This window comes from Somniosus microcephalus, unplaced genomic scaffold (genome assembly GCF_052327205.1).
Source record: "Somniosus microcephalus isolate GS21.2 unplaced genomic scaffold, FLI_Smic_1.0 unresolved_chr4, whole genome shotgun sequence".
In the NCBI taxonomy this organism is placed as follows: Eukaryota; Metazoa; Chordata; class Chondrichthyes; order Squaliformes; family Somniosidae; genus Somniosus; species Somniosus microcephalus.
In genome coordinates, this window is record NW_028225182.1 from 12,785,028 (window position 1) to 12,853,406 (window position 68,379).

General features: G+C 45.7%; 37 non-coding genes across 37 annotated transcripts; all 37 read right to left on the reverse strand.

Moving 5' to 3' along the window:
* Window positions 1–14,918: 14,918 nt before the first annotated feature.
* Window positions 14,919–14,990, reverse strand: trnaq-cug (transfer RNA glutamine (anticodon CUG)). Its single transcript has one exon. It is a non-coding gene; the product is annotated as a tRNA-Gln (tRNA).
* Window positions 14,991–16,265: 1,275 nt separating this feature from the next.
* trnaq-cug (transfer RNA glutamine (anticodon CUG)) lies at window positions 16,266–16,337 on the reverse strand. The gene has a single exon. It is a non-coding gene; the product is annotated as a tRNA-Gln (tRNA).
* A 2,634-nt stretch (window positions 16,338–18,971) lies between these two features.
* Window positions 18,972–19,043, reverse strand: trnaq-cug (transfer RNA glutamine (anticodon CUG)). Its single transcript has one exon. It is a non-coding gene; the product is annotated as a tRNA-Gln (tRNA).
* A 1,271-nt stretch (window positions 19,044–20,314) lies between these two features.
* trnaq-cug (transfer RNA glutamine (anticodon CUG)) lies at window positions 20,315–20,386 on the reverse strand. The gene has a single exon. It is a non-coding gene; the product is annotated as a tRNA-Gln (tRNA).
* A 604-nt stretch (window positions 20,387–20,990) lies between these two features.
* Window positions 20,991–21,062, reverse strand: trnaq-uug (transfer RNA glutamine (anticodon UUG)). Its single transcript has one exon. It is a non-coding gene; the product is annotated as a tRNA-Gln (tRNA).
* A 597-nt stretch (window positions 21,063–21,659) lies between these two features.
* On the reverse strand, window positions 21,660–21,731 carry trnaq-cug (transfer RNA glutamine (anticodon CUG)). The gene has a single exon. It is a non-coding gene; the product is annotated as a tRNA-Gln (tRNA).
* Window positions 21,732–22,337: 606 nt separating this feature from the next.
* Window positions 22,338–22,409, reverse strand: trnaq-cug (transfer RNA glutamine (anticodon CUG)). The gene has a single exon. It is a non-coding gene; the product is annotated as a tRNA-Gln (tRNA).
* Window positions 22,410–23,016: 607 nt separating this feature from the next.
* On the reverse strand, window positions 23,017–23,089 carry trnaq-uug (transfer RNA glutamine (anticodon UUG)). The gene has a single exon. It is a non-coding gene; the product is annotated as a tRNA-Gln (tRNA).
* Window positions 23,090–23,686: 597 nt separating this feature from the next.
* Window positions 23,687–23,758, reverse strand: trnaq-cug (transfer RNA glutamine (anticodon CUG)). The gene has a single exon. It is a non-coding gene; the product is annotated as a tRNA-Gln (tRNA).
* Window positions 23,759–25,034: 1,276 nt separating this feature from the next.
* Window positions 25,035–25,106, reverse strand: trnaq-cug (transfer RNA glutamine (anticodon CUG)). Its single transcript has one exon. It is a non-coding gene; the product is annotated as a tRNA-Gln (tRNA).
* A 3,983-nt stretch (window positions 25,107–29,089) lies between these two features.
* On the reverse strand, window positions 29,090–29,161 carry trnaq-cug (transfer RNA glutamine (anticodon CUG)). The gene has a single exon. It is a non-coding gene; the product is annotated as a tRNA-Gln (tRNA).
* A 604-nt stretch (window positions 29,162–29,765) lies between these two features.
* Window positions 29,766–29,837, reverse strand: trnaq-uug (transfer RNA glutamine (anticodon UUG)). The gene has a single exon. It is a non-coding gene; the product is annotated as a tRNA-Gln (tRNA).
* Window positions 29,838–30,434: 597 nt separating this feature from the next.
* trnaq-cug (transfer RNA glutamine (anticodon CUG)) lies at window positions 30,435–30,506 on the reverse strand. The gene has a single exon. It is a non-coding gene; the product is annotated as a tRNA-Gln (tRNA).
* A 606-nt stretch (window positions 30,507–31,112) lies between these two features.
* trnaq-cug (transfer RNA glutamine (anticodon CUG)) lies at window positions 31,113–31,184 on the reverse strand. Its single transcript has one exon. It is a non-coding gene; the product is annotated as a tRNA-Gln (tRNA).
* A 607-nt stretch (window positions 31,185–31,791) lies between these two features.
* Window positions 31,792–31,864, reverse strand: trnaq-uug (transfer RNA glutamine (anticodon UUG)). Its single transcript has one exon. It is a non-coding gene; the product is annotated as a tRNA-Gln (tRNA).
* Window positions 31,865–32,458: 594 nt separating this feature from the next.
* Window positions 32,459–32,530, reverse strand: trnaq-cug (transfer RNA glutamine (anticodon CUG)). The gene has a single exon. It is a non-coding gene; the product is annotated as a tRNA-Gln (tRNA).
* Window positions 32,531–33,806: 1,276 nt separating this feature from the next.
* On the reverse strand, window positions 33,807–33,878 carry trnaq-cug (transfer RNA glutamine (anticodon CUG)). The gene has a single exon. It is a non-coding gene; the product is annotated as a tRNA-Gln (tRNA).
* Window positions 33,879–36,512: 2,634 nt separating this feature from the next.
* trnaq-cug (transfer RNA glutamine (anticodon CUG)) lies at window positions 36,513–36,584 on the reverse strand. The gene has a single exon. It is a non-coding gene; the product is annotated as a tRNA-Gln (tRNA).
* Window positions 36,585–37,861: 1,277 nt separating this feature from the next.
* trnaq-cug (transfer RNA glutamine (anticodon CUG)) lies at window positions 37,862–37,933 on the reverse strand. Its single transcript has one exon. It is a non-coding gene; the product is annotated as a tRNA-Gln (tRNA).
* A 604-nt stretch (window positions 37,934–38,537) lies between these two features.
* On the reverse strand, window positions 38,538–38,609 carry trnaq-uug (transfer RNA glutamine (anticodon UUG)). The gene has a single exon. It is a non-coding gene; the product is annotated as a tRNA-Gln (tRNA).
* A 1,275-nt stretch (window positions 38,610–39,884) lies between these two features.
* trnaq-cug (transfer RNA glutamine (anticodon CUG)) lies at window positions 39,885–39,956 on the reverse strand. Its single transcript has one exon. It is a non-coding gene; the product is annotated as a tRNA-Gln (tRNA).
* A 607-nt stretch (window positions 39,957–40,563) lies between these two features.
* Window positions 40,564–40,636, reverse strand: trnaq-uug (transfer RNA glutamine (anticodon UUG)). The gene has a single exon. It is a non-coding gene; the product is annotated as a tRNA-Gln (tRNA).
* Window positions 40,637–41,233: 597 nt separating this feature from the next.
* trnaq-cug (transfer RNA glutamine (anticodon CUG)) lies at window positions 41,234–41,305 on the reverse strand. Its single transcript has one exon. It is a non-coding gene; the product is annotated as a tRNA-Gln (tRNA).
* Window positions 41,306–41,910: 605 nt separating this feature from the next.
* trnaq-cug (transfer RNA glutamine (anticodon CUG)) lies at window positions 41,911–41,982 on the reverse strand. Its single transcript has one exon. It is a non-coding gene; the product is annotated as a tRNA-Gln (tRNA).
* A 1,283-nt stretch (window positions 41,983–43,265) lies between these two features.
* trnaq-cug (transfer RNA glutamine (anticodon CUG)) lies at window positions 43,266–43,337 on the reverse strand. Its single transcript has one exon. It is a non-coding gene; the product is annotated as a tRNA-Gln (tRNA).
* Window positions 43,338–44,620: 1,283 nt separating this feature from the next.
* On the reverse strand, window positions 44,621–44,692 carry trnaq-uug (transfer RNA glutamine (anticodon UUG)). The gene has a single exon. It is a non-coding gene; the product is annotated as a tRNA-Gln (tRNA).
* Window positions 44,693–45,290: 598 nt separating this feature from the next.
* Window positions 45,291–45,362, reverse strand: trnaq-cug (transfer RNA glutamine (anticodon CUG)). Its single transcript has one exon. It is a non-coding gene; the product is annotated as a tRNA-Gln (tRNA).
* Window positions 45,363–45,967: 605 nt separating this feature from the next.
* trnaq-uug (transfer RNA glutamine (anticodon UUG)) lies at window positions 45,968–46,039 on the reverse strand. Its single transcript has one exon. It is a non-coding gene; the product is annotated as a tRNA-Gln (tRNA).
* A 3,304-nt stretch (window positions 46,040–49,343) lies between these two features.
* On the reverse strand, window positions 49,344–49,415 carry trnaq-uug (transfer RNA glutamine (anticodon UUG)). The gene has a single exon. It is a non-coding gene; the product is annotated as a tRNA-Gln (tRNA).
* Window positions 49,416–50,013: 598 nt separating this feature from the next.
* On the reverse strand, window positions 50,014–50,085 carry trnaq-cug (transfer RNA glutamine (anticodon CUG)). The gene has a single exon. It is a non-coding gene; the product is annotated as a tRNA-Gln (tRNA).
* A 604-nt stretch (window positions 50,086–50,689) lies between these two features.
* On the reverse strand, window positions 50,690–50,761 carry trnaq-cug (transfer RNA glutamine (anticodon CUG)). Its single transcript has one exon. It is a non-coding gene; the product is annotated as a tRNA-Gln (tRNA).
* A 605-nt stretch (window positions 50,762–51,366) lies between these two features.
* Window positions 51,367–51,438, reverse strand: trnaq-uug (transfer RNA glutamine (anticodon UUG)). The gene has a single exon. It is a non-coding gene; the product is annotated as a tRNA-Gln (tRNA).
* A 1,954-nt stretch (window positions 51,439–53,392) lies between these two features.
* trnaq-cug (transfer RNA glutamine (anticodon CUG)) lies at window positions 53,393–53,464 on the reverse strand. The gene has a single exon. It is a non-coding gene; the product is annotated as a tRNA-Gln (tRNA).
* A 1,277-nt stretch (window positions 53,465–54,741) lies between these two features.
* Window positions 54,742–54,813, reverse strand: trnaq-cug (transfer RNA glutamine (anticodon CUG)). The gene has a single exon. It is a non-coding gene; the product is annotated as a tRNA-Gln (tRNA).
* A 607-nt stretch (window positions 54,814–55,420) lies between these two features.
* trnaq-uug (transfer RNA glutamine (anticodon UUG)) lies at window positions 55,421–55,492 on the reverse strand. Its single transcript has one exon. It is a non-coding gene; the product is annotated as a tRNA-Gln (tRNA).
* A 598-nt stretch (window positions 55,493–56,090) lies between these two features.
* trnaq-cug (transfer RNA glutamine (anticodon CUG)) lies at window positions 56,091–56,162 on the reverse strand. The gene has a single exon. It is a non-coding gene; the product is annotated as a tRNA-Gln (tRNA).
* Window positions 56,163–63,816: 7,654 nt separating this feature from the next.
* On the reverse strand, window positions 63,817–63,888 carry trnaq-uug (transfer RNA glutamine (anticodon UUG)). Its single transcript has one exon. It is a non-coding gene; the product is annotated as a tRNA-Gln (tRNA).
* Between the last annotated feature and the right edge of the window lie 4,491 nt (window positions 63,889–68,379).

Below are 68,379 nucleotides of genomic sequence, written 5' to 3' on the forward strand. Positions count from 1 at the left end.
CATTTTTGGGAAAAAAAAAAGTAACGAACAAATTCGTTGTTTCTCAGAAAGATAGTGAAGATGCCTAAGCATGGTAACATCAACCACTTCGATTCCGAGGTGGAAGATTGGGCCACGTATGTAGAACGCATCGAGATATATTGTGAGGCTAATAAAATAGCAGATGATGATAAAGCTCTAACCTTACTAAACTCAATGGGGGCGAAGACATACGGGCTATTGAAGCATCTTCTATCACCAGCTAAACCGGCGGATCAGACTTTCGCTAATATTGTTGCTGTCCTGAAGGATCATTTGAACGCCACACCGCTGATGTTGGCGGAACGATTCAAATTTTATGCGAGAACGCAACGGAAAGAGGAAAGCAACGCGGAATACTTGGTTGAACTGCGTAGATTAGTGAAATACTGTCAGTTTGGGGAAAATCTGACAGAGGCATTGAGAGACAAGTTCGTGTGCGGGTTGTCGAAGGAAGGAACACAAAAGCGACTGCTAGAAGAGAACGATCTTACACTTGATAAGGCTGTCCTTATTGCAGCATCGCACGAAGCCGCAGCGAGAGGCACTGCAGAAATGCAGCTGAAGGCAGCGGTACTCAGCGTGGATCAAATGACTTCGGGTACAACGAAATGGTATCATTGTGGGAAGACAACACACGACCAGAACCAATGCTGGTTTAAAAACCAGGAATGTAGAAAATGTGGCAAGCTTGGTCACATAGCTAAAGTATGCCGGTCAGGAAAGAAGACCAGCAACAAAAAAAAGTCACCGCAGGAAAAGTACAGCAAGGTACACAAGGTGGCTGAGAAGAGTTCGGATGAACAGAATTCGGATTCAGACCCAAACGACCAGGAACTGGGTAGTCTGAGAATTCACAATGTGAGTAAGGAAGCTGACCTACAAACTATCTGGGTCATGCTAAAAATAGCCGGAGTCCAAGTAAAAATGGAATTGGACACAGGATCAGCCCTATCAGTCATAAATCGAAGGGATTACAACCGGCTATTCTCACATATACCCTTGAGAGATACCAAGATCGTATTGCAGACATACACGGGGCATAAAGTATACCCCATCGGAAAGATAAAAGTCAAGGTGAGAGACAAGGGCAAAGAACACCAAGGAATGGACTTATATGTACTACCTGAGGGAGGTCCACCACTTCTGGGATGGGAGTGGATCAGGGAAATAAACATGGAATGGCACTACCTAAAAGCAATAACGAGTGAGAACTCGGTGAAGACAATCAGCTCAGACTCTGAAACTGATGACAATAAGACCAGCCCAGGTGCGAAAGACAAGTCTAAAATGGACTTGCTGACTAAGGTTGGAAAAATGAAGGAGCGCATAAATGCTTATGCTTCAGAGGAGAACAAAGTTTCAGAACAGAATTCCACTGAACAACAACAACATAGTTTGACAGAGAATTCTAAGTCTGTCCAGTTTACAGACATGCACAATTCTGAGGAACACCGGGCTCGAACTCAACTCTATTTCAAATTACAACAGCAATTAGAACAATTGAGTTGCCGTCTTGAGCAAGAGATGAAAGCAATGAAAAAGTTCTTTGACACAGAGTGGGAGAATCTGGAAAGACAACAGAAGCAGCTGATGGAGAAAAGGGAGCAGGAGCACACAAACCGTCTGCGCGAGGAGGCCAAACGAATCAAAGCTGATTCAGTTTCTGAAGGTGCGTGCTCTAATCTGGTGGAGCAAGATGTTCAGCAACTGAAGGCGCTTGTTAGCAGGTTGCAGGCAGAAAAGGCTGATTTGGTCGCCATGAATTCCGAGCTCCTACTGAAGTTGGGTGCAGCATCACCGGACGATTCATTTGTGGAAATTCGAATGGTGGAGGCTGCGGATGATGGCGAAGTAGAAACAGCAAAGGAGCCCCAGGGCAAGGTTATAAACATCCCTGCAGCTACTGGGAAACGGATGATGTCAGAAGAGTTAACGGTCAGCCAACTCCTTCATATGCTGAGGGACAAGACTCTGAAATGGGAACAATTTGAACATGAGCTTAAATCTTCAAAGGAGAGGGGGTTGGAGCTCTCAAAAGTTATGGAAATAGCTGAGGTTGCAACACAGACTGAGAAGATGGCAGCAGAGCAACCCTTGGATGCCAAAAGTACGCTGACTCACGTCAATGTTGAACAACAGAATGCTGAAACAACTGCTCCAGTAGAGGGATTGAATAATACGATCAATCAATCTCCGAATGAAGTTGAAGTATTGAAATCACGAATGAGGTCATTAGTAAGAGACTTGCAGGAAGCCCAGAAAAAGCTGGAGGAAGCTGAACACATGAAGAAGTCTCTTCAGGAGAGATGTCTGGAATTGGAACAAAAGCTGACTAACGTCCAGCTGGGCATGGAGGAAATAAAAGACCCTCGCTGGCCTAGCTCAGGACGACACCGATTATTACCACGTCCTGTTGAACGACACCGAATATAACGATGACCTGTTCTGCCCAGCTTGTGGGGAAATCTTCCGAAGTGCAAAAACCCTGAAGAATCACAAAAAGTCTAAGAAACACCGGGAGATGGTGGCGCTGCTAAGGCAAGAGGAGAAAGAGGAGGAGGAACTGTGCATGCGGCTGGCAGCGAAGCACAGAGAGTCTCCAAGAAGCAGGAAAGGAAAAGACGAAACAGAAGATGATGACCCATCTGAACCATTATCACCCCTACCAGATCACGCACGTGGTCCCTCCGAACGGAACCAAATCAGTTTGGAAGTAGAAAAACTTCCCAAGGTACTCAAGCTTTTAGAAGTCAGCAATGCTGGTTCAGAAGTGACGGAAGTTCAAGCTGTTAAGTCCAGTGAAGGACTATTGGATGAGTCACCCCAGCAAAGTGAACCGACGACACCACAGGGAACTGCTACACCACCGAGGCGTTGCCCAGACCGAGTCAAGAAGCACAGGAGGCGCCTCCACAGAGACTGAATCTGTGAACTGTTTTCCGCAGAGACTACATCTGTGAACTGTTTTTACATGAAGTTGGATATATGATATGATGTTATGTTTAATGGGGAATAAGTATGTTGTAAGTTAAAAAGGGAGGATTGTAGTGTATGTAACTTCTACCTTTAAGAGAACTATTGTATGTAACCGTCCACCTTTAAGAGAACTATTTTAGGTGTTGCACTACTTATCTTGGCTGCGGTATACTGTAATACCGGTGGTGACCACACCAGTATATAAGTGCTGTGTAATGAGTGATTGGGCAGATTCGCCCTGACCTTCGAATAGTAAAGTCCTGTTAAAGTTTACTCTTGTAGTCTGTGTAATAATTTGCAATATAACACACAGATTTTACAATTGTCATATATTCCTATTGCCCTTATTGAAGTATTGTAGGATATTGTCATATATTCCTATTGCTCTTATTGAGGTATCGGAGGATATTGTCATATATCCCTACTGCCCTTATTGAGGTAATGGAGGATATTGTCATATATCCCTATTGCCCATATTGAGGTATTGGAGGATATTGTCATATATCCCTATTGCCCATATTGAGGTATTGGAGGATATTGTCATATATCTGTCCAGTACGATTTGGGCAGGTTGGGTGATTGGGCAGAAACATGGCAAATGCACTATAATGTGGATAAATGTGAGGTTATCCACTTTGGTGGCAAAAACAGGAAGGCAGATTATTATTTGAATGGCAATAGATTGGGAGAAGGGGAAGTGCAAAGAGACCTGGGTGTTCTTGTGCACCAGTTGCTGAAGGTAAGCATGCAGGTGCAGCAGGCGGTTAAGAAGGCAAATGGTATATTGGCCTTCGTAGCAAGAGGGTTCGAGTACAGGAACAAGGATGTCTTGCTACAGTTGTACAGGGCCTTGGTGAGACCGCACCTTGAGTACTGTGTGCGGTTTTTATCGCCTTACCTGAGGAAGGATGTTCTTGCCATGGAAGGAGTGCAGCGAAGATTCACCAGGCTGATACCTGGGATGGCAGGAATGATGTATGAGGAGAGATTGTGTTGATTGGGCTTATACTCACTGGAGTTTAGAAGATTGAGAGGGGATCTCATCGAAACTTATAAAATTCTGTCAGGCCTGGACAGACTAGATGCAGGAAGGATGTTTATGATGGCTGGGGAGTCCAGAACCAGGGGTCATAGTCTAAGGATAAGGGGTAAGCCATTTAGGACTGAAATGAGGAGGAATTTCTTCACCCAGAGAGTGGTGAACCTGTGGAATTCTCTGCCAGAGGGCGGTGGAGGCCAGTTCATTAAATATATTCAAAAAAGAGTTGGATATATTTCTTAAGGCTAAAGGGATCAAGGGATATGGGGAGAAGGCAGGGACAGGGTACTGAATTTGGATGATCAGCCATGATCTCATTGAATGGCAGAGCAGGCTCGAAGGGCCGAATGGCCTACTCCTGCTCCTATCTTCTATGTCTATGTCTATATCCCTATTGCTCATATTGAGGTATTGGAGGATATTGTCATATATCCCTATTGCCCATATTGAGGTATTGGAGGATAGTTTCATATATCCCAATTGCCTTATTGAGATATTAAAGGATATTGTCATATATCCCTATTGCCCTTATTGAGGTATTGGTGGATATTGTCATATATCCCTATTGCCCTTATTGAGGTATTGGAGGATATTGTCATATATCCCTATTGCCCTTATTGAGGTATTGGAGGATATTGTCATATATCCCTATTGCCCTTATTGAGGTATTGGAGGATATTGTCATATATCCCTATTGCCCTTATTGAGGTATTGGAGGATATTGTCATATATCCCTATTGCCCTTATTGAGGTATTGTAGGATATTGTCATATATCCCTATTGCCCTGATGTGGAATATGAGAAACACAGGACATAGAAACAGGAAGAGGCCCTTCAGCCCATCGAGCCTGTCCCTCCATTCAATGAGATCGTGGCTGATCTGTGCCCTAACTCCATCCACCCGACTTAGCTCCAGATCCCTTAATACTCTTGGCGATGATAAATCTATCGACCTCAGATATGAAATTATTATTTGAGCCGACATCGACTGCTTTTTGTGGGAGAGGATTCCACACTTCTACCACCCTTTGTGTGAAGACCTGTTTCCTAAATTCTCTCCTGAATGGCCTGGCTCTGATTTTAAGGTTATGTCCCCTTGTCCGAGATTCCTCCACCAGTGGAAATAGTTTTTCTCTGTCTATCCGATCAATTCCTTTCAAAATCCTGGAAACCTCAATCAACTCGCCCCTTAACCTTCTATATTCCAGGAATAGAAGCCAGGTTTCTGTAATCTCTCCGTATAATTTAACCCTTTGGGCCCTGGTAACATTCTCCAAGGCCAGGATATCCTTCACAAGGTGCGGTGCCCAGAACTGTACACAGTGCTCCAGATGTGATCTAACCAGGGCTTTGTATAGCTCGAGCAATCCCCCTTGTATTCTGGCCCTCTCGATATAAAGGCTCACATTCCATTGGCTTTGTTGATTATTTTTTGTACCTGATCACTATATTTTAGTGATCTCTTTACACAAACCCCTAAATGTCTTTGGACCTTCACTGTTCCCAGCTTTCCACCATTTAAACAATACTCACATCTGTCTCTCTTTGGTCCAGAATGGATGACCTCACATTTAACTGTGTTGAAATCCAGCTGCCACAGTTTTGCCCACTCAGTTAATCTATCAATGTCTCTTTGTAATTTTATGCTCCCCTCTGCACTACTTACTGTGCCACCTATCTTTGTGTCATCGGCACACCTGGATATATGGCTCTCTATTATGTTATCCCTGTCATTAATAAATATAGTGAATAGTTGACCCCCAGCACAGATTCTTGTGGACACCACAAGTCACTTCCTTCCAATTCGAGTACATTTCCACTGTCCCCACTCTCTGTCTTCTACCACCTAACCAATCTCCTAACGAGCCCAATAATTTGCCTTCAATTCCATGACCTTTAATTTTAGCTAACAGTCTCTTATACGGAACCTCATTGAATCCATTCTGGAAGTCCATATACAACACATCCACAGACATTCCTCTGTCTACTACTTCAGCTAATTCCTCAAAATTAAATGAGGTTCGTTAGACATGACCTGCCCTCGACACATCCATATTGCCTCTCTCTAATCAACTCACATTTCTCTCTGTGCTCAGTCACTTTGTCCTTGGCTGTAGGAGATTGTCATATATTCCTATCCCCCTTATGGATGTATTACAGGATATTGTCAAACATCCTTTATCTCCAATACAAGCTCGAGGTGAAGGGAAACAGTGAAAAAACCTTTGACTTCGTTCAATAAAGTTATAATCAATCAGATACTGAAATATCACCCCTTCCATGCAGTGTATATGAGATATCGGTACCAATAAAACTCACACACCCCAGAGATACCGGCTTTGCTCCTCAAAGAGTCGATTTGAAGAGTTTCCCTTTTTTATTACTCTGAGCTTCAGATTGCTGTATTCTTATATTTTTCATATTGGGACACGTGTGGGAATCATAAACCATCACTCCCTCCCTGTGTGTATCCTGATGATACAGTGGTTCTCATTTGTTCGGGAAGCCTTGGATGTTTGATCGCTTCCAACCTTTATTGCAAAGACAACGTTTGTCTCTTCTCCACACGAGCAGTCGAAATTCCTGCTTCACACTCCCCCCTGCTGTGATAAAAGTCTGTCTCTTTCAGTGTGTGTCTTTCACTCGTGTGTTTTAAACTTGCTCAATCCGGAGGGACCACCCGGCATCGAACTCGGCACCAGCTAAGAACACGGCAATGGCACACCCAGCCCCGTCGACCCTGCAAAGTCCTCCTCACCATCATCAGGGGAATTGTGCCAGAATTGGGAGAGCTGTGACACAGACTAGTCAAGCAAAAGCCTGACATAGTCATAATCACAGAATCATACCTTTCAGCCAATGCCCCAAACTCCTCCATCACTATCCCTGAGTATGTCCTGTCTCACTGGCAGGACAGACCCACCAGGGGTGGCGGCACTGTGGTACACAGTCGGGAGGGAGTGGCCCTGGGAGTCCTCAACATTGACTCCGGACCCCATAAAAGTCTCGTTGCTTCAGGTCAAGCATGGGCAAGGAAACCTCCTGCTGATTACCACCTCCCTCCCACCCTCAGCTGATGAATCAGTGCTCCTCCATGTTGAACACCACTTGGAAGAAGCACTGAGAGTAACAAGGGCACAGAATGTACTCTGGGTGGGGGACTTCAATGTCCATCACCATGAGTGGTTCGGTAGCACCACTACTGACCGAGCTGGCCGAGTCTGGAAAGACATATCTACCAGTCTGGGCCTCCGGCAGGTGGTGAGAGAACCAACATGAGGGAAAAACCGACTTGACCTCGTCCTCACCAATCTACCTGTCGCAGATGGATCTTTCCATGACAACATTGGCAGCAGCGACCACTGCACAGTCACTGAGGAGACGAAGGCCCGTCTTCACACCAAGAACACCCTCCATCATGTTGTGTGGCACTACCACCGTGCTAATTGGGACAGATTCAGAACAGATCTAGCAGCTCAAAACTGGGCATCCATGCGGTGCTGTGGGCCATCAGCAACAGCAGAATAGTATTCAACCACAATCTGTACCACCAAGGCCTGGCCTGGTTCAATAAGGAGTGCAGAAAACCATGCCAGGAGTAGCAGCAGGCATACCAAAAATGAAGTGCTAAAAAGCGGAAGCAGCATGCTATAGACAGGGTGAAGTGATCCCACAATCAATGGATCAGACCAAAGCTCTGCAGTCCTGCCACATTCAGTCGTGAATGGTGGTGGACAATTAAACAACTAACGGGAGGAGGAGGCACCATGAATATCCCCATCCTCAATGATGGCGGAGCCCAGCACGTGAGTGCAAAAACACGGCTGAAGCGTTTACCACCACGTTTATCACCATCTCACCCCCTCTCACTCTCTCTTCGCCCTCTCTCTCTCCCTCCCCTCTCTCTCCCTCCCCCTCTCTCTCCCTCCCCTCTCTCTCCCTCCCCTCTCTCTCCCGCCCCCTCTCTCTCCCGCCCCCTCTCTCTCCCGCCCCCTCTCTCTCCCGCCGCCTCTCTCTCCCGCCCCCTCTCTCTCCCGCCCCCTCTCTCTCCCGCCCCCTCTCTCTCCCTCCCCCCTCTCTCTCCCGCCCCTCTCTCTCCCGCCCCCTCTCTCTCCCGCCCCCTCTCTCTTCCGCCCCCTCTCCCGCCCCCTCTCTCTCCCGCCCCCTCTCTCTCCCGCCCCCTCTCTCTCCCGCCCCCTCTCTCTCCCGCCCCCTCTCTCTCCCGCCCGCTCTCTCTCCCGCCCCTCTCTCTCCCCCCCTCTCTCTCCCGCCCCCTCTCTCTCCCGCCCCCTCTCTCTCCCGCCCCCTCTCCCGCCCCCTCTCTCTCCCGCCCCCCCCTCTCTCCCGCCCCCCCCTCTCCCGCACCCCCTCTCTCCCGCCCCCCCCTCTCCCCCGCCCCCCCTCTCGCTCATCCTCTCTCTCCCTCCCCGCTCTCTCTCCCTCCCCCTCTCTCTCCCTCCCCACTCCCTCTCTTTCTCTCCCTCCCCCCCTCCCTCTCTTTCTCTCTCTCCCTCGCTCCCCCCCTCTCCCACCCTACGATTCACACTGTTGTCTCCCTATTAATGTGTCCAGTTTTAGATGTGGCCGTGTAATAATACTGTGTAATGTCGATGTAATGAGTACAGACTCTGAACACAAAGCTTCCTGTGGGTAATTGGGGAGAGGAACACCAGCAGACTCTGCAGGAATTCCCACTGGGAGCACAAATTCATAACATCAACTAGTTTATGTCGATTAGATTTGATTGGCTTTCAGGGAAATATTTTTACATCAATTTAAACCTCAACCCACAGCTGTACGATGGGGTTAATTATGAGGTCATTGTGATGAAATATTCCATTCATCACTGCCTGTGACTGTGGTTGATTTCAGGTTCCCCCTTACCATTGTATTGCCTGTGACTGTGGTTGGTTTCAGGTTTCTCCTCACCATTGTATTGTGTATTGGAATGTGTTGTGTGTAGGGCTCCGCCCATACCTGGCCTCTATGTAAGCCAGCTCAGTCTGGCCTCACAGCCAGTACTGCAGACCTCCAGGGAAGATACCTTTCTCCACTGCGTGTTATCTTCTAAGTTAATAAAAGCCTTGTTTTGTTTCGCTAACATCGAGTCTCGGGATTATTGAGGCACATCAATTTTATTAACTTATTTTTCAACACAATGGATCAACTCCTGAAACCCGAACGTTTGGATTTGGATCAGCTTGCTCCGGACGCATCAGCACGCTTCGGACACTGGTTTATGTGTATGGAATTCTTCCTGGACAATTCCGCAGCCGTCAAAGATGCTACGGACGCTGCGAGTATGAAACTCGGAATTCTGCGGAATTGGGTAAGCCACCGGGTTTACCCCCTCATCCAAGACGCCGACACGTACCTGGCCGCCTGCGACATCTTAAAGGCGCATTACCAGCAGCCTACGAATGAGGTGTATGCTAGGCATCTGCTCGCCACTCGCGCACAGCGACCTGGGGAATCGGTGGAGGAGTTCCTAGGCATCCTGAAAATGCTTGGCAAAGACTGCAAGTGCCGAGATGTAAAAGCCGCAGTGTACACCGACGAGCTTGTTTGTGATGCCTTTATCACAGGCCTCAGCTCCACTTACATCCGGCAAAGACTGCTGGAAAAAACGGGATTGGACCTGAAACAGGCTGCGGACACCGCGCGATCACTGGATGTGGCCCAGAGAAACTCGGACGCCTACTCTCCAGCCCGTGCCGTCCACGCCACCACGTGTGCACCAAGGGCGCCGCCATCTTGGAAGGCATCTTCCCCGCCCGGCAGCCCGACACCGTTGGGGCCCCGCTCTCCCCCCCAGAAGCCCTACGACAGCCGCGACGCGTCGGGGACCCAACTGCTACTTCTGCGGGCAGCCAAAGCACACCAGAAACCTGTGCCCGGCGAAAGGCACCACCTGCTTTAAGTGCGGTAAGAAGGGGCACTTTGGGAAGGTGTGCAGAGGGAACCCCGCTGGAAAACCAAAACCCGCCACCGCCGCGTGTGCGCCGTGGGAGCGGCCATCTTGGACGCCATCTTGCCCGACCTCGTGGGGTCGCCATCTTGTGAGCAGACAGCGCGGACGCCATCTTGTCTCGATCAGGGCCCTACAGTGGCATCGGTCACAGTGGACCAGACCAGGCCCCACCCGCTATCCAAATCAATGGTGGACATCGAGGTAAACGGGTGCGGGGTAAATATTTAATTGACAGTGGAAGCACGGAGAGTTTTATCCACCCGGAACTGGCACGACAACTCTCCCTAAAGGTGGTCCCTACTCGGGGTACCATCTCTATGGCTGATAAAACCCAGACATCGACCATTCTGGGTTACTGCACGGTACAATTGTCCGTTAACGGGACTGTATACGATAATTTTAAAGTATTAATCATGAAGAATCTATGCGCGAGCGTGATCTTGGGCCTGGATTTCCAGTGCAACCACCAAAGCATCACGCTCAAGTACGGTGGGTCCCAGCCGCCCCTCACAGTGTGCGGCCTGGCTACCCTGAAGGTAAAGCCGCCTTCGCTATTCGCGAACCTCACCCCTAACTGCCGGCATATAGCGACCAAAAGAAGGAGCTACAGCTGGGAGGACAGGCGGTTTATCGAAACCGAGGTAGACAGGCTCCTGAAAGAGCGCATTATTGAATGCAGCAATAGCCCGTGGCGCGCCCAAGTGGTGGTGGTAAGGGGTAGCGAGAAGAAATGGATGGTGATCGACTATAGCCAAACGATCAACAGGTACACCCAACTAGACACCTACCCGCTACCCCGCATATCAGAAATGGTGAACCAAATCGCCCAATACCGGGTGTTCTCCACCATCGACCTCAAGTCAGCGTACCACCAGCTCCCTATCAGACCAGAGGACCGCCCGTACACCGCCTTCGAGGCGAACGGACGCCTCTACCAATTCCTCAGAGTCCCCTTTGGGGTGACGAATGGGGTCTCGGTCTACCAGAGGGAGATGGATCGCATGGTCGATGACCACCACTTGCAGGCAACCTTCCCCTACCTCGACAACGTCACCATCTGCGGTCACAACCAGCAGGATCACGACTCGAACCTCGAGAGGTTCCTGAAAACCGCAGAAAAACTCAACCTCACCTACAACGAGGACAAGTGCGTTTTCAACACCACGCGCCTCTGCATACTAGGCAGTGTGGTGGAGAATGGGGAAATCGGACCAGACCCCGACCGATTGCGCCCCCTACGGGAGCTGCCCCTGCCCAACACTCCCAAAGCCCTGAAAAGGTGCCTGGGGTTATTTTTTTATTATTCCCAATGGGTCCCCAACTACTCCGACAAAGCCCGCCCCCTCTTGAAAGCATCCTCTTTTCCGCTCTCTGCTGAGGCCCACGCCGCCTTCAAAAGCATTAAGCAGGATACTGAGCGGGCCACGCTACAGGCAGTGGACGAGAACACTCCATTTCAAGTGGAAAGTGATGCGTCTGACTTTGCCTTGGCGGCCACCCTCAACCAGGCGGGGCGGCCCGTAGCTTTCTTCTCGAGGACCCTCCAAGGGCCCGAGATCAGACACTCCTCCGTGGAAAAGGAGGCCCAAGCCATCGTGGAGGCAGTGCGCCACTGGCGCCACTACCTAGCCGGCAAATGCTTCACCCTACTTACCGACCAGCGGTCGGTAGCGTTTATGTTCAATAACAAAACAGAGGGGGAAGATCAAAAATGATAAGATTCTTAGGTGGCGGATCGAGCTCTCCACCTTCGAGTATGACATCATTTACCGGCCAGGGGCCCTTAACGAATCCCCAGATGCCCTCTCATGAGGGATGTGTGCCAGCGCCACCGGGGATCGGCTACAGACCCTCCACAATGACCTCTGCCACCCAGGGGTCACGCGGCTGTTCCACTTCATAAAGTCCTGCAACTTACCCTACTCGATTGAGGAAGTTCGGTCTCTGACCAGGAACTGCCGCACTTGCGCTGAGTGCAAGCCTCGGTTCTACCACCATGATAGAGCCCACTTAATCAAAGCTACACGGCCCATTGAGCGGCTCAGCTTAGATTTCAAGGGCCCCCTCCCGTCCGTCGACCGCAATGTTTACTTCCTGAACATTGTGGACGAATACTCCCGGTTCCCATTCGCCTTCCCCTGCCCAGACATGACCAGCGCCACGGTCATTAAATGCCTCAACAGCCTGTTCTGCCTGTTCGGTATGCCGAGCTACATCCACACGGATAGGGGGGGCGTCCTTCATGAGTGAAGAGCTACGCCAGTACATGCTGTCCAGGGGTATCGCCACGAGCCGTACCACCAGCTACAACCCCCGGGGTAACGGTCAAGTGGAGCGAGAGAACGGGACAGTATGGAAAGCAGTCACTCTAGCTCTCAGGACCAAGGGCCTCCCTATCTCCCGCTGGCAGGAAGTCCTCTCATATGTGCTCCATTCGATACGGTCGCTATTGTGTACTGCCACTAATGCCAATCCTCATGAACAAATGTTTAGCTTCCCCCGGAAAAATCTCACCTCAGGCGTATCCATGCCGTCATGGCTCTCCACCCCAGGTCCGGTATTCGTGCGAAGGCATGTGAGGGGCCATAAGATGGACCCTCTCGTGGAGCCAGTGCACCTACTCCACACCAACCCCCAATACGCGTATGTCCGGCACGCCGACGGAAGGGAGGACACCGTGTCAATAAAAGATGTCGCCCCAGCCGGTAACGACAACAACCAGGGCAATAGCAGCAACAACGACCACAGCAACTCTTACCCACCCACTACTCTTTCATCACCCCTGGAAGAACATCGACCAACGACACCCCCACCAACTACCCCTTCAACAACCCTGGCGGCACCCCCGGCAGAGACCCAGGAGGCCACCGGGGACACCCAGCCGACACCCGCGACACCACAACAGCCACGTCGGTCGCAGAGGACTACCAAACCCCCGAACAGACTAAATCTATAGAAGGGGTGAATGTGATTAAATATTCCATTCATCACTGCCTGTGACTGTGGTTGGTTTCAGGTTCCCCCTTACCATTGTATTGCCTGTGACTGTGGTTGGTTTCAGGTTTCTCCTCACCATTGTATTGTGTATTGGAATGTATGGAATGTGTTGTGTGTAGGGCTCCGCCCATACCTGGCCTCTATGTAAGCCAGCTCAGTCTGGCCTCACAGCCAGTACTGCAGACCTCCAGGGAAGATACCTCTCTCCACTGCGTGTTATCTTCTAAGTTAATAAAAGCCTTGTTTTGTTTCGCTAACATCGAGTCTCGGGATTATTGAGGCACATCAGTCATCATCAGCAGTGAGGTCATCAGCTGGCAGGTCAGGTGACCGCTTGAGCCACAAGGCATCACAACCCGATCTGTGACTGGATTCAGAGCCCAAACCCTGTCACAATGGCCTTTTCAAATCAACTTACTGGCTGCTGGAAAACACAGCAGGTAAACTTTGTGTTTGACCGCGAGGAGAGCGAGTGAGAGATTTACAAAACACAATCAACTCTTGTGAAGATCAGTGAGTAAAGGCTGAGAGCTCTGTGCTAGAGCAGACCGTGAGTTTATCAATTGGAGATAGGCCGAGAAATTCCTTTCCCCGAGAATGGGTGCGGGGATCGGGATGGGCTCGCAACACAGGCCCGTTCGGAGGACTGCAGGCTGTTTGCCAACTTCGTGCTGCCGACTCTACTGAGCACTGAGCACGGGGGGGTGAATAACGCCAAGGGCGCGGGTCCGATCCCCGTACGGGCCATCAGCCTAATTTTATGGTCTTTCCGAAAATATAAAATACAAACTTTAGACAGAATCTCACGGGGGATTTATTTGGATTAACATCCACTGCACCTTTGCCACCGGGGCTGAGAGACACATCTTTCTGTTTATTTGTCTTTCTGGGTTTGCTGATGAAAGTTGAACAGGCGGCCTGTTCCAGATAATGGTCACAAGCAGGTAAGAGACAGACAGAGCGGCTCTGACCCCGCGAGATGGGCAAAAGGCTTCAGTTCAGGAGAAATGCATCAATGAATTGTTCGCCCAGCACCGAGAGAGACAACATCCAGAGAAAAACACAGGAGGAAATCGATTTCAAGTGGATGCCTACCCGCACTTGGTGCCGTGCTTTCGCAAACACGTCTTTTGTGTGCTCGTCTAAAAAATGTCATTTTGTCCGAACAGTTTGCCTGTCGCGAAAGGATCTGAATTGCAAAGGAGCAGGCAGGAAAAACTGCATTGCTGTGCTTGCTGGCAGGAGGCTTGCTGCAGCTTCCCTGGTGGTCTACTGGTTTGGATTCGGCGCTCTCATCGCCGCGGCCCGGGTTCGATTCCCGGTCAGGGAACAGTGCGTTTTGGGGCTGTTTGAATTGCCCGATTTGTAGAGCCTCTCAATCGAGCTTGAGCGCACCACAGTCCGGAAGGGTCAGCGCGCTACCTGCTTCCAGCACGATTCGCTGGAACCACAGTCTCTCCCGCAATTCTCCAAACACCGATGGATTCTTTGGGCGGTTGCCCTCGGTTGGCGCCCGTTGCTCAGACTACGACCTTCCAGGACCTTCCTTTCAGGTGAGATCCCCGTGAGATGATGCCACACTGCAGGTGAGTTCAAACTTACTCGTCGCCACTGTAAAGTCTGCACCTCAATAATACACGCACTTCGGGAGAACAGTTTAACAGGTACTTTACTGAACAAGCGGCAGCTTGAAACTGAAACTACAGAAGCCTGCTAGGGCCTTTTATACAGGGGTGGTCACTGCCAGTACTGCAGGCTAAGACCAGTTATTCCCTTAAAGGTACATACACAACAGAGAACAATAAATCAACCATCATTGATTCAGGCAGCAAACGGTCCAGCAACCGTGGTTGGTACGCAGATGCCTTCACCCTGTATGTCCGAAATTTCCAGCAACTGGGACAACAAGAATTCAGGTTCCACAGAGATTTGAACTCTGATTGCTGGATTCAGAGTCCAGAGTGCTAACCATTACACCATGGAACCGTTGCTGAAGATTTCATTAGCTATTTTCTCAAAATCAACACCATTAACGTCTCCACCATTCAACTTTGTCTCGGCCTGGTCTCATCCTTAACTTCAGCTTGCCCAATTGCCCCTCTGCTAAGCCTCGGTTCTGAGCAAATCACACAGCCACCTTGATGGATCTTGGTTCTCAAAACGCTGCTTCTTTCTCACACTGCTCAGAGCAGCTTGTATTACAGTCCTGCCTGATAAAATGTGTATAAACCTTGCAAGGCACTGCTGCACTAAAGAAAAGCAATTGTTAACTTTTTTCGAGAATACGAAGTGCAATGCCTACATTTCAAGAAGCTGTGCTTTCAATTACAACAAGTATGCCAGCCGAATGCAGCTTGCAAAGAAAATATTGAGCAATCTTCTGTGGAATCAAACGAAGCACTGAACAACACATATCTTTCTGCTCCGCTCATTTGGAACAGGGAATGAGAGGTTGAGCCTATCATCTGATGTCGAGAACAATAAACCAACCGTCATTGATCCAGGCAGCAAACGGGCCCGTAACCGTGGTTGTTATGAAGATGCCAAGCTTGCATGTCCCAAATTTCCAGCAGCTGGGACAACAAGAATTCAGGTTCCACCGAGATTTGAACTTGGATCACTGGATTCAGAGCCCAGAGTGCTTACCATTACAACATGGAACCTTTGCTGAACAGTTCCCTAGATTCTTTTCTCAAAATCAACAACATTACCATCTCCACCATTATACTTTGTCTCGGCCTGGTCTCATCCTTCACTTCAGCTTGCCCCTCTGCTAAGCTTCGGTTCTGAGCAAATCACACAGCTGCCTTGATGGCTATCGGTTCACAAATCTCTGCTTCTTTTTCACACTGCTCATGGCAGATTGCATTGCAGCCCTGCCAGGTAAAATTAGTATAATCTTTGCAAGGCACAGCTGCACGAAAGATAAGCAATTGTTAACTTTTTTCGAAGAATACGAAGTGCAATGTCTACGTTTCAAGAAGCACTGCTTTCAATTTCAGCAAGTATGCCAGCCGAATGCAGCTTGCAAAGAAAATGTTGAGCATTCTGCTGTGCAGTCAAACGAAGCACTGGACAACACACATCTTTCTCCCCCTCTTATTTGGAACTGGGAATGAGAGGTTGAGCCTATCATCTGATGTCGAGAACAATAAATCAACCGTCATTGATTCAGGCAGCAAACGGTCCCGAAACCTTGGTTGGTATGCAGATACCAAGCTTGTCTGTCCCAAATTTCAGCAGCTGGGACAACAATAATTCAGGTTCCACCGAGATTTGAACTCGGATCGCTGGATTCAGAGCCCAGAGTGCTCACCATTACACCATGGAACCATTGCTGATAAATTTATTTGAATCTTTTCTTAAAATCAACAACATTACCGTCTCCACCATTATACTTTGTCTCGGCCAGGTCTCATCCTTAACTTCAGCTTGCCCACTTGCCCCCCTGCTAAGCCTCGGTTCTGAGTAAATCACACAGCTGCCTTGATGGCTATTGGTTCACAAATCTCTGTTTCTTTTTCACACTGCTCATAGCATCTTGTATTGCAGTCCTGCCAGGTAAAATGTGAATAATCTTTGCAAGGCACTGCTGCACGATAGATAAGCAATTGTTAACTTTTTTCGAGAATACGAAGTGCAATGTCTACGTTTCAAGAAGCACTGCTTTCAATTTCAACAAGTATGCCAGCCGAATGCAGCTTGCAAAGAAAATGTTGAGCAATCTGCTGTGCAGTGAAATGAAGCACTGGACAATACACATCTTTCTCCCCCGCTTATTTGGAACTGGGAATGAGAGGTTGAGCCTATCATCTGATGTCCAGAACAATAAATCAACCGTCATCGATTCAGGCAGCAAACGGTCCCGTAACCGTGGTTGGTATGCAGATGCCAATCTTGCATGTCCCAAATTTCCAGCAGCTGGGACAACAATAATTCAGGTTCCACCGAGATTTGAACTCGGATCGCTGGATTCAGAGCCCAGAGTGCTTACCATTACACCATGATACCTTCGCTGAACAGTCCCTAGATTCTTTTCTCAAAATCAACAACATTACCATCTCCACCATTATACTTTGTCTCGGCCTGGTCTCATCCTTAACGTCAGCTTGCCCACTTGCCCCTCTGCTAAGCTTCGGTTCTGAGCAAATCACACAGCTGCCTTGATGGCTATCGGTTCACAAATCTCAGCTTCTTTTTCACACTGCTCATGGCAGATTGCATTGCAGTCCTGCCAGGTAAAATGAGTATAATCTTTGCAAGGCACTGCTGCACGAAAGATAAGCAATTGTTAACTTTTTTCGAGAATACGAAGTGCAATGCCTACGTTTCAAGAAGCACTGCTTTCAATTTCAGCAAGTATGCCAGCCGAATGCAGCTTGCAAAGAAAATGTTGAGCATTCTGCTGTGCAGTCAAACGAAGCCCTGGACAACACACATCTTTCTCCCCCTCTTATTTGGAACTGGGAATGAGAGGTTGAGCCGATCATCTGATGTCGAGAACAATAAATCAACCGTCATTGATTCAGGCAGCAAACGGTCCCGTAACCGTGGTTGGTATGCAGATACCAAGCTTGTATGTCCCAAATTTCAGCAGCTGGGACAACAAGAATTCAGGTTCCACCGAGATTTGAATTCGGATTGCTGGATTCAGAGCCCAGAGTGCTTACCATTACACCATGAAACCTTCGCTGAACAATCCCTAGATTCTTTTCTCAAAATCAACAACATTACCATCTCGACCATTATACTTTGTCTCGGCCTGGTCTCATCCTTAACGTCAGCTTGCCCACTTGCCCCTCTGCTAAGCTTCGGTTCTGAGCAAATCACACAGCTGCCTTGATGGCTATCGGTTCACAAATCTCAGCTTCTTTTTCACACTGCTCATGGCAGATTGCATTGCAGTCCTGCCAGGTAAAATGAGTATAATCTTTGCAAGGCACTGCTGCACGAAAGATAAGCAATTGTTAACTTTTTTCGAGAAAACGAAGTGCAATGCCTACGTTTCAAGAAGCACTGCTTTCAATTTCAGCAAGTATGCCAGCCGAATGCAGTTTGGAAAGGAAATGTTGAGCATTCTGCTGTGCAGTCAAACGAAGCACTGGACAACACACATCTTTCTCCTCCTCTTATTTGGAACTGGGAATGAGAGGTTGAGCCTATCATCTGATGTCGAGAACAATAAATCAACCGTCATTGATTCAGGCAGCAAACGGTCCCGTAACCGTGGTTGGTATGCAGATGCCAAGCTTGTATGTCCCAAATTTCCAGCAGCTGGGACAACAAGAGTTCAGGTTCCATCGAGATTTGAACTCGGATCGCTGGATTCAAAGCCCAGAGTGCTCACCATTACACCATGCAACCTTTGCTGATAAATTTATTTGAATCTTTTCTTAAAATCAACAACATTACCGTCTCCACCATTATACTTTGTCTCGGCCAGGTCTCATCCTTAACTTCAGCTTGCCCACTTGCCCCTCTGCTAAGCATCGGTTCTGAGTAAATCACACAGCTGCCTTGATGGCTATCGGTTCACAAATCTCTGTTTCTTTTTCACACTGCTCATAGCATATTGTATTGCAGTCCTGCCAGGTAAAATGTGAATAATCTTTGCAAGGCACTGCTGCACGATAGATAAGCAATTGTTAACTTTTTTCGAGAATACGAAGTTCAATGTCTACGTTTCAAGAAGCACTGCTTTCAATTTCAACAAGTATGCCAGCCGAATGCAGCTTGCAAAGAAAATGTTGAGCAATCTGCTGTGCAGTGAAATGAAGCACTGGACAATACACATCTTTCTCCTCTTATTTGGAACTGGGAATGAGAGATTGAGCCTATCATCTGATGTCGAGAACAATAAACCAACCGTCATTGATCCAGGCAGCAAACAGGCCTGTAACCGTGGTTGTTATGAAGATGCCAAGCTTGCATGTCCCAAATTTCCAGCAGCTGGGACAACAAGAATTCAGGTTCCACCGAGATTTGAACTTGGATCACTGGATTCAGAGTCCAGAGTGCTTACCATTACACCATGGAACCTTTGCTGAACAGCTCTCTAGATTCTTTTCCCAAAATCAACAACATTACCATCTCCACCATTATACTTTGTCTCGGCCTGGTCTCATCCTTAACTTCAGCTTGCCCCTCTGCTAAGCTTCGGTTCTGAGCAAATCACACAGCTGCCTTGATGGCTATCGGTTCACAAATCTCAGCTTCTTTTTCACACTGCTCATGGCAGATTGCATTGCAATCCTACCAGGTAAAATGAGTATAATCTTTGCAAGGCACAGCTGCACGAAAGATAAGCAATTGTTAACTTTTTTCGAAGAATACGAAGTGCAATGCCTACGTTTCAAGAAGCACTGCTTTCAATTTCAGCAAGTATGCCAGCCGAATGCAGCTTGCAAAGAAAATGTTGAGCATTTTGCTGTGCAGTCAAACGAAGCCCTGGACAACACACATCTTTCTCCCCCTCTTATTTGGAACTGAGAGGTTGAGCCTATCATCTGATGTCGAGAACAATAAATCAACCGTCATTGATTCAGGCAGCAAACGGTCCCGTAACCGTGGTTGGTACGCAGATACCAAGCTTGTATGTCCCAAATTTCCAGCAGCTGGGACAACAAGAATTCAGGTTCCACCGAGATTTGAACTTGGATCACTGGATTCAGAGCCCAGAGTGCTTACCATTACACCATGGAACCTTCGCTGAACAGTTCCCTAGATTCTTTTCTCAAAATCAACAACATTACCATCTCCACCATTATACTTTGTCTCGGCCTGGTCTGATCCTTAACGTCAGCTTGCCCACTTGCCCCTCTGCGAAGCTTCGGTTCTGAGCAAATCACACAGCTGCCTTGATGGCTATCGGTTCACAAATCTCAGCTTCTTTTTCACACTGCTCATGGCAGATTGCATTGCAGCCCTGCCAGGTAAAATGAGTATAATCTTTGCAAGGCACAGCTGCTCGAAAGATAAGCAATTGTTAACTTTTTTCGAAGAATACGAAGTGCAATGCCTACTTTTCAAGAAGCACTGCTTTCAATTTCAGCTAGTATGCCAGCCGAATGCAGCTTGCAAAGAAAATGTTGAGCATTCTGCTGTGCAGTCAAACGAAGCACTGGACAACACACATCTTTCTCCCCCTCTTATTTGGAACTGGGAATGAGAGGTTGAGCCGATCATCTGATGTCGAGAACAATAAATCAACCGTCATTGATTCAGGCAGCAAACGGTTCCGTAACCTTGGTTGGTATGCAGATACCAAGCTTGTTTGTCCCAAATTTCAGCAGCTGGGACAACAATAATTCAGGTTCCACCGAGATTTGAACTCGGAGCGCTGGATTCAGAGCCCAGAGTGCTTACCACTACACCATGGAACCTTCGCTGAACAGTCCCTAGATTCTTTTCTCAAAATCAACAACATTACCATCTCCACCATTCTACTTTGTCTCGGCCTGGTCTCATCCTTAACGTCAGCTTGCCCACTTGCCCCTCTGCTAAGCTTCGGTTCTGAGCAAATCACACAGCTGCCTTGATGGCTATCGGTTCACAAATCTCAGCTTCTTTTTCACACTGCTCATGGCAGATTGCATTGCAGTCCTGCCAGGTAAAATGAGTATAATCTTTGAAAGGCACTGCTGCACGAAAGATAAGCAATTGTTAACTTTTTTCGAGAATACGAAGTGCAATGCCTACGTTTCAAGAAGCACTGCTTTCAATTTCAGCAAGTATGCCAGCCGAATGCAGCTTGCAAAGAAAATGTTGAGCATTCTGCTGTGCAGTCAAACGAAGCCCTGGACTGCACACATCTTTCTCCCCCTCTTATTTGGAACTGGGAATGAGAGGTTGAGCCGATCATCTGATGTCGATAACAATAAATCAACCGTCATTGATTCAGGCAGCAAACGGTCCCGTAACCGTGGTTGGTATGCAGATACCAAGCTTGTATGTCCCAAATTTCAGCAGCTGGGACAACAAGAATTCAGGTTCCACCGAGATTTGAACTCGGATCGCTGGATTCAAAGCCCAGAGTGCTTACCATTACACGATGGAACCTTCGCTGAACAGTTCCCTAGATTCTTTTCTCAAAATCAACAACATTACCATCTCCACCATTATACTTTGTCTCGGCCTGGTCTCATCCTTAACTTCAGCTTGCCCCTCTGCTAAGCTTCGGTTCTGAGCAAATCACACAGCTGCCTTGATGGCTATCGGTTCACAAATCTCAGCTTCTTTTTCACACTGCTCATGGCAGATTGCATTGCAGTCCTGCCAGGTAAAATGAGTATAATCTTTGCAAGGCACTGCTGCACGAAAGATAAGCAATTGTTAACTTTTTTCGAGAATACGAAGTGCAATGCCTACGTTTCAAGAAGCACTGCTTTCAATTTCAGCAAGTATGCCAGCCAAATGCAGCGTGGAAAGGAAATGTTGAGCATTCTGCTGTGCAGTCAAACGAAGCACTGGACAACACACATCTTTCTCCTCCTCTTATTTGGAACTGGGAATGAGAGGTTGAGCCTATCATCTGATGTCGAGAACAATAAATCAACCGTCATTGATTCAGGCAGCAAACGGTCCCGTAACCGTGGTTGGTATGCAGATACCAAGCTTGTGTGTCCCAAATTTCAGCAGCTGGGACAACAATAATTCAGGTTCCACCGAGATTTGAACTCGGATCGCTGGATTCAGAGTCCAGAGTGCTTACCATTACACCATGGAACCTTTGCTGAACAGTTCCTTAGATTCTTTTCTCAAAATCAACAACATTACCATCTCCACCATTATACTTTGTCTCGGCCTGGTCTCATCCTTAACGTCAGCTTGCCCACTTGCCCCTCTGCTAAGCTTCGGTTCTGAGCAAATCACACAGCTGCCTTGATGGCTATCGGTTCACAAATCTCAGCTTCTTTTTCACACTGCTCATGGCAGATTGCATTGCAGCCCTGCCAGGTAAAATGAGTATAATCTTTGCAAGGCACAGCTGCACGAAAGATAAGCAATTGTTAACTTTTTTCGAAGAATACGAAGTGCAATGTCTACGTTTCAAGAAGCACTGCTTTCAATTTCAGCAAGTATGCCAGCCGAATGCAGCTTGCAAAGAAAATGTTGAGCATTCTGCTGTGCATTCAAACGAAGCCCTGGACAACACACATCTTTCTCCCCCTCTTATTTGGAACTGGGAATGAGAGGTTGAGCCTATCACCTGATGTCGAGAACAATAAATCAACCGTCATTGATTCAGGCAGCAAACGGTCCCGTAACCGTGGTTGGTATGCAGATACCAAGCTTGTATGTCCCAAATTTCAGCAGCTGGGACAACAAGAATTCAGGTTCCACCGAGATTTGAACTCGGATCGCTGGATTCAGAGCCCAGAGTGCTTACCATTACACCATGGAACCTTCGCTGAACAGTCCCTAGATTCTTTTCTCAAAATCAACAACATTACCATCTCCACCATTATACTTTGTCTCGGCCTGGTCTCATCCTTAACGTCAGCTTGCCCACTTGCCCCTCTGCTAAGCTTCGGTTCTGAGCAAATCACACAGCTGCCTTGATGGCTATCGGTTCACAAATCTCAGCTTCTTTTTCACACTGCTCATGGCAGATTGCATTGCAGTCCTGCCAGGTAAAATGAGTATAATCTTTGCAAGGCACTGCTGCACGAAAGATAAGCAATTGTTAACTTTTTTCGAGAATACGAAGTGCAATGCCTACGTTTCAAGAAGCACTGCTTTCATTTTCAGCAAGTGTGCCAGCCGAATGCAGCTTGGAAAGGAAATGTTGAGCATTCTGCTGTGCAGTCAAACGAAGCACTGGACAACACACATCTTTCTCCTCCTCTTATTTGGAACTGGGAATGAGAAGTTGAGCCTGTCATCATCTAATGTCGAGAACAATAAACCAACCGTCATTGATCCAGGCAGCAAACGGGCCCGTAACCGTGGTTGTTATGAAGATGCCAAGCTTGCATGTCCCAAATTTCAGCAGCTGGGACAACAAGAATTCAGGTTCCACCGAGATTTGAACTCGGATCGCTGGATTCAAAGCCCAGAGTGCTATACCATTACACCATGGAACCTTCGCTGAACAGTTCCCTAGATTCTTTTCTCAAAATCAACAACATTACCATCTCCACCATTATACTTTGTCTCGGCCTGGTCTCATCCTTAACTTCAGCTTGCCCCTCTGCTAAGCTTCGGTTCTGAGCAAATCACACAGCTGCCTTGATGGCTATCGGTTCACAAATCTCAGCTTCTTTTTCACACTGCTCATGGCAGATTGCATTGCAGCCCTGCCAGGTAAAATGAGTATAATCTTTGCAAGGCACAGCTGCACGAAAGATAAGCAATTGTTAACTTTTTTCGAGAATACGAAGTGCAATGCCTACGTTTCAAGAAGCACTGCTTTCATTTTCAGCAAGTGTGCCAGCCGAATGCAGCTTGGAAAGGAAATGTTGAGCATTCTGCTGTGCAGTCAAACGAAGCACTGGACAACACACATCTTTCTCCTCCTCTTATTTGGAACTGGGAATGAGAGGTTGAGCCTATCATCTGATGTCGAGAACAATAAATCAACCGTCATTGATTCAGGCAGCAAACGGTCCCGTAACCGTGGTTGGTATGCAGATACCAAGCTTGTGTGTCCCAAATTTCTGCAGCTGGGACAACAATAATTCAGGTTCCACCGAGATTTGAACTCGGATCGCTGGATTCAGAGTCCAGAGTGCTTACCATTACACCATGGAACCTTTGCTGAACAGTTCCTTCGATTCTTTTCTCAAAATCAACAACATTACCATCTCCACCATTCTACTTTGTCTCGGCCTGGTCTCATCCTTAACGTCAGCTTGCCCACTTGCCCCTCTGCTAAGCTTCGGTTCTGAGCAAATCACACAGCTGCCTTGATGGCTATCGGTTCACAAATCTCAGCTTCTTTTTCACACTGCTCATGGCAGATTGCATTGCAGTCCTGCCAGGTAAAATGAGTATAATCTTTGCAAGGCACTGCTGCACGAAAGATAAGCAATTGTTAACTTTTTTCGAGAATACGAAGTGCAATGCCTACATTTCAAGAAGCTGTGCTTTCAATTACAACAAGTATGCCAGCCGAATGCAGCTTGCAAAGAAAATATTGAGCAATCTTCTGTGGAATCAAACGAAGCACTGAACAACACATATCTTTCTGCTCCGCTCATTTGGAACAGGGAATGAGAGGTTGAGCCTATCATCTGATGTCGAGAACAATAAACCAACCGTCATTGATCCAGGCAGCAAACGGGCCCGTAACCGTGGTTGTTATGAAGATGCCAAGCTTGCATGTCCCAAATTTCCAGCAGCTGGGACAACAAGAATTCAGGTTCCACCGAGATTTGAACTTGGATCACTGGATTCAGAGCCCAGAGTGCTTACCATTACAACATGGAACCTTTGCTGAACAGTTCCCTAGATTCTTTTCTCAAAATCAACAACATTACCATCTCCACCATTATACTTTGTCTCGGCCTGGTCTCATCCTTCACTTCAGCTTGCCCCTCTGCTAAGCTTCGGTTCTGAGCAAATCACACAGCTGCCTTGATGGCTATCGGTTCACAAATCTCTGCTTCTTTTTCACACTGCTCATGGCAGATTGCATTGCAGCCCTGCCAGGTAAAATGAGTATAATCTTTGCAAGGCACAGCTGCACGAAAGATAAGCAATTGTTAACTTTTTTCGAAGAATACGAAGTGCAATGTCTACGTTTCAAGAAGCACTGCTTTCAATTTCAGCAAGTATGCCAGCCGAATGCAGCTTGCAAAGAAAATGTTGAGCATTCTGCTGTGCAGTCAAACGAAGCACTGGACAACACACATCTTTCTCCCCCTCTTATTTGGAACTGGGAATGAGAGGTTGAGCCTATCATCTGATGTCGAGAACAATAAATCAACCGTCATTGATTCAGGCAGCAAACGGTCCCGAAACCTTGGTTGGTATGCAGATACCAAGCTTGTCTGTCCCAAATTTCAGCAGCTGGGACAACAATAATTCAGGTTCCACCGAGATTTGAACTCGGATCGCTGGATTCAGAGCCCAGAGTGCTCACCATTACACCATGGAACCATTGCTGATAAATTTATTTGAATCTTTTCTTAAAATCAACAACATTACCGTCTCCACCATTATACTTTGTCTCGGCCAGGTCTCATCCTTAACTTCAGCTTGCCCACTTGCCCCCCTGCTAAGCCTCGGTTCTGAGTAAATCACACAGCTGCCTTGATGGCTATTGGTTCACAAATCTCTGTTTCTTTTTCACACTGCTCATAGCATCTTGTTTTGCAGTCCTGCCAGGTAAAATGTGAATAATCTTTGCAAGGCACTGCTGCACGATAGATAAGCAATTGTTAACTTTTTTCGAGAATACGAAGTGCAATGTCTACGTTTCAAGAAGCACTGCTTTCAATTTCAACAAGTATGCCAGCCGAATGCAGCTTGCAAAGAAAATGTTGAGCAATCTGCTGTGCAGTGAAATGAAGCACTGGACAATACACATCTTTCTCCCCCGCTTATTTGGAACTGGTAATGAGAGGTTGAGCCTATCATCTGATGTCCAGAACAATAAATCAACCGTCATCGATTCAGGCAGCAAACGGTCCCGTAACCGTGGTTGGTATGCAGATGCCAATCTTGCATGTCCCAAATTTCCAGCAGCTGGGACAACAATAATTCAGGTTCCACCGAGATTTGAACTCGGATCGCTGGATTCAGAGCCCAGAGTGCTTACCATTACACCATGATACCTTCGCTGAACAGTCCCTAGATTCTTTTCTCAAAATCAACAACATTACCATCTCCACCATTATACTTTGTCTCGGCCTGGTCTCATCCTTAACGTCAGCTTGCCCACTTGCCCCTCTGCTAAGCTTCGGTTCTGAGCAAATCACACAGCTGCCTTGATGGCTATCGGTTCACAAATCTCAGCTTCTTTTTCACACTGCTCATGGCAGATTGCATTGCAGTCCTGCCAGGTAAAATGAGTATAATCTTTGCAAGGCACTGCTGCACGAAAGATAAGCAATTGTTAACTTTTTTCGAGAATACGAAGTGCAATGCCTACGTTTCAAGAAGCACTGCTTTCAATTTCAGCAAGTATGCCAGCCGAATGCAGCTTGCAAAGAAAATGTTGAGCATTCTGCTGTGCAGTCAAACGAAGCCCTGGACAACACACATCTTTCTCCCCCTCTTATTTGGAACTGGGAATGAGAGGTTGAGCCGATCATCTGATGTCGAGAACAATAAATCAACCGTCATTGATTCAGGCAGCAAACGGTCCCGTAACCGTGGTTGGTATGCAGATACCAAGCTTGTATGTCCCAAATTTCAGCAGCTGGGACAACAAGAATTCAGGTTCCACCGAGATTTGAATTCGGATTGCTGGATTCAGAGCCCAGAGTGCTTACCATTACACCATGAAACCTTCGCTGAACAATCCCTAGATTCTTTTCTCAAAATCAACAACATTACCATCTCGACCATTATACTTTGTCTCGGCCTGGTCTCATCCTTAACGTCAGCTTGCCCACTTGCCCCTCTGCTAAGCTTCGGTTCTGAGCAAATCACACAGCTGCCTTGATGGCTATCGGTTCACAAATCTCAGCTTCTTTTTCACACTGCTCATGGCAGATTGCATTGCAGTCCTGCCAGGTAAAATGAGTATAATCTTTGCAAGGCACTGCTGCACGAAAGATAAGCAATTGTTAACTTTTTTCGAGAAAACGAAGTGCAATGCCTACGTTTCAAGAAGCACTGCTTTCAATTTCAGCAAGTATGCCAGCCGAATGCAGTTTGGAAAGGAAATGTTGAGCATTCTGCTGTGCAGTCAAACGAAGCACTGGACAACACACATCTTTCTCCTCCTCTTATTTGGAACTGGGAATGAGAGGTTGAGCCTATCATCTGATGTCGAGAACAATAAATCAACCGTCATTGATTCAGGCAGCAAACGGTCCCGTAACCGTGGTTGGTATGCAGATGCCAAGCTTGTATGTCCCAAATTTCCAGCAGCTGGGACAACAAGAGTTCAGGTTCCATCGAGATTTGAACTCGGATCGCTTGATTCAAAGCCCAGAGTGCTCACCATTACACCATGCAACCTTTGCTGATAAATTTATTTGAATCTTTTCTTAAAATCAACAACATTACCGTCTCCACCATTATACTTTGTCTCGGCCAGGTCTCATCCTTAACTTCAGCTTGCCCACTTGCCCCTCTGCTAAGCATCGGTTCTGAGTAAATCACACAGCTGCCTTGATGGCTATCGGTTCACAAATCTCTGTTTCTTTTTCACACTGCTCATAGCATATTGTATTGCAGTCCTGCCAGGTAAAATGTGAATAATCTTTGCAAGGCACTGCTGCACGATAGATAAGCAATTGTTAACTTTTTTCGAGAATACGAAGTTCAATGTCTACGTTTCAAGAAGCACTGCTTTCAATTTCAACAAGTATGCCAGCCGAATGCAGCTTGCAAAGAAAATGTTGAGCAATCTGCTGTGCAGTGAAATGAAGCACTGGACAATACACATCTTTCTCCTCTTATTTGGAACTGGGAATGAGAGATTGAGCCTATCATCTGATGTCGAGAACAATAAACCAACCGTCATTGATCCAGGCAGCAAACAGGCCTGTAACCGTGGTTGTTATGAAGATGCCAAGCTTGCATGTCCCAAATTTCCAGCAGCTGGGACAACAAGAATTCAGGTTCCACCGAGATTTGAACTTGGATCACTGGATTCAGAGTCCAAAGTGCTTACCATTACACCATGGAACCTTTGCTGAACAGCTCTCTAGATTCTTTTCCCAAAATCAACAACATTACCATCTCCACCATTATACTTTGTCTCGGCCTGGTCTCATCCTTAACTTCAGCTTGCCCCTCTGCTAAGCTTCGGTTCTGAGCAAATCACACAGCTGCCTTGATGGCTATCGGTTCACAAATCTCAGCTTCTTTTTCACACTGCTCATGGCAGATTGCATTGCAATCCTACCAGGTAAAATGAGTATAATCTTTGCAAGGCACAGCTGCACGAAAGATAAGCAATTGTTAACTTTTTTCGAAGAATACGAAGTGCAATGCCTACGTTTCAAGAAGCACTGCTTTCAATTTCAGCAAGTATGCCAGCCGAATGCAGCTTGCAAAGAAAATGTTGAGCATTTTGCTGTGCAGTCAAACGAAGCCCTGGACAACACACATCTTTCTCCCCCTCTTATTTGGAACTGGGAATGAGAGGTTGAGCCTATCATCTGATGTCGAGAACAATAAATCAACCGTCATTGATTCAGGCAGCAAACGGTCCCGTAACCGTGGTTGGTACGCAGATACCAAGCTCGTATGTCCCAAATTTCCAGCAGCTGGGACAACAAGAATTCAGGTTCCACCGAGATTTGAACTTGGATCACTGGATTCAGAGCCCAGAGTGCTTACCATTACACCATGGAACCTTCGCTGAACAGTTCCCTAGATTCTTTTCTCAAAATCAACAACATTACCATCTCCACCATTATACTTTGTCTCGGCCTGGTCTCATCCTTAACGTCAGCTTGCCCACTTGCCCCTCTGCGAAGCTTCGGTTCTGAGCAAATCACACAGCTGCCTTGATGGCTATCGGTTCACAAATCTCAGCTTCTTTTTCACACTGCTCATGGCAGATTGCATTGCAGCCCTGCCAGGTAAAATGAGTATAATCTTTGCAAGGCACAGCTGCACGAAAGATAAGCAATTGTTAACTTTTTTCGAAGAATACGAAGTGCAATGCCTACTTTTCAAGAAGCACTGCTTTCAATTTCAGCTAGTATGCCAGCCGAATGCAGCTTGCAAAGAAAATGTTGAGCATTCTGCTGTGCAGTCAAACGAAGCACTGGACAACACACATCTTTCTCCCCCTCTTATTTGGAACTGGGAATGAGAGGTTGAGCCGATCATCTGATGTCGAGAACAATAAATCAACCGTCATTGATTCAGGCAGCAAACGGTTCCGTAACCTTGGTTGGTATGCAGATACCAAGCTTGTTTGTCCCAAATTTCAGCAGCTGGGACAACAATAATTCAGGTTCCACCGAGATTTGAACTCGGAGCGCTGGATTCAGAGCCCAGAGTGCTTACCACTACACCATGGAACCTTCGCTGAACAATCCCTAGATTCTTTTCTCAAAATCAACAACATTACCATCTCCACCATTATACTTTGTCTCGGCCTGGTCTCATCCTTAACGTCAGCTTGCCCACTTGCCCCTCTGCTAAGCTTCGGTTCTGAGCAAATCACACAGCTGCCTTGATGGCTATCGGTTCACAAATCTCAGCTTCTTTTTCACACTGCTCATGGCAGATTGCATTGCAGTCCTGCCAGGTAAAATGAGTATAATCTTTGAAAGGCACTGCTGCACGAAAGATAAGCAATTGTTAACTTTTTTCGAGAATACGAAGTGCAATGCCTACGTTTCAAGAAGCACTGCTTTCAATTTCAGCAAGTATGCCAGCCGAATGCAGCTTGCAAAGAAAATGTTGAGCATTCTGCTGTGCAGTCAAACGAAGCCCTGGACTGCACACATCTTTCTCCCCCTCTTATTTGGAACTGGGAATGAGAGGTTGAGCCGATCATCTGATGTCGATAACAATAAATCAACCGTCATTGATTCAGGCAGCAAACGGTCCCGTAACCGTGGTTGGTATGCAGATACCAAGCTTGTATGTCCCAAATTTCAGCAGCTGGGACAACAAGAATTCAGGTTCCACCGAGATTTGAACTCGGATCGCTGGATTCAAAGCCCAGAGTGCTTACCATTACACCATGGAACCTTCGCTGAACAGTTCCCTAGATTCTTTTCTCAAAATCAACAACATTACCATCTCCACCATTATACTTTGTCTCGGCCTGGTCTCATCCTTAACTTCAGCTTGCCCCTCTGCTAAGCTTCGGTTCTGAGCAAATCACACAGCTGCCTTGATGGCTATCGGTTCACAAATCTCAGCTTCTTTTTCACACTGCTCATGGCAGATTGCATTGCAGTCCTGCCAGGTAAAATGAGTATAATCTTTGCAAGGCACTGCTGCACGAAAGATAAGCAATTGTTAACTTTTTTCGAGAATACGAAGTGCAATGCCTACGTTTCAAGAAGCACTGCTTTCAATTTCAGCAAGTATGCCAGCCAAATGCAGCGTGGAAAGGAAATGTTGAGCATTCTGCTGTGCAGTCAAACGAAGCACTGGACAACACACATCTTTCTCCTCCTCTTATTTGGAACTGGGAATGAGAGGTTGAGCCTATCATCTGATGTCGAGAACAATAAATCAACCGTCATTGATTCAGGCAGCAAACGGTCCCGTAACCGTGGTTGGTATGCAGATACCAAGCTTGTGTGTCCCAAATTTCAGCAGCTGGGACAACAATAATTCAGGTTCCACCGAGATTTGAACTCGGATCGCTGGATTCAGAGTCCAGAGTGCTTACCATTACACCATGGAACCTTTGCTGAACAGTTCCTTAGATTCTTTTCTCAAAATCAACAACATTACCATCTCCACCATTATACTTTGTCTCGGCCTGGTCTCATCCTTAACGTCAGCTTGCCCACTTGCCCCTCTGCTAAGCTTCGGTTCTGAGCAAATCACACAGCTGCCTTGATGGCTATCGGTTCACAAATCTCAGCTTCTTTTTCACACTGCTCATGGCAGATTGCATTGCAGCCCTGCCAGGTAAAATGAGTATAATCTTTGCAAGGCACAGCTGCACGAAAGATAAGCAATTGTTAACTTTTTTCGAAGAATACGAAGTGCAATGTCTACGTTTCAAGAAGCACTGCTTTCAATTTCAGCAAGTATGCCAGCCGAATGCAGCTTGCAAAGAAAATGTTGAGCATTCTGCTGTGCATTCAAACGAAGCCCTGGACAACACACATCTTTCTCCCCCTCTTATTTGGAACTGGGAATGAGAGGTTGAGCCTATCACCTGATGTCGAGAACAATAAATCAACCGTCATTGATTCAGGCAGCAAACGGTCCCGTAACCGTGGTTGGTATGCAGATACCAAGCTTGTATGTCCCAAATTTCAGCAGCTGGGACAACAAGAATTCAGGTTCCACCGAGATTTGAACTCGGATCGCTGGATTCAGAGCCCAGAGTGCTTACCATTACACCATGGAACCTTCGCTGAACAGTCCCTAGATTCTTTTCTCAAAATCAACAACATTACCATCTCCACCATTATACTTTGTCTCGGCCTGGTCTCATCCTTAACGTCAGCTTGCCCACTTGCCCCTCTGCTAAGCTTCGGTTCTGAGCAAATCACACAGCTGCCTTGATGGCTATCGGTTCACAAATCTCAGCTTCTTTTTCACACTGCTCATGGCAGATTGCATTGCAGTCCTGCCAGGTAAAATGAGTATAATCTTTGCAAGGCACTGCTGCACGAAAGATAAGCAATTGTTAACTTTTTTCGAGAATACGAAGTGCAATGCCTACGTTTCAAGAAGCACTGCTTTCATTTTCAGCAAGTGTGCCAGCCGAATGCAGCTTGGAAAGGAAATGTTGAGCATTCTGCTGTGCAGTCAAACGAAGCACTGGACAACACACATCTTTCTCCTCCTCTTATTTGGAACTGGGAATGAGAAGTTGAGCCTGTCATCATCTAATGTCGAGAACAATAAACCAACCGTCATTGATCCAGGCAGCAAACGGGCCCGTAACCGTGGTTGTTATGAAGATGCCAAGCTTGCATGTCCCAAATTTCAGCAGCTGGGACAACAAGAATTCAGGTTCCACCGAGATTTGAACTCGGATCGCTGGATTCAAAGCCCAGAGTGCTATACCATTACACCATGGAACCTTCGCTGAACAGTTCCCTAGATTCTTTTCTCAAAATCAACAACATTACCATCTCCACCATTATACTTTGTCTCGGCCTGGTCTCATCCTTAACTTCAGCTTGCCCCTCTGCTAAGCTTCGGTTCTGAGCAAATCACACAGCTGCCTTGATGGCTATCGGTTCACAAATCTCAGCTTCTTTTTCACACTGCTCATGGCAGATTGCATTGCAGCCCTGCCAGGTAAAATGAGTATAATCTTTGCAAGGCACAGCTGCACGAAAGATAAGCAATTGTTAACTTTTTTCGAGAATACGAAGTGCAATGCCTACGTTTCAAGAAGCACTGCTTTCATTTTCAGCAAGTGTGCCAGCCGAATGCAGCTTGGAAAGGAAATGTTGAGCATTCTGCTGTGCAGTCAAACGAAGCACTGGACAACACACATCTTTCTCCTCTTATTTGGAACTGGGAATGAGAGGTTGAGCCTATCATCTGATGTCGAGAACAATAAATCAACCGTCATTGATTCAGGCAGCAAACGGTCCCGTAACCGTGGTTGGTATGCAGATACCAAGCTTGTGTGTCCCAAATTTCAGCAGCTGGGACAACAATAATTCAGGTTCCACCGAGATTTGAACTCGGATCGCTGGATTCAGAGTCCAGAGTGCTTACCATTACACCATGGAACCTTTGCTGAACAGTTCCTTCGATTCTTTTCTCAAAATCAACAACATTACCATCTCCACCATTCTACTTTGTCTCGGCCTGGTCTCATCCTTAACGTCAGCTTGCCCACTTGCCCCTCTGCTAAGCTTCGGTTCTGAGCAAATCACACAGCTGCCTTGATGGCTATCGGTTCACAAATCTCAGCTTCTTTTTCACACTGCTCATGGCAGATTGCATTGCAGTCCTGCCAGGTAAAATGAGTATAATCTTTGCAAGGCACTGCTGCACGAAAGATAAGCAATTGTTAACTTTTTTCGAGAATACGAAGTGCAATGCCTACATTTCAAGAAGCTGTGCTTTCAATTACAACAAGTATGCCAGCCGAATGCAGCTTGCAAAGAAAATATTGAGCAATCTTCTGTGGAATCAAACGAAGCACTGAACAACACATATCTTTCTGCTCCGCTCATTTGGAACAGGGAATGAGAGGTTGAGCCTATCATCTGATGTCGAGAACAATAAACCAACCGTCATTGATCCAGGCAGCAAACGGGCCCGTAACCGTGGTTGTTATGAAGATGCCAAGCTTGCATGTCCCAAATTTCCAGCAGCTGGGACAACAAGAATTCAGGTTCCACCGAGATTTGAACTTGGATCACTGGATTCAGAGCCCAGAGTGCTTACCATTACAACATGGAACCTTTGCTGAACAGTTCCCTAGATTCTTTTCTCAAAATCAACAACATTACCATCTCCACCATTATACTTTGTCTCGGCCTGGTCTCATCCTTCACTTCAGCTTGCCCCTCTGCTAAGCTTCGGTTCTGAGCAAATCACACAGCTGCCTTGATGGCTATCGGTTCACAAATCTCTGCTTCTTTTTCACACTGCTCATGGCAGATTGCATTGCAGCCCTGCCAGGTAAAATTAGTATAATCTTTGCAAGGCACAGCTGCACGAAAGATAAGCAATTGTTAACTTTTTTCGAAGAATACGAAGTGCAATGTCTACGTTTCAAGAAGCACTGCTTTCAATTTCAGCAAGTATGCCAGCCGAATGCAGCTTGCAAAGAAAATGTTGAGCATTCTGCTGTGCAGTCAAACGAAGCACTGGACAACACACATCTTTCTCCCCCTCTTATTTGGAACTGGGAATGAGAGGTTGAGCCTATCATCTGATGTCGAGAACAATAAATCAACCGTCATTGATTCAGGCAGCAAACGGTCCCGAAACCTTGGTTGGTATGCAGATACCAAGCTTGTCTGTCCCAAATTTCAGCAGCTGGGACAACAATAATTCAGGTTCCACCGAGATTTGAACTCGGATCGCTGGATTCAGAGCCCAGAGTGCTCACCATTACACCATGGAACCATTGCTGATAAATTTATTTGAATCATTTCTTAAAATCAACAACATTACCGTCTCCACCATTATACTTTGTCTCGGCCAGGTCTCATCCTTAACTTCAGCTTGCCCACTTGCCCCCCTGCTAAGCCTCGGTTCTGAGTAAATCACACAGCTGCCTTGATGGCTATTGGTTCACAAATCTCTGTTTCTTTTTCACACTGCTCATAGCATCTTGTTTTGCAGTCCTGCCAGGTAAAATGTGAATAATCTTTGCAAGGCACTGCTGCACGATAGATAAGCAATTGTTAACTTTTTTCGAGAATACGAAGTGCAATGTCTACGTTTCAAGAAGCACTGCTTTCAATTTCAACAAGTATGCCAGCCGAATGCAGCTTGCAAAGAAAATGTTGAGCAATCTGCTGTGCAGTGAAATGAAGCACTGGACAATACACATCTTTCTCCCCCGCTTATTTGGAACTGGTAATGAGAGGTTGAGCCTATCATCTGATGTCCAGAACAATAAATCAACCGTCATCGATTCAGGCAGCAAACGGTCCCGTAACCGTGGTTGGTATGCAGATGCCAATCTTGCATGTCCCAAATTTCCAGCAGCTGGGACAACAATAATTCAGGTTCCACCGAGATTTGAACTCGGATCGCTGGATTCAGAGCCCAGAGTGCTTACCATTACACCATGATACCTTCGCTGAACAGTCCCTAGATTCTTTTCTCAAAATCAACAACATTACCATCTCCACCATTATACTTTGTCTCGGCCTGGTCTCATCCTTAACGTCAGCTTGCCCACTTGCCCCTCTGCTAAGCTTCGGTTCTGAGCAAATCACACAGCTGCCTTGATGGCTATCGGTTCACAAATCTCAGCTTCTTTTTCACACTGCTCATGGCAGATTGCATTGCAGTCCTGCCAGGTAAAATGAGTATAATCTTTGCAAGGCACTGCTGCACGAAAGATAAGCAATTGTTAACTTTTTTCGAGAATACGAAGTGCAATGCCTACGTTTCAAGAAGCACTGCTTTCAATTTCAGCAAGTATGCCAGCCGAATGCAGCTTGCAAAGAAAATGTTGAGCATTCTGCTGTGCAGTCAAACGAAGCCCTGGACAACACACATCTTTCTCCCCCTCTTATTTGGAACTGGGAATGAGAGGTTGAGCCGATCATCTGATGTCGAGAACAATAAATCAACCGTCATTGATTCAGGCAGCAAACGGTCCCGTAACCGTGGTTGGTATGCAGATACCAAGCTTGTATGTCCCAAATTTCAGCAGCTGGGACAACAAGAATTCAGGTTCCACCGAGATTTGAATTCGGATTGCTGGATTCAGAGCCCAGAGTGCTTACCATTACACCATGAAACCTTCGCTGAACAATCCCTAGATTCTTTTCTCAAAATCAACAACATTACCATCTCGACCATTATACTTTGTCTCGGCCTGGTCTCATCCTTAACGTCAGCTTGCCCACTTGCCCCTCTGCTAAGCTTCGGTTCTGAGCAAATCACACAGCTGCCTTGATGGCTATCGGTTCACAAATCTCAGCTTCTTTTTCACACTGCTCATGGCAGATTGCATTGCAGTCCTGCCAGGTAAAATGAGTATAATCTTTGCAAGGCACTGCTGCACGAAAGATAAGCAATTGTTAACTTTTTTCGAGAAAACGAAGTGCAATGCCTACGTTTCAAGAAGCACTGCTTTCAATTTCAGCAAGTATGCCAGCCGAATGCAGTTTGGAAAGGAAATGTTGAGCATTCTGCTGTGCAGTCAAACGAAGCACTGGACAACACACATCTTTCTCCTCCTCTTATTTGGAACTGGGAATGAGAGGTTGAGCCTATCATCTGATGTCGAGAACAATAAATCAACCGTCATTGATTCAGGCAGCAAACGGTCCCGTAACCGTGGTTGGTATGCAGATGCCAAGCTTGTATGTCCCAAATTTCCAGCAGCTGGGACAACAAGAATTCAGGTTCCATCGAGATTTGAACTCGGATCGCTGGATTCAAAGCCCAGAGTGCTCACCATTACACCATGCAACCTTTGCTGATAAATTTATTTGAATCTTTTCTTAAAATCAACAACATTACCGTCTCCACCATTATACTTTGTCTCGGCCAGGTCTCATCCTTAACTTCAGCTTGCCCACTTGCCCCTCTGCTAAGCATCGGTTCTGAGTAAATCACACAGCTGCCTTGATGGCTATCGGTTCACAAATCTCTGTTTCTTTTTCACACTGCTCATAGCATATTGTATTGCAGTCCTGCCAGGTAAAATGTGAATAATCTTTGCAAGGCACTGCTGCACGATAGATAAGCAATTGTTAACTTTTTTCGAGAATACGAAGTTCAATGTCTACGTTTCAAGAAGCACTGCTTTCAATTTCAACAAGTATGCCAGCCGAATGCAGCTTGCAAAGAAAATGTTGAGCAATCTGCTGTGCAGTGAAATGAAGCACTGGACAATACACATCTTTCTCCTCTTATTTGGAACTGGGAATGAGAGATTGAGCCTATCATCTGATGTCGAGAACAATAAACCAACCGTCATTGATCCAGGCAGCAAACAGGCCTGTAACCGTGGTTGTTATGAAGATACCAAGCTTGCATGTCCCAAATTTCCAGCAGCTGGGACAACAAGAATTCAGGTTCCACCGAGATTTGAACTTGGATCACTGGATTCAGAGTCCAGAGTGCTTACCATTACACCATGGAACCTTTGCTGAACAGTTCTCTAGATTCTTTTCCCCAAATCAACAACATTACCATCTCCACCATTATACTTTGTCTCGGCCTGGTCTCATCCTTAACTTCAGCTTGCCCCTCTGCTAAGCTTCGGTTCTGAGCAAATCACACAGCTGCCTTGATGGCTATCGGTTCACAAATCTCAGCTTCTTTTTCACACTGCTCATGGCAGATTGCATTGCAATCCTACCAGGTAAAATGAGTATAATCTTTGCAAGGCACAGCTGCACGAAAGATAAGCAATTGTTAACTTTTTTCGAAGAATACGAAGTGCAATGCCTACGTTTCAAGAAGCACTGCTTTCAATTTCAGCAAGTATGCCAGCCGAATGCAGCTTGCAAAGAAAATGTTGAGCATTTTGCTGTGCAGTCAAACGAAGCCCTGGACAACACACATCTTTCTCCCCCTCTTATTTGGAACTGGGAATGAGAGGTTGAGCCTATCATCTGATGTCGAGAGCAATAAATCAACCGTCATTGATTCAGGCAGCAAACGGTCCCGTAACCGTGGTTGGTACGCAGATACCAAGCTTGTATGTCCCAAATTTCCAGCAGCTGGGACAACAAGAATTCAGGTTCCACCGAGATTTGAACTTGGATCACTGGATTCAGAGCCCAGAGTGCTTACCATTACACCATGGAACCTTCGCTGAACAGTTCCCTAGATTCTTTTCTCAAAATCAACAACATTACCATCTCCACCATTATACTTTGTCTCGGCCTGGTCTCATCCTTAACGTCAGCTTGCCCACTTGCCCCTCTGCGAAGCTTCGGTTCTGAGCAAATCACACAGCTGCCTTGATGGCTATCGGTTCACGAATCTCAGCTTCTTTTTCACACTGCTCATGGCAGATTGCATTGCAGCCCTGCCAGGTAAAATGAGTATAATCTTTGCAAGGCACAGCTGCACGAAAGATAAGCAATTGTTAACTTTTTTCGAAGAATACGAAGTGCAATGCCTACTTTTCAAGAAGCACTGCTTTCAATTTCAGCTAGTATGCCAGCCGAATGCAGCTTGCAAAGAAAATGTTGAGCATTCTGCTGTGCAGTCAAACGAAGCACTGGACAACACACATCTTTCTCCCCCTCTTATTTGGAACTGGGAATGAGAGGTTGAGCCGATCATCTGATGTCGAGAACAATAAATCAACCGTCATTGATTCAGGCAGCAAACGGTTCCGTAACCTTGGTTGGTATGCAGATACCAAGCTTGTTTGTCCCAAATTTCAGCAGCTGGGACAACAATAATTCAGGTTCCACCGAGATTTGAACTCGGAGCGCTGGATTCAGAGCCCAGAGTGCTTACCACTACACCATGGAACCTTCGCTGAACAGTCCCTAGATTCTTTTCTCAAAATCAACAACATTACCATCTCCACCATTCTACTTTGTCTCGGCCTGGTCTCATCCTTAACGTCAGCTTGCCCACTTGCCCCTCTGCTAAGCTTCGGTTCTGAGCAAATCACACAGCTGCCTTGATGGCTATCGGTTCACAAATCTCAGCTTCTTTTTCACACTGCTCATGGCAGATTGCATTGCAGTCCTGCCAGGTAAAATGAGTATAATCTTTGAAAGGCACTGCTGCACGAAAGATAAGCAATTGTTAACTTTTTTCGAGAATACGAAGTGCAATGCCTACGTTTCAAGAAGCACTGCTTTCAATTTCAGCAAGTATGCCAGCCGAATGCAGCTTGCAAAGAAAATGTTGAGCATTCTGCTGTGCAGTCAAACGAAGCCCTGGACTGCACACATCTTTCTCCCCCTCTTATTTGGAACTGGGAATGAGAGGTTGAGCCGATCATCTGATGTCGATAACAATAAATCAACCGTCATTGATTCAGGCAGCAAACGGTCCCGTAACCGTGGTTGGTATGCAGATACCAAGCTTGTATGTCCCAAATTTCAGCAGCTGGGACAACAAGAATTCAGGTTCCACCGAGATTTGAACTCGGATCGCTGGATTCAAAGCCCAGAGTGCTTACCATTACACCATGGAACCTTCGCTGAACAGTTCCCTAGATTCTTTTCTCAAAATCAACAACATTACCATCTCCACCATTATACTTTGTCTCGGCCTGGTCTCATCCTTAACTTCAGCTTGCCCCTCTGCTAAGCTTCGGTTCTGAGCAAATCACACAGCTGCCTTGATGGCTATCGGTTCACAAATCTCAGCTTCTTTTTCACACTGCTCATGGCAGATTGCATTGCAGTCCTGCCAGGTAAAATGAGTATAATCTTTGCAAGGCACTGCTGCACGAAAGATAAGCAATTGTTAACTTTTTTCGAGAATACGAAGTGCAATGCCTACGTTTCAAGAAGCACTGCTTTCAATTTCAGCAAGTATGCCAGCCAAATGCAGCGTGGAAAGGAAATGTTGAGCATTCTGCTGTGCAGTCAAACGAAGCACTGGACAACACACATCTTTCTCCTCCTCTTATTTGGAACTGGGAATGAGAGGTTGAGCCTATCATCTGATGTCGAGAACAATAAATCAACCGTCATTGATTCAGGCAGCAAACGGTCCCGTAACCATGGTTGGTATGCAGATACCAAGCTTGTGTGTCCCAAATTTCAGCAGCTGGGACAACAATAATTCAGGTTCCACCGAGATTTGAACTCGGATCGCTGGATTCAGAGTCTAGAGTGCTTACCATTACACCATGGAACCTTTGCTGAACAGTTCCTTAGATTCTTTTCTCAAAATCAACAACATTACCATCTCCACCATTATACTTTGTCTCGGCCTGGTCTCATCCTTAACGTCAGCTTGCCCACTTGCCCCTCTGCTAAGCTTCGGTTCTGAGCAAATCACACAGCTGCCTTGATGGCTATCGGTTCACAAATCTCAGCTTCTTTTTCACACTGCTCATGGCAGATTGCATTGCAGCCCTGCCAGGTAAAATGAGTATAATCTTTGCAAGGCACAGCTGCACGAAAGATAAGCAATTGTTAACTTTTTTCGAAGAATACGAAGTGCAATGTCTACGTTTCAAGAAGCACTGCTTTCAATTTCAGCAAGTATGCCAGCCGAATGCAGCTTGCAAAGAAAATGTTGAGCATTCTGCTGTGCATTCAAACGAAGCCCTGGACAACACACATCTTTCTCCCCCTCTTATTTGGAACTGGGAATGAGAGGTTGAGCCTATCACCTGATGTCGAGAACAATAAATCAACCGTCATTGATTCAGGCAGCAAACGGTCCCGTAACCGTGGTTGGTATGCAGATACCAAGCTTGTATGTCCCAAATTTCAGCAGCTGGGACAACAAGAATTCAGGTTCCACCGAGATTTGAACTCGGATCGCTGGATTCAGAGCCCAGAGTGCTTACCATTACACCATGGAACCTTCGCTGAACAGTCCCTAGATTCTTTTCTCAAAATCAACAACATTACCATCTCCACCATTATACTTTGTCTCGGCCTGGTCTCATCCTTAACGTCAGCTTGCCCACTTGCCCCTCTGCTAAGCTTCGGTTCTGAGCAAATCACACAGCTGCCTTGATGGCTATCGGTTCACAAATCTCAGCTTCTTTTTCACACTGCTCATGGCAGATTGCATTGCAGTCCTGCCAGGTAAAATGAGTATAATCTTTGCAAGGCACTGCTGCACGAAAGATAAGCAATTGTTAACTTTTTTCGAGAATACGAAGTGCAATGCCTACGTTTCAAGAAGCACTGCTTTCATTTTCAGCAAGTGTGCCAGCCGAATGCAGCTTGGAAAGGAAATGTTGAGCATTCTGCTGTGCAGTCAAACGAAGCACTGGACAACACACATCTTTCTCCTCCTCTTATTTGGAACTGGGAATGAGAAGTTGAGCCTGTCATCATCTAATGTCGAGAACAATAAACCAACCGTCATTGATCCAGGCAGCAAACGGGCCCGTAACCGTGGTTGTTATGAAGATGCCAAGCTTGCATGTCCCAAATTTCAGCAGCTGGGACAACAAGAATTCAGGTTCCACCGAGATTTGAACTCGGATCGCTGGATTCAAAGCCCAGAGTGCTATACCATTACACCATGGAACCTTCGCTGAACAGTTCCCTAGATTCTTTTCTCAAAATCAACAACATTACCATCTCCACCATTATACTTTGTCTCGGCCTGGTCTCATCCTTAACTTCAGCTTGCCCCTCTGCTAAGCTTCGGTTCTGAGCAAATCACACAGCTGCCTTGATGGCTATCGGTTCACAAATCTCAGCTTCTTTTTCACACTGCTCATGGCAGATTGCATTGCAGCCCTGCCAGGTAAAATGAGTATAATCTTTGCAAGGCACAGCTGCACGAAAGATAAGCAATTGTTAACTTTTTTCGAGAATACGAAGTGCAATGCCTACGTTTCAAGAAGCACTGCTTTCATTTTCAGCAAGTGTGCCAGCCGAATGCAGCTTGGAAAGGAAATGTTGAGCATTCTGCTGTGCAGTCAAACGAAGCACTGGACAACACACATCTTTCTCCTCCTCTTATTTGGAACTGGGAATGAGAGGTTGAGCCTATCATCTGATGTCGAGAACAATAAATCAACCGTCATTGATTCAGGCAGCAAACGGTCCCGTAACCGTGGTTGGTATGCAGATACCAAGCTTGTGTGTCCCAAATTTCAGCAGCTGGGACAACAATAATTCAGGTTCCACCGAGATTTGAACTCGGATCGCTGGATTCAGAGTCCAGAGTGCTTACCATTACACCATGGAACCTTTGCTGAACAGTTCCTTCGATTCTTTTCTCAAAATCAACAACATTACCATCTCCACCATTATACTTTGTCTCGGCCTGGTCTCATCCTTAACGTCAGCTTGCCCACTTGCCCCTCTGCTAAGCTTCGGTTCTGAGCAAATCACACAGCTGCCTTGATGGCTATCGGTTCACAAATCTCAGCTTCTTTTTCACACTGCTCATGGGAGATTGCATTGCAGTCCTGCCAGGTAAAATGAGTATAATCTTTGAAAGGCACTGCTGCACGAAAGATAAGCAATTGTTAACTTTTTTCGAGAATACGAAGTGCAATGCCTACGTTTCAAGAAGCACTGCTTTCAATTTCAGCAAGTATGCCAGCCAAATGCAGCGTGGAAAGGAAATGTTGAGCATTCTGCTGTGCAGTCAAACGAAGCACTGGACAACACACATCTTTCTCCTCCTCTTATTTGGAACTGGGAATGAGAGGTTGAGCCTATCATCTGATGTCGAGAACAATAAATCAACCGTCATTGATTCAGGCAGCAAACGGTCCCGAAACCTTGGTTGGTATGCAGATACCAAGCTTGTCTGTCCCAAATTTCAGCAGCTGGGACAACAATAATTCAGGTTCCACCGAGATTTGAACTCGGATCGCTGGATTCAGAGCCCAGAGTGCTCACCATTACACCATGGAACCATTGCTGATAAATTTATTTGAATCTTTTCTTAAAATCAACAACATTACCGTCTCCACCATTATACTTTGTCTCGGCCAGGTCTCATCCTTAACTTCAGCTTGCCCACTTGCCCCCCTGCTGAGCCTCGGTTCTGAGTAAATCACACAGCTGCCTTGATGGCTATTGGTTCACAAATCTCTGTTTCTTTTTCACACTGCTCATAGCATCTTGTATTGCAGTCCTGCCAGGTAAAATGTGAATAATCTTTGCAAGGCACTGCTGCACGATAGATAAGCAATTGTTAACTTTTTTCGAGAATACGAAGTGCAATGTCTACGTTTCAAGAAGCACTGCTTTCAATTTCAACAAGTATGCCAGCCGAATGCAGCTTGCAAAGAAAATGTTGAGCAATCTGCTGTGCAGTGAAATGAAGCACTGGACAATACACATCTTTCTCCCGAGCTTATTTGGAACTGGGAATGAGAGGTTGAGCCTATCATCTGATGTCCAGAACAATAAATCAACCGTCATCGATTCAGGCAGCAAACAGTCCCGTAACCGTGGTTGGTATGCAGATGCCAATCTTGCATGTCCCAAATTTCCAGCAGCTGGGACAACAATAATTCAGGTTCCACCGAGATTTGAACTCGAATCGCTGGATTCAGAGGCCAGAGTGCTTACCATTACACCATGGAACCTTTGCTGAACAGTTCCTTAGATTCTTTTCTCAAAATCAACAACATTACCATCTCCACCATTATACTTTGTCTCGGCCTGGTCTCATCCTTAACGTCAGCTTGCCCACTTGCCCCTCTGCTAAGCTTCGGTTCTGAGCAAATCACACAGCTGCCTTGATGGCTATCGGTTCACAAATCTCAGCTTCTTTTTCACACTGCTCATGGCAGATTGCATTGCAGCCCTGCCAGGTAAAATGAGTATAATCTTTGCAAGGCACTGCTGCACGAAAGATAAGCAATTGTTAACTTTTTTCGAGAATACGAAGTGCAATGCCTACGTTTCAAGAAGCACTGCTTTCAATTTCAGCAAGTATGCCAGCCAAATGCAGCGTGGAAAGGAAATGTTGAGCATTCTGCTGTGCAGTCAAACGAAGCACTGGACAACACACATCTTTCTCCTCCTCTTATTTGGAACTGGGAATGAGAGGTTGAGCCTATCATCTGATGTCGAGAACAATAAATCAACCGTCATTGATTCAGGCAGCAAACGGTCCCGTAACCGTGGTTGGTATGCAGATACCAAGCTTGTGTGTCCCAAATTTCAGCAGCTGGGACAACAATAATTCAGGTTCCACCGAGATTTGAACTCGGATCGCTGGATTCAGAGTCCAGAGTGCTTACCATTACACCATGGAACCTTTGCTGAACAGTTCCTTAGATTCTTTTCTCAAAATCAACAACATTACCATCTCCACCATTATACTTTGTCTCGGCCTGGTCTCATCCTTAACGTCAGCTTGCCCACTTGCCCCTCTGCTAAGCTTCGGTTCTGAGCAAATCACACAGCTGCCTTGATGGCTATCGGTTCACAAATCTCAGCTTCTTTTTCACACTGCTCATGGCAGATTGCATTGCAGCCCTGCCAGGTAAAATGAGTATAATCTTTGGAAGGCACAGCTGCACGAAAGATAAGCAATTGTTAACTTTTTTCGAAAAATACGAAGTGCAATGCCTACTTTTCAAGAAGCACTGCTTTCAATTTCAGCAAGTATGCCAGCCGAATGCAGCTTGCAAGAAAATGTTGAGCATTCTGCTGTGCATTCAAACGAAGCCCTGGACAACACACATCTTTCTCCCCCTCTTATTTGGAACTGGGAATGAGAGGTTGAGCCTATCCCCTGATGTCGAGAACAATAAATCAACCGTCATTGATTCAGGCAGCAAACGGTCCCGTAACCGTGGTTGGTATGCAGATACCAAGCTTGTATGTCCCAAATTTCAGCAGCTGGGACAACAAGAATTCAGGTTCCACCGAGATTTGAACTCGGATCGCTGGATTCAGAGCCCAGAGTGCTTACCATTACACCATGAAACCTTCGCTGAACAGTCCCTAGATTCTTTTCTCAAAATCAACAACATTACCATCTCCACCATTATACTTTGTCTCGGCCTGGTCTCATCCTTAACGTCAGCTTGCCCACTACCCCTCTGCTAAGCTTCGGTTCTGAGCAAATCACACAGCTGCCTTGATGGCTATCGGTTCACAAATCTCAGCTTCTTTTTCACACTGCTCATGGCAGATTGCATTGCAGTCCTGCCAGGTAAAATGAGTATAATCTTTGCAAGGCACTGCTGCACGAAAGATAAGCAATTGTTAACTTTTTTCGAGAATACGAAGTGCAATGCCTACGTTTCAAGAAGCACTGCTTTCATTTTCAGCAAGTGTGCCAGCCGAATGCAGCTTGGAAAGGAAATGTTGAGCATTCTGCTGTGCAGTCAAACGAAGCACTGGACAACACACATCTTTCTCCTCCTCTTATTTGGAACTGGGAATGAGAAGTTGAGCCTGTCATCATCTAATGTCGAGAACAATAAACCAACCGTCATTGATCCAGGCAGCAAACGGGCCCGTAACCGTGGTTGTTATGAAGATGCCAAGCTTGCATGTCCCAAATTTCAGCAGCTGGGACAACAAGAATTCAGGTTCCACCGAGATTTGAACTCGGATCGCTGGATTCAAAGCCCAGAGTGCTTACCATTACACCATGGAACCTTCGCTGAACAGTTCCCTAGATTCTTTTCTCAAAATCAACAACATTACCATCTCCACCATTATACTTTGTCTCGGCCTGGTCTCATCCTTAACTTCAGCTTGCCCCTCTGCTAAGCTTCGGTTCTGAGCAAATCACACAGCTGCCTTGATGGCTATCGGTTCACAAATCTCAGCTTCTTTTTCACACTGCTCATGGCAGATTGCATTGCAGCCCTGCCAGGTAAAATGAGTATAATCTTTGCAAGGCACAGCTGCACGAAAGATAAGCAATTGTTAACTTTTTTCGAAGAATACGAAGTGCAATGCCTACGTTTCAAGAAGCACTGCTTTCAATTTCAGCAAGTATGCCAGCCAAATGCAGCGTGGAAAGGAAATGTTGAGCATTCTGCTGTGCAGTCAAACGAAGCACTGGACAACACACATCTTTCTCCTCCTCTTATTTGGAACTGGGAATGAGAGGTTGAGCCTATCATCTGATGTCGAGAACAATAAATCAACCGTCATTGATTCAGGCAGCAAACGGTCCCGTAACCGTGGTTGGTATGCAGATACCAAGCTTGTGTGTCCCAAATTTCAGCAGCTGGGACAACAAGAATTCAGGTTCCACCGAGATTTGAACTCGGATCGCTGGATTCAGAGTCCAGAGTGCTTACCATTACACCATGGAACCTTTGCTGAACAGTTCCTTAGATTCTTTTCTCAAAATCAACAACATTACCATCTCCACCATTCTACTTTGTCTCGGCCTGGTCTCATCCTTAACGTCAGCTTGCCCACTTGCCCCTCTGCTAAGCTTCGGTTCTGAGCAAATCACACAGCTGCCTTGATGGCTATCGGTTCACAAATCTCAGCTTCTTTTTCACACTGCTCATGGCAGATTGCATTGCAGTCCTGCCAGGTAAAATGAGTATAATCTTTGAAAGGCACTGCTGCACGAAAGATAAGCAATTGTTAACTTTTTTCGAGAATACGAAGTGCAATGCCTACGTTTCAAGAAGCACTGCTTTCAATTTCAGCAAGTATGCCAGCCGAATGCAGCTTGCAAAGAAAATGTTGAGCATTCTGCTGTGCAGTCAAACGAAGCCCTGAACAACACACATCTTTCTCCCCCTCTTATTTGGAACTGGGAATGAGAGGTTGAGCCGATCATCTGATGTCGATAACAATAAATCAACCGTCATTGAATCAGGCAGCAAACGGTCCCGTAACCGTGGTTGGTATGCAGATACCAAGCTTGTATGTCCCAAATTTCAGCAGCTGGGACAACAAGAATACAGGTTCCACCGAGATTTGAACTCGGATCGCTGGATTCAAAGCCCAGAGTGCTTACCATTACACCATGGAACCTTCGCTGAACAGTTCCCTAGATTCTTTTCTCAAAATCAACAACATTACCATCTCCACCATTATACTTTGTCTCGGCCTGGTCTCATCCTTAACTTCAGCTTGCCCCTCTGCTACGCTTCGGTTCTGAGCAAATCACACAGCTGCCTTGATGGCTATCGGTTCACAAATCTCAGCTTCTTTTTCACACTGCTCATGGCAGATTGCATTGCAGCCCTGCCAGGTAAAATGAGTATAATCTTTGCAAGGCACAGCTGCACGAAAGATAAGCAATTGTTAACTTTTTTCGAAGAATACGAAGTGCAATGTCTACGTTTCAAGAAGCACTGCTTTCAATTTCAGCAAGTATGCCAGCCGAATGCAGCTTGCAAAGAAAATGTTGAGCATTCTGCTGTGCAGTCAAACGAAGCACTGGACAACACACATCTTTCTCCCCCTCTTATTTGGAACTGGGAATGAGAGGTTGAGCCTATCATCTGATGTCGAGAACAATAAATCAACAGTCATTGATTCAGGCAGCAAACGGTCCCGAAACCTTGGTTGGTATGCAGATACCAAGCTTGTCTGTCCCAAATTTCAGCAGCTGGGACAACAATAATTCAGGTTACACCGAGATTTGAACTCGGATCGCTGGATTCAGAGCCCAGAGTGCTCACCATTACACCATGGAACCATTGCTGATAAATTTATTTGAATCTTTTCTTAAAATCAACAACATTACCGTCTCCACCATTATACTTTGTCTCGGCCAGGTCTCATCCTTAACTTCAGCTTGCCCACTTGCCCCCCTGCTGAGCCTCGGTTCTGAGTAAATCACACAGCTGCCTTGATGGCTATTGGTTCACAAATCTCTGTTTCTTTTTCACACTGCTCATAGCATCTTGTATTGCAGTCCTGCCAGGTAAAATGTGAATAATCTTTGCAAGGCACTGCTGCACGATAGATAAGCAATTGTTAACTTTTTTCGAGAATACGAAGTGCAATGTCTACGTTTCAAGAAGCACTGCTTTCAATTTCAACAAGTATGCCAGCCGAATGCAGCTTGCAAAGAAAATGTTGAGCAATCTGATGTGCAGTGAAATGAAGCACTGGACAATACACATCTTTCTCCCCCGCTTATTTGGAACTGGGAATGAGAGGTTGAGCCTATCATCTGATGTCCAGAACAATAAATCAACCGTCATCGATTCAGGCAGCAAACGGTCCCGTAACCGTGGTTGGTATGCAGATGCCAATCTTGCATGTCCCAAATTTCCAGCAGCTGGGACAACAATAATTCAGGTTCCACCGAGATTTGAACTCGAATCGCTGGATTCAGAGTCCAGAGTGCTTACCATTACTCCATGGAACCTTTGCTGAACAGTTCCTTAGATTCTTTTCTCAAAATCAACAACATTACCATCTCCACCATTATACTTTGTCTCGGCCTGGTCTCATCCTTAACGTCAGCTTGCCCACTTGCCCCTCTGCTAAGCTTCGGTTCTGAGCAAATCACACAGCTGCCTTGATGGCTATCGGTTCACAAATCTCAGCTTCTTTTTCACACTGCTCATGGCAGATTGCATTGCAGCCCTGCCAGGTAAAATGAGTATAATCTTTGCAAGGCACTGCTGCACGAAAGATAAGCAATTGTTAACTTTTTTCGAGAATACGAAGTGCAATGCCTACGTTTCAAGAAGCACTGCTTTCAATTTCAGCAAGTATGCCAGCCAAATGCAGCGTGGAAAGGAAATGTTGAGCATTCTGCTGTGCAGTCAAACGAAGCACTGGACAACACACATCTTTCTCCTCCTCTTATTTGGAACTGGGAATGAGAGGTTGAGCCTATCATCTGATGTCGAGAACAATAAATCAACCGTCATTGATTCAGGCAGCAAACGGTCCCGTAACCGTGGTTGGTATGCAGATACCAAGCTTGTGTGTCCCAAATTTCAGCAGCTGGGACAACAATAATTCAGGTTCCACCGTGATTTGAACTCGGATCGCTGGATTCAGAGTCCAGAGTGCTTACCATTACACCATGGAACCTTTGCTGAACAATTCCTTAGATTCTTTTCTCAAAATCAACAACATTACCATCTCCACCATTATACTTTGTCTCGGCCTGGTCTCATCCTTAACGTCAGCTTGCCCACTTGCCCCTCTGCTAAGCTTCGGTTCTGAGCAAATCACACAGCTGCCTTGATGGCTATCGGTTCACAAATCTCAGCTTCTTTTTCACACTGCTCATGGCAGATTGCATTGCAGCCCTGCCAGGTAAAATGAGTATAATCTTTGGAAGGCACAGCTGCACGAAAGATAAGCAATTGTTAACTTTTTTCGAAAAATACGAAGTGCAATGCCTACTTTTCAAGAAGCACTGCTTTCAATTTCAGCAAGTATGCCAGCCGAATGCAGCTTGCAAAGAAAATGTTGAGCATTCTGCTGTGCATTCAAACGAAGCCCTGGACAACACACATCTTTCTCCCCCTCTTATTTGGAACTGGGAATGAGAGGTTGAGCCTATCCCCTGATGTCGAGAACAATAAATCAACCGTCATTGATTCAGGCAGCAAACGGTCCCGTAACCGTGGTTGGTATGCAGATACCAAGCTTGTATGTCCCAAATTTCAGCAGCTGGGACAACAAGAATTCAGGTTCCACCGAGATTTGAACTCGGATCGCTGGATTCAGAGCCCAGAGTGCTTACCATTACACCATGAAACCTTCGCTGAACAGTCCCTAGATTCTTTTCTCAAAATCAACAACATTACCATCTCCACCATTATACTTTGTCTCGGCCTGGTCTCATCCTTAACGTCAGCTTGCCCAATACCCCTCTGCTAAGCTTCGGTTCTGAGCAAATCACACAGCTGCCTTGATGGCTATCGGTTCACAAATCTCAGCTTCTTTTTCACACTGCTCATGGCAGATTGCAGTCCTGCCAGGTAAAATGAGTATAATCTTTGCAAGGCACTGCTGCACGAAAGATAAGCAATTGTTAACTTTTTTCGAGAATACGAAGTGCAATGCCTACGTTTCAAGAAGCACTGCTTTCATTTTCAGCAAGTGTGCCAGCCGAATGCAGCTTGGAAAGGAAATGTTGAGCATTCTGCTGTGCAGTCAAACGAAGCACTGGACAACACACATCTTTCTCCTCCTCTTATTTGGAACTGGGAATGAGAAGTTGAGCCTGTCATCATCTAATGTCGAGAACAATAAACCAACCGTCATTGATCCAGGCAGCAAACGGGCCCGTAACCGTGGTTGTTATGAAGATGCCAAGCTTGCATGTCCCAAATTTCAGCAGCTGGGACAACAAGAATTCAGGTTCCACCGAGATTTGAACTCGGATCGCTGGATTCAAAGCCCAGAGTGCTTACCATTACACCATGGAACCTTCGCTGAACAGTTCCCTAGATTCTTTTCTCAAAATCAACAACATTACCATCTCCACCATTATACTTTGTCTCGGCCTGGTCTCATCCTTAACTTCAGCTTGCCCCTCTGCTAAGCTTCGGTTCTGAGCAAATCACACAGCTGCCTTGATGGCTATCGGTTCACAAATCTCAGCTTCTTTTTCACACTGCTCATGGCAGATTGCATTGCAGCCCTGCCAGGTAAAATGAGTATAATCTTTGCAAGGCACAGCTGCACGAAAGATAAGCAATTGTTAACTTTTTTCGAAGAATACGAAGTGCAATGTCTACGTTTCAAGAAGCACTGCTTTCAATTTCAGCAAGTATGCCAGCCGAATGCAGCTTGCAAAGAAAATGTTGAGCAGTCTGCTGTGCATTCAAACGAAGCCCTGGACAACACACATCTTTCTCCCCCTCTTATTTGGAACTGGGAATGAGAGGTTGAGCCTATCACCTGATGTCGAGAACAATAAATCAACCGTCATTGATTCAGGCAGCAAACGGTCCCGTAACCGTGGTTGGTATGCAGATACCAAGCTTGTATGTCCCAAATTTCAGCAGCTGGGACAACAAGAATTCAGGTTCCACCGAGATTTGAACTCGGATCGCTGGATTCAGAGCCCAGAGTGCTTACCATTACACCATGGAACCTTCCCTGAACAGTCCCTAGATTCTTTTCTCAAAATCAACAACATTACCATCTCCACCATTATACTTTGTCTCGGCCTGGTCTCATCCTTAACGTCAGCTTGCCCACTTGCCCCTCTGCTAAGCTTCGGTTCTGAGCAAATCACACAGCTGCCTTGATGGCTATCGGTTCACAAATCTCAGCTTCTTTTTCACACTGCTCATGGCAGATTGCATTGCAGTTCTGCCAGGTAAAATGAGTATAATCTTTGCAAGGCACTGCTGCACGAAAGATAAGCAATTGTTAACTTTTTTCGAGAATACGAAGTGCAATGCCTACGTTTCAAGAAGCACTGCTTTCATTTTCAGCAAGTGTGCCAGCCGAATGCAGCTTGGAAAGGAAATGTTGAGCATTCTGCTGTGCAGTCAAACGAAGCACTGGACAACACACATCTTTCTCCTCCTCTTATTTGGAACTGGGAATGAGAGGTTGAGCCTATCATCTGATGTCGAGAACAATAAATCAACCGTCATTGATTCAGGCAGCAAACGGTCCCGTAACCGTGGTTGGTATGCAGATACCAAGCTTGTGTGTCCCAAATTTCAGCAGCTGGGACAACAAGAATTCAGGTTCCACCGAGATTTGAACTCGGATCGCTGGATTCAGAGTCCAGAGTGCTTACCATTACACCATGGAACCTTTGCTGAACAGTTCCTTAGATTCTTTTCTCAAAATCAACAACATTACCATCTCCACCATTCTACTTTGTCTCGGCCTGGTCTCATCCTTAACGTCAGCTTGCCCACTTGCCCCTCTGCTAAGCTTCGGTTCTGAGCAAATCACACAGCTGCCTTGATGGCTATCGGTTCACAAATCTCAGCTTCTTTTTCACACTGCTCATGGCAGATTGCATTGCAGTCCTGCCAGGTAAAATGAGTATAATCTTTGAAAGGCACTGCTGCACGAAAGATAAGCAATTGTTAACTTTTTTCGAGAATACGAAGTGCAATGCCTACGTTTCAAGAAGCACTGCTTTCAATTTCAGCAAGTATGCCAGCCGAATGCAGCTTGCAAAGAAAATGTTGAGCATTCTGCTGTGCAGTCAAACGAAGCCCTGAACAACACACATCTTTCTCCCCCTCTTATTTGGAACTGGGAATGAGAGGTTGAGCCGATCATCTGATGTCGATAACAATAAATCAACCGTCATTGAATCAGGCAGCAAACGGTCCCGTAACCGTGGTTGGTATGCAGATACCAAGCTTGTATGTCCCAAATTTCAGCAGCTGGGACAACAAGAATACAGGTTCCACCGAGATTTGAACTCGGATCGCTGGATTCAAAGCCCAGAGTGCTTACCATTACACCATGGAACCTTCGCTGAACAGTTCCCTAGATTCTTTTCTCAAAATCAACAACATTACCATCTCCACCATTATACTTTGTCTCGGCCTGGTCTCATCCTTAACTTCAGCTTGCCCCTCTGCTACGCTTCGGTTCTGAGCAAATCACACAGCTGCCTTGATGGCTATCGGTTCACAAATCTCAGCTTCTTTTTCACACTGCTCATGGCAGATTGCATTGCAGCCCTGCCAGGTAAAATGAGTATAATCTTTGCAAGGCACAGCTGCACGAAAGATAAGCAATTGTTAACTTTTTTCGAAGAATACGAAGTGCAATGTCTACGTTTCAAGAAGCACTGCTTTCAATTTCAGCAAGTATGCCAGCCGAATGCAGCTTGCAAAGAAAATGTTGAGCATTCTGCTGTGCAGTCAAACGAAGCACTGGACAACACACATCTTTCTCCCCCTCTTATTTGGAACTGGGAATGAGAGGTTGAGCCTATCATCTGATGTCGAGAACAATAAATCAACAGTCATTGATTCAGGCAGCAAACGGTCCCGAAACCTTGGTTGGTATGCAGATACCAAGCTTGTCTGTCCCAAATTTCAGCAGCTGGGACAACAATAATTCAGGTTACACCGAGATTTGAACTCGGATCGCTGGATTCAGAGCCCAGAGTGCTCACCATTACACCATGGAACCATTGCTGATAAATTTATTTGAATCTTTTCTTAAAATCAACAACATTACCGTCTCCACCATTATACTTTGTCTCGGCCAGGTCTCATCCTTAACTTCAGCTTGCCCACTTGCCCCCCTGCTGAGCCTCGGTTCTGAGTAAATCACACAGCTGCCTTGATGGCTATTGGTTCACAAATCTCTGTTTCTTTTTCACACTGCTCATAGCATCTTGTATTGCAGTCCTGCCAGGTAAAATGTGAATAATCTTTGCAAGGCACTGCTGCACGATAGATAAGCAATTGTTAACTTTTTTCGAGAATACGAAGTGCAATGTCTACGTTTCAAGAAGCACTGCTTTCAATTTCAACAAGTATGCCAGCCGAATGCAGCTTGCAAAGAAAATGTTGAGCAATCTGATGTGCAGTGAAATGAAGCACTGGACAATACACATCTTTCTCCCCCGCTTATTTGGAACTGGGAATGAGAGGTTGAGCCTATCATCTGATGTCCAGAACAATAAATCAACCGTCATCGATTCAGGCAGCAAACGGTCCCGTAACCGTGGTTGGTATGCAGATGCCAATCTTGCATGTCCCAAATTTCCAGCAGCTGGGACAACAATAATTCAGGTTCCACCGAGATTTGAACTCGAATCGCTGGATTCAGAGTCCAGAGTGCTTACCATTACTCCATGGAACCTTTGCTGAACAGTTCCTTAGATTCTTTTCTCAAAATCAACAACATTACCATCTCCACCATTATACTTTGTCTCGGCCTGGTCTCATCCTTAACGTCAGCTTGCCCACTTGCCCCTCTGCTAAGCTTCGGTTCTGAGCAAATCACACAGCTGCCTTGATGGCTATCGGTTCACAAATCTCAGCTTCTTTTTCACACTGCTCATGGCAGATTGCATTGCAGCCCTGCCAGGTAAAATGAGTATAATCTTTGCAAGGCACAGCTGCACGAAAGATAAGCAATTGTTAACTTTTTTCGAAGAATACGAAGTGCAATGTCTACGTTTCAAGAAGCACTGCTTTCAATTTCAGCAAGTATGCCAGCCGAATGCAGCTTGCAAAGAAAATGTTGAGCAGTCTGCTGTGCATTCAAACGAAGCCCTGGACAACACACATCTTTCTCCCCCTCTTATTTGGAACTGGGAATGAGAGGTTGAGCCTATCACCTGATGTCGAGAACAATAAATCAACCGTCATTGATTCAGGCAGCAAACGGTCCCGTAACCGTGGTTGGTATGCAGATACCAAGCTTGTATGTCCCAAATTTCAGCAGCTGGGACAACAAGAATTCAGGTTCCACCGAGATTTGAACTCGGATCGCTGGATTCAGAGCCCAGAGTGCTTACCATTACACCATGGAACCTTCGCTGAACAGTCCCTAGATTCTTTTCTCAAAATCAACAACATTACCATCTCCACCATTATACTTTGTCTCGGCCTGGTCTCATCCTTAACGTCAGCTTGCCCACTTGCCCCTCTGCTAAGCTTCGGTTCTGAGCAAATCACACAGCTGCCTTGATGGCTATCGGTTCACAAATCTCAGCTTCTTTTTCACACTGCTCATGGCAGATTGCATTGCAGTCCTGCCAGGTAAAATGAGTATAATCTTTGCAAGGCACTGCTGCACGAAAGATAAGCAATTGTTAACTTTTTTCGAGAACACGAAGTGCAATGCCTACGTTTCAAGAAGCACTGCTTTCATTTTCAGCAAGTGTGCCAGCCGAATGCAGCTTGGAAAGGAAATGTTGAGCATTCTGCTGTGCAGTCAAACGAAGCACTGGACAACACACATCTTTCTCCTCCTCTTATTTGGAACTGGGAATGAGAAGTTGAGCCTGTCATCATCTAATGTCGAGAACAATAAACCAACCGTCATTGATCCAGGCAGCAAACAGGCCCGTAACCGTGGTTGTTATGAAGATGCCAAGCTTGCATGTCCCAAATTTCCAGCAGCTGGGACAACAAGAATTCAGGTTCCACCGAGATTTGAACTTGGATCACTGGATTCAGAGCCCAGAGTGCTTACCATTACACCATGGAACCTTCGCTGAACAGTTCCCTAGATTCTTTTCTCAAAATCAACAACATTACCATCTCCACCATTATACTTTGTCTCGGCCTGGTCTCATCCTTAACTTCAGCTTGCCCCTCTGCTAAGCTTCGGTTCTGAGCAAATCACACAGCTGCCTTGATGGCTATCGGTTCACAAATCTCAGCTTCTTTTTCACACTGCTCATGGCAGATTGCATTGCAGTCCTGCCAGGTAAAATGAGTATAATCTTTGCAAGGCACTGCTGCACGAAAGATAAGCAATTGTTAACTTTTTTCGAGAATACGAAGTGCAATGCCTACGTTTCAAGAAGCACTGCTTTCAATTTCAGCAAGTATGCCAGCCAAATGCAGCGTGGAAAGGAAATGTTGAGCATTCTGCTGTGCAGTCAAACGAAGCACTGGACAACACACATCTTTCTCCTCCTCTTATTTGGAACTGGGAATGAGAGGTTGAGCCTATCATCTGATGTCGAGAACAATAAATCAACCGTCATTGATTCAGGCAGCAAACGGTCCCGTAACCGTGGTTGGTATGCAGATACCAAGCTTGTGTGTCCCAAATTTCAGCAGCTGGGACAACAATAATTCAGGTTCCACCGAGATTTGAACTCGGATCGCTGGATTCAGAGTCCAGAGTGCTTACCATTACACCATGGAACCTTTGCTGAACAGTTCCTTAGATTCTTTTCTCAAAATCAACAACATTACCATCTCCACCATTCTACTTTGTCTCGGCCTGGTCTCATCCTTAACGTCAGCTTGCCCACTTGCCCCTCTGCTAAGCTTCGGTTCTGAGCAAATCACACAGCTGCCTTGATGGCTATCGGTTCACAAATCTCAGCTTCTTTTTCACACTGCTCATGGCAGATTGCATTGCAGCCCTGCCAGGTAAAATGAGTATAATCTTTGGAAGGCACAGCTGCACGAAAGATAAGCAATTGTTAACTTTTTTCGAAGAATACGAAGTGCAATGCCTACTTTTCAAGAAGCACTGCTTTCAATTTCAGCAAGTATGCCAGCCGAATGCAGCTTGCAAAGAAAATGTTGAGCATTCTGCTGTGCATTCAAACGAAGCCCTGGACAACACACATCTTTCTCCCCCTCTTATTTGGAACTGGGAATGAGAGGTTGAGCCTATCACCTGTTGTCGAGAACAATAAATCAACCGTCATTGATTCAGGCAGCAAACGGTCCCGTAACCGTGGTTGGTTATGCAGATACCAAGCTTGTATGTCCCAAATTTCAGCAGCTGGGACAACAAGAATTCAGGTTCCACCGAGATTTGAACTCGGATCGCTGGATTCAAAGCCCAGAGTGCTTACCATTACACCATGGAACCTTCGCTAAACAGTTCCCTAGATTCTTTTCTCAAAATCAACAACATTACCATCTCCACCATTATACTTTGTCTCGGCCTGGTCTCATCCTTAACTTCAGCTTGCCCCTGTGCTAAGATTCGGTTCTGAGCAAATCACACAGCTGCCTTGATGGCTATCGGTTCACAAATCTCAGCTTCTTTTTCACACAGCTCATGGCAGATTGCATTGCAGCCCTGCCAGGTAAAATGAGTATAATCTTTGCAAGGCACAGCTGCACGAAAGATAAGCAATTGTTAACTTTTTTCGAAGAATACGAAGTGCAATGTCTACGTTTCAAGAAGCACTGCTTTCAATTTCAGCAAGTATGCCAGCCGAATGCAGCTTGCAAAGAAAATGTTGAGCATTCTGCTGTGCAGTCAAACGAAGCACTGGACAACACACATCTTTCTCCCCCTCTTATTTGGAACTGGGAATGAGAGGTTGAGCCTATCATCTGATGTCGAGAACAATAAATAAACCGTCATTGATTCAGGCAGCAAACGGTCCCGAAACCTTGGTTGGTATGCAGATACCAAGCTTGTCTGTCCCAAATTTCAGCAGCTGGGACAACAATAATTCAGGTTCCACCGAGATTTGAACTCGGATCGCTGGATTCAGAGCCCAGAGTGCTCACCATTACACCATGGAACCATTGCTGATAAATTTATTTGAATCTTTTCTTAAAATCAACAACATTACCGTCTCCACCATTATACTTTGTCTCGGCCAGGTCTCATCCTTAACTTCAGCTTGCCCACTTGCCCCCCTGCTGAGCCTCGGTTCTGAGTAAATCACACAGCTGCCTTGATGGCTATTGGTTCACAAATCTCTGTTTCTTTTTCACACTGCTCATAGCATCTTGTATTGCAGTCCTGCCAGGTAAAATGTGAATAATCTTTGCAAGGCACTGCTGCACGATAGATAAGCAATTGTTAACTTTTTTCGAGAATACGAAGTGCAATGTCTACGTTTCAAGAAGCACTGCTTTCAATTTCAACAAGTATGCCAGCCGAATGCAGCTTGCAAAGAAAATGTTGAGCAATCTGCTGTGCAGTGAAATGAAGCACTGGACAATACACATCTTTCTCCCCCGCTTATTTGGAACTGGGAATGAGAGGTTGAGCCTATCATCTGATGTCCAGAACAATAAATCAACCGTCATCGATTCAGGCAGCAAACGGTCCCGTAACCGTGGTTGGTATGCAGATGCCAATCTTGCATGTCCCAAATTTCCAGCAGCTGCGACAACAATAATTCAGGTTCCACCGAGATTTAAACTCGGATCGCTGGATTCAGAGTCCAGAGTGCTTACCATTACACAATGGAACCTTTGCTGAACAGTTCCTTAGATTCTTTTCTCAAAATCAACAACATTACCATCTCCACCATTATACTTTGTCTCGGCCTGGTCTCATCCTTAACGTCAGCTTGCCCACTTGCCCCTCTGCTAAGCTTCGGTTCTGAGCAAATCACACAGCTGCCTTGATGGCTATCGCTTCACAAATCTCAGCTTCTTTTTCACACTGCTCATGGCAGATTGCATTGCAGCCCTGCCAGGTAAAATGAGTATAATCTTTGGAAGGCACAGCTGCACGAAAGATAAGCAATTGTTAACTTTTTTCGAAGAATACGAAGTGCAATGCCTACTTTTCAAGAAGCACTGCTTTCAATTTCAGCAAGTATGCCAGCCGAATGCAGCTTGCAAAGAAAATGTTGAGCATTCTGCTGTGCATTCAAACGAAGCCCTGGACAACACACATCTTTCTCCCCCTCTTATTTGGAACTGGGAATGAGAGGTTGAGCCTATCACCTGATGTCGAGAACAATAAATCAACCGTCATTGATTCAGGCAGCAAACGGTCCCGTAACCGTGGTTGGTATGCAGATACCAAGCTTGTATGTCCCAAATTTCAGCAGCTGGGACAACAAGAATTCAGGTTCCACCGAGATTTGAACTCGGATCGCTGGATTCAGTGTCCAGAGTGCTTACCATTACACCATGGAACCTTCGCTGAACAGTCCGTAGATTCTTTTCTCAAAATCAACAACATTACCATCTCCACCATTATACTTTGTCTCGGCCTGGTCTCATCCTTAACGTCAGCTTGCCCACTTGCCCCTCTGCTAAGCTTCGGTTCTGAGCAAATCACACAGCTGCCTTGATGGCGATCGGTTCACAAATCTCAGCTTCTTTTTCACACTGCTCATGGCAGATTGCATTGCAGTCCTGCCAGGTAAAATGAGTATAATCTTTGCAAGGGACTGCTGCACGAAAGATAAGCAATTGTTAACTTTTTTCGAGAATACGAAGTGCAATGTCTACGTTTCAAGAAGCACTGCTTTCAATTTCAGCAAGCATGCCAGCCGAATGCAGCTTGGAAAGGAAATGTTGAACACTCTGCTGTGCAGTCAAACGATGCACTGGACAACACACATCTTTCTCCTCCTCTTAATTGGAACTGGGAATGAGAGGTTGAGCCTATCATCTGATGTCGAGAACAATAAACCAACCGTCATTGATCCAGGCAGCAAACGGGCCCGTAACCGTGGTTGTTATGAAGATGCCAAGCTTGCATGTCCCAAATTTCCAGCAGCTGGGACAAAAAGAATTCAGGTTCCACCGAGATTTGAATTTGGATCACTGGATTCAGAGCCCAGAGGGCTTACCATTACACCATGGAACCTTTGCGAAAGAGTTTCCTAGATTCTTTTCTCAAAATCAACAACATTACCATCTCCACCATTATACTTTGTCTCGGCCTGGTCTCTTCCTTAACTTCAGCTTGCCCCTCTGCTAAGCTTCGGTTCTGAGCAAATCACACAGCTGCCTTGATGGCTATCGGTTCACAAATCTCAGCTTCTTTTTCACACTGCTCATGGCAGATTGCATTGCAGCGCTGCCAGGTAAAATGAGTATAATCTTTGCAAGGCACAGCTGCACGAAAGATAAGCAATTGTTAACTTTTTTCGAAGAATACGAAGTGCAATGCCTCCTTTTCAAGAAGCACTGCTTTCAATTTCAGCAAGTATGCCAGCCGAATGCAGCTTGCAAAGAAAATGTTGAGCATTCTGCTGTGCAGTCAAACGAAGCACTGGACAGCACACATCTTTCTCCCCCTCTTATTTGGAACTGGGAATGAGAGGTTGAGCCCATCATCTGATGTCGAGAACAATAAATCAACCGTCATTGGTTCAGGCAGCAAACGGTCCCGTAACCTTGGTTGGTATGGAGACACCAAGCTTGTGTGTCCCAAATTTCAGCAGCTGGGACAACAATAATTCAGGTTTCACCGAGATTTGAACTCGGATCGCTAGATTCAGAGCCCAGAGTGCTTACCATTACACCATGCAACCTTCGCTGAACAATCCCTACATTCTTTTCTCAAAATCAACAACATTACCATCTCCACCATTATACTTTGTCTCGGCCTGGTCTCATCCTTCACGTCAGCTTGCCCACTGGCCCCTCTGCTAAGCTTCGGTTCTGAGCAAATCACACAGCTGCCTTGATGGCTATCGGTTCACAAATCTCAGCTTCTTTTTCACACTGCTCATGGCAGATTGCATTGCAGTCCTGCCAGGTAAAATGAGTATAATCTTTGCAAGGCACTGCTGCACGAAAGATAAGCAATTGTTAAATTTTTTCGAGAATACGAAGTGCAATGCCTACGTTTCAAGAAGCACTGCTTTCAATTTCAGCAAGTATGCCAGCCGAATGCAGCTTGCAAAGAAAATGTTGAGCATTCTGCTGTGCAGTCAAACGAAGCACTGGACAACACACATCTTTCTCCCCCTCTTATTTGGAACTGGGAATGAGAGATTGAGCCTATCATCTGATATCGAGAACAATAAATCAACTGTCATTGATTCAGGCAGCAAATGGTCCCGTAACCTTGGTTGATCTGCAGATACCAAGCTTGTGTGTCCCAAATTTCAGCAGCAGGGACAACAATAATTCAGGTTCCACCGAAATTTGAACTCGGATCGCTGGATTCAGAGCCCAGAGTGCTTACCATTACACCATGGAACCTTTGCTGATAAATTTATTTGAATCTTTCCTTAAAATCAACAACATTACCGTCTCCACCATTATACATTTTCTCGGCCAGGTCTCATCCTTAACTTTAGCTTGCCCACTTGCCCCTCTGCTGAGCCTCGGTTCTGTCTAAATCGCACAGCTGCCTTGATGGCTATCGGTTCACAAATCTCTGTTTCTTTTTCACACTGCTCATAGCATCTTGTATTGCAGTCCTGCCAGGTAAAATGTGAATAATCTTTGCAAGGCACTGCTGCACGATAGATAAGCAATTGTTAACTTTTTTCGAGAATACGAAGTGCAATGTCTACGTTTCAAGAAGCACTGCTTTCAATTTCAACAAGTATGCCAGCCGAATGCAGCTTGCAAAGAAAATGTTGAGCAATCTGCTGTGCAGTGAAATGAAGCACTGGACAATACACATCTTTCTCCCCCGCTTATTTGGAACTGGGAATGAGAGTTTGAGTCTCTCATCTGATGTCCAGAACAATAAATCAACCGTCATCGATTCAGGCAGCAAACAGTCCCGTAACCGTGGTTGGTATGCAGATGCCAATCTTGTATGTCCCAAATTTCCAGCACAATAATTCAGGTTCCACCGAGATTTGAACTTGGATCACTGGATTCAGAGGCCAGAGTGCTTACCATTATACCATGGAACCTTTGCTAAACAGTTCCCTAGATTCTTTTCTCAAAATCAACAACATTACCATCTCCACCATTATACTTTGTCTCGGCCTGGTCTCTTCCTTAACTTCAGCTTGCCCCTCTGCTAAGCTTCGGTTCTGAGCAAATCACACAGCTGCCTTGATGGCTATCGGTTCACAAATCTCAGCTTCTTTTTCACACTGCTCATGGCAGATTGCATTGCAGCCCTGCCAGGTAAAATGAGTATAATCTTTGCAAGGCACAGCTGCACGAAAGATAAGCAATTGTTAACTTTTTTCGAAGAATACGAAGTGCAATGCCTACTTTTCAAGAAGCACTGCTTTCAATTTCAGCAAGTATGCCAGCCGAATGCAGCTTGCAAAGAAAATGTTGAGCATTCTGCTGTGCAGTCAAACGAAGCACTGGACAGCACACATCTTTCTCCCCCTCTTATTTGGAACTGGGAATGAGAGGTTGAGCCTATCATCTGATGTCCAGAACAATAAATCAACCGTCATCGATTGAGGCAGCAAACAGGCCCGTAACCGTGGTTGGTATGTAGATGCCAATCTTGTGTGTCCCAAATTTCCCGCAGCTGGGACAACAATAATTCAGATTCCACCGAGATTTGAACTCGGATTGCTGGATTCAGAGCCCAGAATGCTTACCATTACACCATGGAACCTTTGCTGATAAATTTATTTGAATCTTTTCTTAAAATCAACAACATTACCGTCTCCACCATTATACTTTGTCTCGGCCAGGTCTCATCTTTAACTTCAGCTTGCCCACTTGCCCCTCTGCTAAGCCTCGGTTCTGAGTAAATCACACAGCTGCCTTGATGGCTATCGGTTCACAAATCTCAGCTTCTTTTTCACACTGCTCATGGCAGATTGCATTGCAGTCCTGCCAGGTAAAATGAGTATAATCTTTGCAAGGCACAGCTGCACGAAAGATAAGCAATTGTTAACTTTTTTCGAAGAATACGAAGTGCAATGCCTACGTTTCAAGAAGCACTGCTTTCAATTTCAGCAAGTATGCCAGCCGAATGCAGCTTGCAAAGAAAATGTTGAGCATTCTGCTGTGCAGTCAAACGAAGCCCTGGACAACACACATCTTTCTCCCCCTCTTATTTGGAACTGGGAATGAGAGGTTGAGCCTATCATCTGATGTCGAGCACAATCAATCAACCGTCATTGATTCAGGCAGCAAACGGTCCCGTAACCGTGGTTGGTATGCAGATACCAAGCTTGTATGTCCCAAATTTCATCAGCTGGGACAACAATAATTCATGTTCCACCGAGATTTGAGCTCGGATCGCTGGATTCAAAGTCCAGAGGGGTCACCATTACACCATGGAGACTTTGCTGAAAAAATCATTAGAATCTTTTCTTAAAATGAACAACATTACCGTCTCCACCATTATACTTTGTCTCGGTCTGGTCTCATTCTTAACTTCAGCTTGCCCACTTGCCCCTCTGCTAAAGCTCGGTTCTGAGTAAATCACACAGCTGCCTTGATGGCTATCGGTTCACAAATCTCTGCTTCTTTTTCACACTGCTCATAGCAGCTTGTATTGCAGTCCTGCCAGGGAAAATGTGAATAATCTTTGCAAGGCATTGCTGCACGAAAGATAAGCAATTGTTAACTTTTTTCGAGAATACGAAGTGCAATGTCTACGTTTCAAGAAGCACTGCTTTCAATTTCAACAAGTCTGCCAGCCGAATGCAGCTTGCAAAGATAATATTGAGCAATCTGCTGTGCAGTCAAACGAAGCACTGGACAATACACATCTTTCTGCCCCGCTTGTTCGGAACTGGGAATGAGAGGTTGAGCCAATCATCCTGATGTCGAGAACAATAAATCAACCGTCATTGATTCAGGCAGCAAACGGTCCAGTCACCGTGGTTGGTATGCAAATGCCAAGCTTGTATGTCCCTAATTTCCAGCAGCTGGGACAAGAAGAATTTAGGTTCTGCCAAGATTTGAATTCAGCTCGCTGGATTCAGAGTCGCGAGTGCTCACTCTTACACCATGGATCCGTTACAGAAAAGTTCTTTAGATTCTTTTCTCAAAATCAACAACATTACCATCTCCACCTGATGTGCCTCAATAGTTCCGAGACTCGATGTTAGTGAAATAAAACAAGGCTTTTATTAACTTAGAAGGTAACACACAGTGGAGAGAGGTATCTTCCATCTGGAGGTCTGCAGTACTGGATATGATGCCAGACTGAGCTTGCTTACATAGGGGCCAGGTATGGGCGGAGCCCTACACACAATACATTACAATATACAATACAATGGTGAGGAGACGGAACTGAGGTAAGGGAACTGAAACCTGAAACCAACCACAGTCACAGGCAGTGATGAATGGAGTATTTGATCACACCACCATTATACTTTGTCTCGGCCTGGTCTCATCCTTAACTTCAGCTTGCCCACTTGCCCCTCTGCTAAGCCTCGGTTCTGAGTAAATCACACAGCTGCCTTGATGGCTATCGGTTCACAAATCTCTGCTTCTTTTTCACACTGCTCATAGCAGCTTGTATTGCAGTCCTGCCAGGTAAAATGTGAATAATCTTTGCAAGGCACTGCTGCACGAAAGATAAGCAATTGTTAACTTTTTTCGAGAATACGAAGTGCAATGCTTACGTTTCAAGAAGCACTGCTTTCAATTTCAACAAATATGCTAGCCGAATGCAGTTTGCAAAGAAAATGTTGAGGAATCTGCTGTGCAGTCAAACGAAGCACTGGACAACACATATCTTTCTTCCCCGCTTATTTGGAACTGGGAATGAGAGGTTGAGCCTATCCTCTGATGTCGAGAACAATAAATCAACCGTCATTGATTCAGGCAGCAAACGGTCCCGTAACCGTGGTTGGTATGCAGATGCCAAGCTTGTATGTCCCAAATTTCCAGCAGCTGGGACAACAAGCAATCTGGTTCCACCGAGATTTAAACTCGCATCGCTGGATTCAAAGTCCAGAGTGGTCACCATTACACCATGGAACCTTTGCTGAAAAAATCATTAGAATCTTTTCTTAAAATGAACAACATTACCGTCGCCACCATTATACTTTGTCTCGGTCTTGTCTCATCCTTAACTTCAGCTTGCCCACTTGCCCCTCTGCTAAGGCTCGGTTCTGAGTAAATCACAAAGCTGCCTTGATGGCTATCGGTTCACAAATCTCTGCTTCTTTTTCACGCTGCTCATAGCAGCTTGTATTGCAGTCCTGCCAGGGAAAATGTGAATAATCTTTGCAAGGCACTGCTGCACGAAAGATAAGCAATTGTTAACTTTTTTCGAGAATACGAAGTGCAATGTCTACGTTTCAAGAAGCACTGCTTTCAATTTCAACAAGTATGCCAGCCGAATGTAGCTTGCAAAGAAAATGTTGAGCAATTTGCTGTGCAGTCAAACGAAGCACTGGACAACACACATTTTTCTCCCCGGCTTATTTGGAACTGGGAATGAGAGGTTGAGCCTATCATCTGATGTCGAGAACAATAAATCAACCGTCATTGATTCAGTCAGCAAACGGTCCCGTAACCGTGGTTGGTATGCAGATGCCAAGCTTGTATGTCCCAAATTTCCAGCAGCTGGGACAATAAGAATTCAGGTTCCACCGAGATTTGAACTCGGATCGTTGGATTCAAAGCCCAGAGTGCTTACCATTGCACCATAGAACCTTTGCGTAACAGTTCCCTAGATTCTTTTCTCAAAATCAACAACATTACCATCTCCACCATTGTACTTTGTCTCGGCCTGGTCTCATCCTTAACGTCAGCTTGCCCACTTGCCCCTCTGCTAAGCTTCGGTTCTGAGCAAATCACACAGCTGCCTTGATGGCTATCGGTTCACAAATCTCAGCTTCTTTTTCACACTGCTCATGGCAGATTGTATTGCAGTCCTGCCAGGTAAAATGAGTATAATCTTTGCAAGGCACTGCTGCACGAAAGATAAGCAATTGTTAACTTTTTTCGAGAATACGAAGTGCAATGCCTACGTTTCAAGAAGCACTGCTTTCAATTTCAGCAAATATGCCAGCCGAATGCAGCTTGCAAAGAAAATGTTGAGCATTCTGCTGTTCAGTCAAACGAAGCACTGGACAACACACATCTTTCTCCCCCTCTTCATTTGGAACTGGGAATGTGAGGTTGAGCCTATCATCTGATGTCGAGATCAATAAATCAACCGTCATTAATACAGGCAGCAAACGGTCCCGTAATCGTGGTTGTTATGAAGATGCCAAGCTTGTATGTCCCAAATTTCTAGCAGCTGGGACAACACGAATTCAGGTTCCAGCGAGAATTTGAACTCGGCTTGGTGGATTCAAAGTCCAGAGGGCTCACCATTACACCATGGAACCGTTGCTGAAGATTTCATTAGATTCTTTCCTCAAAATCAACAACATTACCGTCTCCACCATTGTAATTTGTCTCGGCCTGGTCTCATCCTTAACTTCAGCTTACCCATTTGCCCCTCTGCTAAGCCTCGGTTCTGAGTAAATCACACAGCTGCCTTGATGGCTATCGGTTCACAAATCTCTGCTTCTTTTTCACACTGCTCATAGCAGCTTGTATTGCAGTCCTGCCAGTTAAAATGTGAATCATCTTTGCAAGGCACTGCTGCACGAAAGATAAGCTATTGTTAACTTTTTTCGAGAATACGAAGTGCAATGCCTACGATTCAAGAAGCGCTGCTTTCAATTTCAACAAGTATGCCAGCCGAATGCAGCTTGCAAAGAAAATGTTGAGGAATCTGCTGTGCAGTCAAACGAAGCACTGGACAACACATATCTTTCTTCCCCGCTTATTTGGAACTGGGAATGAGAGGTTGAGCCTATCATCTGATGTCGAGAACAATAAATCAACCGTCATTGATTCAGGCAGCAAACGGTCCAGTCACCGTAGTTGGTATGCAAATGCCAAGCTTGTATGTCCCTAATTTCCAGCAGCTTGGACAAGAAGAATTTAGGTTCTGCCAAGATTTGAATTCAGATCGCTGGATTTAGAGTCCCGAGTGCTTACCCTTACACCATGGATCCGTTACAGAAAAGTTCTTTAGATTCTTTTTTCAAAATCAACAACATTACCATCTCCACCTGATGTGCCTCAATAATTCTGAGACTCGATGTTAGTGAAATAAAACAAGGCTTTTATTAACTTAGAAGGTAACACACAGTGGAGAGAGGTGTCTTCCATCTGGAGGTCTGCAGTACTGGATATGAGGCCAGACTGAGCTTGCTTACATAGGGGCCAGGTATGGGCGGAGCCCTACACACAATACATTACAATATACAATACAATGGTGAGGAGATGGAGCTGAGGTAAGGGAACTGAAACCTGAAACCAACCACAGTCACAGGCAGTGATGAATGGAGTATTTGATCACACCACCATTATACTTTGTCTCGGCCTGGTCTCATCCTTAACTTCAGCTTGCCCACTTGCCCCTCTGCTAAGCCTCGGTTCTGAGTAAATCACACAGCTGCCTTGATGGCTATCGGTTCACAAATCTCTGCTTCTTTTTCACACTGCTCATAGCAGCTTGTATTGCAGTCCTGACAGGTAAAATGTGAATAATCTTTGCAAGGCACTGCTGCACGAAAGATAAGCAATTGTTAACTTTTTTCGAGAATACGAAGTGCAATGTCTACGTTTCAAGAAGCACTGCTTTCAATTTCAACAAGTATGCCAGCCGAATGCAGCTTGCAAAGAAGATGTTGAGCAATCTGCTGTGCAGTCAAACGAAGCACTGGACAATACACATCTTTCTCACCCGCTTATTTGGAACTGCGAATGAGAGGTTCAGCCTATCATCTGATGTCGAGAACAATAAATCAACCGTCAGTGATTCAGGCAGCAAATGGTCCCGTAACCGTGGTTGGTATGCAGATGCCAAGCTTGTATGTCCCAAATTTCCAGCAGCTGGGACAACAAGAATTCAGGTTCCACCAAGATTTGAACTTGGATCGCTGGACTCAAAGTCCAGAGTGGTCACCATTACATCATGCAACCGTCGCTGAAGAATTCATTAGAATCTTTTCTTAAAATCAACAACATTACCGTCTCCACCATTATACTTTGTCTTGGTCTGGTCTCATCCTTAACTTCAGCTTGCCCACTTGCCCCTCTGCTAAGCCTCGGTTCTGTGCAAATCACGCAGCTGCCTTGATGGCTATCGGTTCACAAATCTCAGCTTCTTTTTCACACTGCTCATGGCAGCTTGCATTGCAGTACTGCCAGGTAAAATGTGAATAATCTTTGCAAGGCACTGCTGCACGAAAGATAAGCAATTGTTAACTTTTTTCGAGAATACGAAGTGCAATGCCTACGTTTCAAGAAGCACTGCTTTCAATTTCAACAAGTATGCCAGCCGAATGCAGCTTGCAAAGAAAATGTTGAGCAATCTGCTGTGCAGTCAAACGAAGCTCCTGATTCTTATGTAACTTATGTAACAGGTTACGAAGTTGGGGATAATTGGTGTAGGGCTTCCAGACGTCATTGGGTCCCCATTTTAAAGTCCCCACATTGTGGTTTACAACAAAGCTTAGAATAATATGCCAGGTAGCTACAGTGGGTTGAACCAGAGAATGGTGGACAATGAGAAGCTGGGGCAGGTAAATCTGGACGGCTGCAGTGGCACCAACTGGTGACATAGAGAGTTCCCTTTATCATTATTATTATTGACAGAGCAATTTATTGCAGAAAAGTTGGCACAGAAGTGTGACAAAATAGGGACAGGAGGTTTTGTAATAAGGAACTGGCGCAGATGAAATGTTTTTATTACATTTTATTGAACCGATACATATATGGAATGAGTGATACAGTAATTTGATACATTTGAACATATATAAAGTGCACGTGGGGATATTGAGAGTATTTGGATATAATCATTCTTGCATATTATGGACATTGTGCCCGGGTACGAGAACTAATTCAAGCAGGTTATCGTTCCTCAACATGTAAATGAAATCAAATGTAATTAGTCCTGCCTCTCGTCAGAAGTCAATTCAAAGTGGATTTGTGTCATATATATCTGTGTATATATAAATCAATTTAATATTTACTTAATAGTTGTTTCAAGACCTGCAAAACACAGAACACTGGGCATAACGGCATGAGATCATGGGGCAACCGTAACTTACAGGATATAATAGTTAATCCATCCTAGGATCACAGCCATCTAACAACTCTGCCCAGAACTGAATACAATACTCCAACTGAGGCCTAAACAGGGCTTTGTATAGCTGCAGCATAACTTCTGCCCCGTTGTATTCTAGCTTTCTAGATATTAAGGCCAGCATTCCATTTGCCTTTTTGATTATTTTCCATACCTGTTCATGAGATTTTATTGATCTATGTACATGGAACCTCGAGTCTCTTTGGACAGCAAAGGGGTGCAAAAACACTGTAGAAAGGGAATGCAAGAATAAACCTGTGAAAAGTTTTTACTGGTATAGTATGATAAAGAGGGAGGCGAAGGAGAATGTGGGCCCCTTAAAGACAGAGTCCTTTCTACAAAACTTCCTATCACTTTTTTGTCACACTTCTGTGCCAACTTTTCTGCAATAAATTGCTCTGTCCATAAGAATAATGGCAACTCTCTATGTCACCACTTGGTGCCGCTGCAGCAGCACAGATTTACCAGCCCAGCTTCTCAGTGTGCACTCGTCTCTGGTTCAACCCACTGTAGCTACCTTGCATATTACACTAAGCTTTGTTGCAAACCACAATGTGGGGACTTTAAAATGGAGAACCAATGAAGTCTGGAAGCCCTACTCCAATTAACCCCAACTCCCTAACCCTGTCATGTAAGAAACATAAGAATCAGGAGCAGGATTAGGCCTTTCAGCCCCTCAAGCCTGCTCCGCCATTCAATTAGATCATGGCTGATCTTCGACCTCAACTACACTTTCCCACCCGATCCCCATATTTCCTGATTCCCTCAGGGCCCAAAAGCACTGACAATTGCAGGGATGAGAGACTTACTCCTCACTTTTATATTCCAAACCCCTTGCAATAAAGGCCAAAATGCATCCACCTTCCTAATTTTTTGGTGTACCTTCATATTGTAGGCAGGCATTCTTTACCTGCTTTATGGCAATTTACCTTCCTTTACCTGGTTTACGGTACTTTACCTGGTCAGACAGCCTTTTTGCCACTGCACTTTGACCA